The 72,089-nt window shown below is 44.3% G+C and overlaps 2 protein-coding genes and 1 pseudogene across 6 annotated transcripts; 1 reads left to right on the top strand and 2 right to left on the bottom strand.

The window, feature by feature from the left end:
* Nucleotides 1–16,977: 16,977 nt before the first annotated feature.
* On the bottom strand, nt 16,978–17,669 carry LOC123165303 (transmembrane protein 234 homolog). The gene has a single exon (XM_044582933.1). It carries the CDS (start codon nt 17,573–17,575, stop codon nt 17,189–17,191), a length of 387 nt encoding a protein of 128 aa, XP_044438868.1. The 5' UTR covers nt 17,576–17,669; the 3' UTR covers nt 16,978–17,188.
* A 9,410-nt stretch (nt 17,670–27,079) lies between these two features.
* On the top strand, nt 27,080–33,776 carry LOC123180319 (B3 domain-containing protein Os01g0234100). Of its 5 annotated transcripts, none has more exons than XM_044592345.1 (11): nt 27,080–27,204; nt 27,624–27,770; nt 28,506–28,682; nt 29,399–29,494; nt 29,690–29,785; nt 30,190–30,282; nt 30,447–30,481; nt 30,614–30,704; nt 30,979–31,185; nt 32,667–32,757; nt 32,836–33,776. In XM_044592345.1, the coding sequence occupies exons 1-11, from the start codon at nt 27,181–27,183 to the stop codon at nt 33,540–33,542; spliced, it is 1,764 nt and encodes a 587-aa protein (XP_044448280.1). In that variant the 5' UTR covers nt 27,080–27,180; the 3' UTR covers nt 33,543–33,776. The 5 variants fall into 5 exon arrangements, with proteins under 5 accessions (XP_044448280.1, XP_044448279.1, XP_044448278.1 ...); XM_044592344.1 differs by having other exon boundaries at nt 32,833–33,776; XM_044592343.1 differs by having other exon boundaries at nt 30,581–30,704; nt 32,833–33,776.
* A 23,756-nt stretch (nt 33,777–57,532) lies between these two features.
* LOC123157874 (alpha-xylosidase 1-like) lies at nt 57,533–60,845 on the bottom strand (annotated as a pseudogene).
* Nucleotides 60,846–72,089: the final 11,244 nt, after the last annotated feature.

Here is a 72,089-nt window from a genome sequence, read left to right as displayed (position 1 = left end):
TCGTTTTCATACATGGATCCTATCTCGGATTTCATGGCTTCTAGCCATTTGTCGGAATCCGGGCCCGCCATCGCTTCTTCATAGTTCGAAGGTTCACCGTTGTCTAACAACATGATTTCCAGGACAGGGTTGCCGTACCACTCTGGTGCGGAACGTGCCCTTGTGGACCTACGAAGTTCAGCAGTAACTTGATCCGAAGCTTCATGATCATCATCATTAACTTCCTCCCCAGTCGGTGTAGGCACCACAGGAACATCTTCCCGCGCTGCGCTACTTTCCGGTTCAGAAGGGGTGACTATCACCTCATCAAGTTCCACTTTCCTCCCACTCAATTCTTTCGAGAGAAACTCTTTCTCCAGAAAGGACCCGTTCTTGGCAACAAAGATCTTGCCTTCGGATCTGAGGTAGAAGGTATACCCAATAGTTTCCTTGGGGTATCCTATGAAGACGCATTTTTCCGACTTGGGTTCGAGCTTTTCATGTTGAAGTTTCTTGACATAAGCATCACATCCCCAAACTTTTAGAAACGACAGCTTAGGTTTCTTCCCAAACCATAATTCATACGGTGTCGTCTCAACGGATTTCGACGGAGCCCTATTTAAAGTGAATGCGGCAGTCTCTAAAGCATAGCCCCAAAATGAGAGCGGTAGATCGGTCAGAGACATCATAGATCGCACCATATCCAATAGAGTGCGATTACGACGTTCGGACACACCGTTTCGCTGAGGTGTTCCAGGCGGCGTGAGTTGTGAAACGATTCCACATTTCCTTAAGTGCGTACCAAATTCATGACTTAAATATTCTCCACCACGATCTGATCGTAAGAACTTTATTTTCCTGTCACGTTGATTCTCAACCTCACTCTGAAATTCCTTGAACTTTTCAAAGGTTTCAGACTTTTGTTTCATTAGGTAGACATACCCATATCTACTTAAGTCATCGGTGAGAGTGAGAACATAACGATATCCTCCGCGAGCCTCAACACTCATTGGACCGCACATATCGGTATGTATGATTTCCAGTAAGTTGGTTGCTCGCTCCATTATTCCGGAGAACGGAGTCTTGGTCATCTTACCCATGAGGCATGGTTCGCACGTGTCAAATGATTCGTAATCAAGAGACTCCAAAAGTCCATCTGCATGGAGCTTCTTCATGCGCTTGACACCAATGTGACAAGGCGGCAGTGCCACAAGTATGTGGGACTATCGTTATCAACTTTACATCTTTTGGTATTCACACTATGAATATGTGTAACATCACGTTCGAGATTCATCAAGAATAAACCATTGACCAGCGGGGCATGACCATAAAACATATCTCTCATATAAATAGAACAACCATTATTCTCGGATTTAAATGAGTAGCCATCTCGAATTAAACGAGATCCAGATACAATGTTCATATTCAAAGCTGGCACTAAATAACAATTATTGAGGTTTAAAACTAATCCCGTAGGTAGATGCAGAGGTAGCGTGCTGACGGCGATCACATCGACCTTGGAACCATTCCCGACGCGCATCGTCACCTCGTCCTTCGCCAGTCTCCGCTTATTCCGCAGTTCCTGTTTTGAGTTACAAATATGAGCAACCGCACCGGTATCAAATACCCAGGAGCTACTACGAGTACTGGTAAGGTACACATCAATTACATGTATATCACATATACCTTTGGTGTTGCCGGCCTTCTTGTCCGCTAAGTATTTGGGGCAGTTCCGCTTCCAGTGGCCACTTCCCTTGCAATAAAAGCACTCAGTCTCAGGCTTGGGTCCATTCCTTGACTTCTTCCCAACAACTGGCTTACCGGGCGTGGCAACTCCCTTGCCGTCCTTCTTGAAGTGCTTCTTACCCTTGCCTTTCTTGAACTTAGTGGTTTTATTCACCATCAACACTTGATGTTCCTTTCTGATCTCCACCTCCGCTGATTTCAGCATTGAATATACCCCAGGAATGGTCTTTTCCATCCCCTGCATATTGAAGTTCATCACAAAGCTCTTGTAGCTTGGTGGAAGCGACTGAAGGATTCTGTCAATGACCGCGTCATCCGGGAGATTGACTCCCAGCTGAGACAAGCGGTTATGTAACCCAGACATTCTGAGTATGTGCTCACTAACAGAACTATTTCCCTCCATTTTACAGCTGAAGAACTTGTCGGAGACTTCATATCTCTCGACCCGGGCATGAGCTTGGAAAACCATTTTCAGCTCTTCGAACATCTCATATGCTCCATGTTTCTCAAAACGCTTTTGGAGACCCAGTTCTAAGCTGTAAAGCATGCCGCACTGAACGAGGGAGTAATCATCAGCACGCGATTGCCAAGCGTTCATAACGTCTTGGTTCTCTGGGATTGGTGCTTCACCTAGCGGTGCTTCTAGGACATAATCTTTCTTGGCAGCTATGAGGATGATCCTCAGGTTCCGGACCCAGTCCGTATAGTTGCTGCCATCATCTTTCAGCTTGGTTTTCTCTAGGAACGCGTTGAAGTTGAGGACAACGTGGGCCATTTGATCTAGAAGACATATTGTAAAGATTTTAGACTAAGTTCATGATAATTAAGTTCATATAATCAAATTATTCAATGAACTCCCACTCAGATAGACATCCCTCTAGTCATCTAAGTGAAACATGATCCGAGTTAACTAGGCCGTGTCCGATCATCACGTGAGACGGACTAGTCAAGATCGGTGAACATCTCCATGTTGATCGTATCATCTATACGACTCATGCTCGACCTTTCGGTCCTCCGTGTTCCGAGGCCATGTCTGTACATGCTAGGCTCGTCAAGTCAACCTAAGTGTATTGCGTGTGTTCCGAGGCCATGTCTGTACATGCTAGGCTCGTCAACACCCGTTGTATGCGAACGTTAGAATCTGTCACACCCGATCATCACATGGTGCTTAGAAACAACGAACCTTCGCAACGGTGCACAGTTAGGGGGAACACTTTCTTGAAATTATTATAAGGGATCATCTTACTTACTACCGTCGTTCTAAGCAAATAAGATGCAAAACATGATAAACATCACATGCAATCAAATAGTGACATGATATGGCCAATATCATTTTGCTCCTTTGATCTCCATCTTCGGGGCACCATGATCATCTTCATCACCGGCATGACACCATGATCTCCATCATTGTGTCTTCATGAAGTTGTCACGCCAACGATTACTTCTACTTCTATGGCTAACGCGTTTAGCAATAAAGTAAAGTAATTTACATGGCGTTATTCAATGACACGCAGGTCATACAAAAAAATAAAGACAACTCCTATGGTTCCTGCCGGTTGTCATACTCATCGACATGCAAGTCGTGATTCCTATTACAAGAATATGATCAATCTCATACATCACATATATCATTCATCACATCTTCTGGCCATATCACATCACATAGCACATGCTGCATAGACAAGTTAGATGTCCTCTAATTGTTGTTGCAAGTTTTTACGTGGCTTGTATAGGTTTCTAGCAAGAACGTTTCTTACCTACGTAAAACCACAACGTGATATGCCAATTTCTATTTACCCTTCATAAGGACCCTTTTCATCGAATCCGTTCCAACTAAAGTGGGAGAGACAGACACCCGCTAGCCACCTTATGCAACTAGTGCATGTCAGTCGGTGGAACCTGTCTCACGTAAGCGTACGTGTAAGGTCGGTCCGGGCCGCTTCATCCCACAATACCGCCGAAACAAGATAAGACTAGTAGCGGCAAGAAGAATTGGCAACATCTACGCCCACAACTGCTTTGTGTTCTACTCGTGCATAGTAACTACGCATAGGCCTGGCTCATGATGCCACTGTTGGGGATCGTAGCAGAATTTTAAAATTTCCTACGCATCACCAAGATCCATCTATGGAGTATACTAGCAATGAGGGGAAAGGAGTGCATCTACATACCCTTGCAGATCGCGAGCGGAAGCGTTCCAATGAACGGGGTTGATGGAGTCGTACTCGCCGTGATCCAAATCACCGATGACCGAGTGCCGAACGGACGGCACCTCCGCGTTCAACACACGTATGGAGCGGAGATGTCTCCTCCTTCTTGATCCAGCAAGGGGGAAGGAGAGGTTGATGGAGATCCAGCAGCACGACGGCGTGGTGGTGGAAGTAGCGGGATCTCGGCAGGGCTTCGCCAAGCTTCTGCGATAGGGAGAGGTGTTGCAGGGGGAGAGGGAGGCGCCAGGGGCTGTGGTGTTGATGCCCTCTCTGCCCCCACTATATATAGGCCCCTTGGAGGGGGGGGGGGCGCCGGCCCTGGAACCCATCTACATGGGGGGGCGGCGGCCAAGGGGGAAGGGGGGTGGCTTCCCCCCCAAGCCAAGTGGGGCGGCCCCACCCCTAGGGTTTCCAACCCTAGGCGCAGGGGGAGGCCCAAGGGGGGGCGCCCCAGCCCACTAAGGGCTGGTTCCCTTCCCACTTCAGCCCATGGGGCCCTCCGGGATAGGTGGCCCCACCCGGTGGACCCCCGGGACCCTTCCGGTGGTCCCGGTACAATACCGATAACCCCCGAAACTTTTCCGGTGGCCGAAACTGGACTTCCTATATATAATTCTTCACCTCCGGACCATTCCAGTACTCCTCGTGACGTCCGGGATCTCATCCAGGACTCCGAACAACTTTCGGGTTTCCGCATACTAATATCTCTACAACCCTAGCGTCACCGAACCTTAAGTGTGTAGACCCTACGGGTTCGGGAGACATGTAGACATGACCGAGACGCCTCTCCGGTCAATAACCAACAGCGGGATCTGGGTACCCATGTTCGCTCCCACATGTTCCACAATGATCTCATCGGATGAACCACGATGTCGAGGATTCAATCAATCCCGTATACAATTCCCTTTGTCAATCGGTATGTTACTTGCCCGAGATTCGATCGTCGGTATCCCAATACCTTGTTCAATCTCGTTACCGGCAAGTCTCTTTACTCGTATCGTAATGCATGATCCCGTGGCTAACTCCTTAGTCACATTGAGCTCATTATGATGATGCATTACCGAGTGGGCCCAGAGATACCTCTCCGTCATACGGAGTGACAAATCCCAGTCTCGATCCGTGCCAACTCAACAGACACTTTCGGAGGTACCCGTAGTGTACCTTTATAGTCACCCAGTTACGTTGTGACGTTTGGCACACCCAAAGCACTCCTACGGTATCCGGGAGTTGCACGATCTCATGGTCTAAGGAAAAGATACTTGACATTGGAAAAGCTCTAGCAAACGAACTACACGATCTTTGAGCTATGCTTAGGATTGGGTCTTGTCCATCACATCATTCTCCTAATGATGTGATCCCGTTATCAATGACGTCCAATGTCCATAGTCAGGAAACCATGACTATCTGTTGATCAACGAGCTAGTCAACTAGAGGCTTACTAGGGACACGTTGTGGTCTATGTATTCACACATGTATTACGATTTCCGGATAACACAATTATAGCATGAAAAATAGACAATTATCATGAACAAAGAAATATAATAATAACCATTTATTATTGCCTCTAGGGCATATTTCCAACAGGTCAATGGTTTATTCTTAATGAATCTCGAACGTGATGTTACACATATTCATAGTGTGAATACAAAAAGATGTAAAGTTGATAACGATAGTCCCACATACTTGTGGCACTGCCGCGTTGGTCACATTGGTGTCAAACGCATGAAGAAGCTCCATGCAGATGGACTTTTGGAGTCTCTTGATTACGAATCATTTGACACGTGCGAACCATGCCTCATGGGTAAGATGACCAAGAATCCGTTCTCCGGAACAATGGAGCGAGCAACCAAATTATTGGAAATCATACATACCGATGTGTGCGGTCCAATGAGTGTTGAGGCTCGCGGAGGATATCGTTATGTTCTCACTCTCACTGATGACTTAAGTAGATATGGGTATGTCTACCTAATGAAACACAAGTCTGAAACCTTTGAAAAGTTCAAGGAATTTCAGAGTGAGGTTGAGAATCAACGTGACAGGAAAATAAAGTTCTTACGATTAGATCGTGGGGGAGAATATTTAAGTCACGAATTTGGTACGCACTAAGGAAATGTGGAATCGTTTCACAACTCACGCCGCCTGGAACACCTCAGCGAAATGGTGTGTCCAAACGTCGTAATCGCACTCTATTAGACTGCATACATCAAAATGTATTACTTCCAATAAGTTGCTCTCTTGTTCCATCTTACTGAAAACGAGGCCTTTCAGTCATCTTGTCCATGTGGTATGATTTGCATGTCTCAGGTGATTCAAAATCAAGTGAGTCCAAACGATCCATCTGCATGGAGTTTCTTCATGCATATATACCAATAGACATGGTTCGCATGTCTCAATCTTTTCAGAAACGACTGAGTCCAAAGATCCATCTACATAGAGCTTCTTCATGCGTTCTATACCAATATGACTCAAATGGCAGTGCCACAAGTATGTGGAACTATCATTACTATTTTATATCCTTTGGTACGAACATGTGTATCACTACGATCGAGATTCATTTTAGATGCAAGACCATTGAAGGTATTATTCAAATAAACATAGTAACCATTATCCTCCTTAAATGAATAACCGTATTGCGATAAAAATAATCCAATCATGCTCAACGCAAACACCAAATCTCGATGGTAGAGGGAGCATGCGATGCTTGATCACATCAACCTTGGAAACACTTCCAACACATATCGTCATCTCACCTTTAGCCAGTCTCCGTTTATTCCGCAGCTTTTATTTCGAGTTACTAACACTTAGCAACCGAACCGGTATCTAATACCCTGGTGCTGCTAGGAGTACTAGTAAAGTACACATTCATATAATGTATATCCAATATACTTCTGTCGACCTTGCCTGCCTTCTCATTTACCAAGTATCTAGGGTAGTACTGCTTCAGTGACCGTTCCTCTCATTACAGAAGCACTTAGTCTCGGGTTTGGGTTCAACCTTGGGATTCTTCACTAGAGCAGCAAACGATTTGCTGTTTCATGAAGTATCCCTTTTGCCCTTGCCCTTCTAGAAACTAGTGGTTTTACTAACCATCAACAATTGATGCTCCTTCTTGATTTCTACTTTCGCGGTGTCAAACATCGCGAATAGCTCAAGGATCATCATAACTATCCCTGACATGTTATAGTTCATCACGAAGCTCTACTAGCTTGGTGGCAGTGACTATGGAGAACCATCACTATCTCATCTGGGAGATTAACTCCCACTCGATTCAAGTGATTGTAGTACTCAGACAATCTGAGCACATGCTCAATGATTGAGCTTTTCTCCCTTAGTTTGCAGGCTTAAGAAACTTGTCTGAGGTCTCATACCTCTTGACGTGGGCACTAGTCTGAAATCCCAATTTCAGTCTTCGGAACATCTCATATGTTCTGCGACGTTTCAAAAAACGTCTCTTGTGCCACAATTCTAAACTGTTAGCATTACGCATTGAACTATCACGTAGTCATCAAAACATGTATGTCAGATGTTTCGCAACATCTACAGACGACGCTGAGGTTCAGCACACCGAGCGGTGCATTAAGGACATAAGCCTTCTGTGCAGCAATGAGGACAATCCTCAGTTTACGGACCCAGTCCGCATAATTGCTACTACCAACTTTCAACTAAATTTTCTCTAGGAATATATCTCAAACAGTAGAACTAAAGCGTATGACATAATTTGCAAAGACCTTTTGACTATGTTCATGATAATGAAGTTCATCTGATTATTGAACTCCCACTCAGATAGACATCCCTCTAGTCATCTAAGTGATACATGATCCGAGTCAAACTAGGCCGTGTCCGATCATCACGTGAGACGGACTAGTCATTATCGGTGAACATCTCCATGTTGATCGTATCTGCTATACGACTCATGTTCGACCTTTCGGTCTCTTGTGTTCCGAGGCCATGTCTGTACATGCTAGGCTCGTCAAGTCAACCTAAGTGTTTCGCATGTGTTCCGAGGCCATGTCTGTACATGCTAGGCTCGTCAACACCCGTTGTATTCAAACGTTAGAATCTATCACACCCGATCATCACGTGGTGCTTCGAAACAACGAACCTTCGCAACGGTGCACAGTTAGGGGGAACACGTCTCTTGAAATTTTAGTGAGGGATCATCTTATTTAAGCTACCGTCGTTCTAAGCAAATAAGATGCATAACATGATAAACATCACATGCAATCAAATAGTGACATGATATGGCCAATATCATTTTGCTCCTTTGATCTCCATCTTCGGGGCACCATGATCATCTTTGTCACCGGCATGACACCATGATCTCCATCATCGTGTCTTCATGAAGTTGTCACGCCAACGATTACTTCTACTTCTATGGCTAACGCGCTTAGCAATAAAGTAAAGTAATTTACATGGCGTTATTCAATGACACGCAGGTCATACAAAAATAAAGACAACTCCTATGGCTCCTGCCGGTTTTCATACTCATCGACGTGCAAGTCGTGATCCCTATTACAAGAATATGATCAATCTCATACATCACATATATCATTCATCATATCTTCTGGCCATATCACATCACATAGCACATGCTGCAAAAACAAGTTAGACGTCCTCTAATTGTTGTTGCAAGTTTTTACGTGGCTTGTATAGGTTTCTAGCAAGAACGTTTCTTACCTACGTAAAACCACAACGTGATATGCCAATTTCTATTTACCCTTCATAAGGACCCTTTTCATCGAATCCGTTCCGACTAAAGTGGGAGAGACAGACACCCGCTAGCCACCTTATGCAACTAGTGCATGTCAGTCGGTGGAACCTGTCTCACGTAAGAGTACATGTAAGGTCGGTCCGGGCCGCTTCATCCCACAATGCCGCCGAAACAAGATAAGACTAGTAGCGGCAAGAAGAATTGGCAACATCTACTCCCACAACTTCTTTGTGTTCTACTCGTGCATAGAAACTACGCATAGACCTAGCTCATGATGCCACTGTTGGGGAACGTAGCAGAAATTCAAAATTTTCTACGCATCACCAAGATCAATCTATGGAGTAATCTAGCAACGAGGGGAAGGGGAGTGCATCTACATACCATTGTAGATAGCGATGCGGAAGCGTTGCAAGAACGCGGATGATGGAGTCGTACTCGTAGCGATTCATATCGCAGTTGATTCCGATCTAAGCACCGAAGAACTGTGCCTCCGCGTTCAACACAGGTGCAGCCCGGTGACGTCTCCCACGCCTTGATCCAGCAAGGTGAGAGGGAGAGGTTGGGGAAGACTCCATCCAGCAGCAGCACGACGGCGTGGTGGTGGTGGAGGAGCGTGGCATTCCGCAGGGCTTCGCCAAGCACCGCGGGAGAGGAGGAGGAGGGAGAGGGGTAGGGCTGCGCCGAAAGAGAGACGTTCTCATGTGTCTTGGGCAGCCCAAACCTCAACTATATATAGGGGGGGAGGGGGCTGCGCCCCCCTCTAGGGTTTCCACCCCAAGGGCTGGCGGCCAGCCCTAGATCCCATCAAGGGGGCCGGCCAAGGGGAGGAGAGGGGGGGGGGCGCCCCACTAGATGGGCCCTAAGGCCCATCTGGACCTAGGGTTTGCCCCCTCCCACTCTCCCATGCGCCTTGGGCCTTGGTGGGGGGCGCACCAGCCCACCTGGGGCTGGTCCCCTCCCACACTTGGCCCACGCAGCCTTCTGGGGCTGGTGGCCCCACTTGGTGGACCCCCGGGACCCTCCCGGTACATTACCGATAACACCCGAAACTTTTCCGGTGACCAAAACAGGACTTCCCATATATAAATCTTTACCTCCGGACCATTCCGAAACTCCTCGTGACGTCCGGGATCTCATCCGGGACTCCGAACAACATTCGGTAACCACGTACATACTTTCCCTATAACCCTAGCGTCATCGAACCTTAAGCGTGTAGACCCTACGGGTTCGGGAACCATGCAGACATGACCGAGACGTTCTCCGGTCAATAACCAACAGCGGGATCTGGATACCCATGTTGGCTCCCACATGTTCCACGATGATCTCATCGGATGAACCACGATGTCGGGGATTCAATCAATCCCGTATACAATTCCCTTTGTCAATCGGTATGCTACTTGCCCGAGATTCGATCGTCGGTATCCCTATACCTTGTTCAATCTCGTTACCGGCAAGTCTCTTTACTCGTTCCGTAACTCACATCATCCCGTGATCAACTCCTTGGTCACATTGTGCACATTATGATGATGTCCTACCGAGTGGGCCCAGAGATACCTCTCCGTTTACACGGAGTGACAAATCCCAGTCTCGATTCGTGCCAACCCAACAGACACTTTCGGAGATACCTGTAGTGCACCTTTATAGCCACCCAGTTACGTTGTGACGTTTGATACACCCAAAGCATTCCTACGGTATCCGGGAGTTGCACAATCTCATGGTCTAAGGAAATGATACTTGACATTAGAAAAGCTCTGAGCAAACGAACTACACGATCTTGTGCTAGGCTTAGGATTGGGTCTTGTCCATCACATCATTCTCCTAATGATGTGATCCCGTTATCAACGACATCCAATGTCCATGGTCAGGAAACCGTAACCATCTATTGATCAACGAGCTAGTCAACTAGAGGCTTACTAGGGACATGGTGTTGTCTATGTATCCACACATGTATTTGAGTTTCCTATCAATACAATTCTAGCATGGATAATAAACGATTATCATGAACAAGGAAATATAATAATAACCTATTTATTATTGCCTCTAGGGCATATTTCCAACACATACACACCAACGAAAATGGTTTGTTGGATCTCGATCGTAGTGATACACATATTCATAATAATGAAGCCAAAAGATGCAAAGTTAATAATGATAGTGCAACTTATTTGTGGCACTGCCGTTTAGGTCATATTGGTGTAAAGCGCATGAAGAAACTCCATACTGATGGGATTTTGGAATCACTTGATTATGAATCACTTGATGCTTGCGAACCGTGCCTCATGGGCAAGATGACTAAAACGCCGTTCTCCGGAACTATGGAGAGAGCAACAGACTTGTTGGAAATCATACATATAGATGTATGTGGTCCGATGAATGTTGAGGCTCGTGGCGGATATCGTTATTTTCTCACCTTCACAGATGATTTAAGCAGATATGGGTATATCTACTTAATGAAACATAAGTCTGAAACATTTGAAAAGTTCAAAGAATTTCAGAGTGAAGTTGAAAATCATCGTAACAAGAAAATAAAGTTTCTACGATCAGATCGTGGAGGAGAATATTTGAGTTACGAGTTTGGTCTACATTTGAAACAATGCGGAATAGTTTCGCAACTCACGCCACCCGGAACACCACAGCGTAATGGTGTGTCCGAACGTCGTAATCGCACTTTACTAGATATGGTGCGATCTATGATGTCTCTTACTGATTTACCGCTATCGTTTTGGGGTTATGCTTTAGAGACGGCTGCATTCACGTTAAATAGGGCACCATCAAAATCCGTTGAGACGACGCCTTATGAACTGTGGTTTGGCAAGAAACCAAAGTTGTCGTTTCTTAAAGTTTGGGGCTGCGATGCTTATGTGAAGAAACTTCAACCTAATAAGCTCGAACCCAAATCGGAGAAATGTGTCTTCATAGGATACCCAAAGGAAACTGTTGGGTATACCTTCTATCACAGATCCGAAGGCAAAACTTTTGTTGCTAAATTCGGAAATTTTCTAGAGAAGGAGTTTCTCTCGAAAGAAGTGAGTGGGAGGAAAGTAGAACTTGATGAGGTAACTATACCTGCTCCCTTATGGGAAAGTAGTTCATCACAGAAACCAGTTTCTGAGACACCTACACCAATTAGTGAGGAAGTTAATGATGATGATCATGAAACTTCAGATCAAGTTATTACTGAACCTCGTAGATCAACGAGAGTAAGATCCGCACCAGAGTGGTACGGTAATCCTGTTCTGGAAGTTATGTTACTAGACCATGACGAACCTACGAACTATGAAGAAGCGATGGTGAGCCCAGATTCCGCAAAATGGCTTGAGGCCATGAAATCTGAGATGGGATCCATGTATGAGAACAATGTATGGACTTTGGTTGACTTGACCAATGATCGGCAAGCCATTGAAAATAAATGGATCTTCAAGAAGAAGACTGACGCTGATGGTAATGTTACTGTCTATAAAGCTCGACTTGTTGCGAAAGGTTTTCGACAAGTTCAAGGGATTGACTACGATGAGACCTTCTCACCCGTAGCGATGCTTAAGTCTGTCCGAATCATGTTAGTAATTGCCGCATTTTATGATTATGAAATTTGGCAAATGGATGTCAAAACTGCATTCCTGAATGGATTTCTGGAAGAAGAGTTGTATATGATGCAACCAGAAGGTTTTGTCGATCCAAAGGGAGCTAACAAAGTGTGCAAGCTCCAGCGATCCATTTATGGACTGGTGCAAGCCTCTCGGAGTTGGAATAAACGCTTTGATAGTGTGATCAAAGCATTTGATTTTATACAGACTTTTGGAGAAGCCTGTATTTACAAGAAAGTGAGTGGGAGCTCTGTAGCATTTCTGATATTATATGTGGATGACATATTACTGATTGGAAATGATATAGAATTTCTGGATAGCATAAAGGGATACTTGAATAAGAGTTTTTCAATGAAAGACCTCAGTGAAGCTGCGTATATATTGGGCATCAAGATCTATAGAGATAGATCAAGACGCTTAATTGGACTTTCACAAAGCACATACCTTGACAAAGTTTTGAAGAAGTTCAAAATGGATCAAGCAAAGAAAGGATTCTTGCCTGTGTTGCAAGGTGTGAAGTTGAGTAAGACTCAATGCCCGACCACTGCAGAAGATAGAGAGAAGATGAAAGATGTCCCCTATGCTTCAGCCATAGGCTCTATCATGTATGCAATGCTGTGTACCAGACCTGATGTATGCCTTGCTATAAGTTTAGCAGGAAGGTACCAAAGTAATCCAGGAGTGGATCACTGGACAGCGGTCAAGAACATCCTGAAATACCTGAAAAGGACTAAGGATATGTTTCTCGTATATGGAGGTGACAAAGAGCTCATCGTAAATGGTTACATTGATGCAAGCTTTGACAATGATCCGGACGATTCTAAATCGCAAACCGGATACGTATTTACATTGAACGGTGGAGCTGTCAGTTGGTGCAGTTCTAAACAAAGCGTCGTGGCGGGATCTACATGTGAAGCGGAGTACATAGCTGCTTCAGAAGCAGCAAATGAAGGAGTCTGGATGAAGGAGTTCATATCCGATCTAGGTGTCATACCTAGTGCATCGGGTCCTATAAAAATCTTTTGTGACAATACTGGTGCAATTGCCTTGGCAAAGGAATCCAGATTTCACAAGAGAACCAAGCACATCAAAATACGCTTCAATTCCATCCGGGATTTAGTCTAGGTGGGAGACATAGAAATTTGCAAGATACATACGGATCTGAATGTTGCAGACCCGTTGACTAAGCCTCTTCCACGAGCAAAACATGATCAGCACCAAGGCTCCATGGGTGTAAGAATCATTACTGTGTAATCTAGATTATTGACTCTAGTGCAAGTGGGAGACTGAAGGAAATATGCCCTAGAGGCAATAATAAAGTATTATTTATTTCCTTGTATCATGATAAATGTTTATTATTCATGCTAGAATTGTATTAACCGGAAACATAATACATGTGTGAATATATAGACAAACAAGAGTGTCACTAGTATGCCTCTACTTGACTAGCTCGTTAATCAAAGATGGTTATGTTTCCTAGCCATAGACATAAGTTGTCATTTGATTAACGAGATCACCTCATTAGGAGAATGACGTGATTGACTTGACCCATTCCGTTAGCTTAGCACTCGATCGTTTAGTATGTTGCTATTGCTTTCTTCATGACTTATACATGTTCCTATGACTATTAGATTATGCAACTCCCGTTTACCGGAGGAACACTTTGTGTGCTACCAAACGTCACAACGTAAATGAGTGATTTTAAAGGTGCTCTACAGGTGTCTCCAAAGGTACTTGTTGGGTTGGCGTATTTCGAGATTAGGATTTGTCACTCCAATTGTCGGAGAGGTATCTCTGGGCCCACTCGGTAATGCACATCACTATAAGCCTTGCAAGCATTGTGACTAATGAGTTAGTTGCGGGTTGATGTGTTACGGAACGAGTAAAGAGACTTGCCGGTAACGAGATTGAACTAGGTATCGAGATACCGACGATCAAATCTCGGGCAAGTAACATACCGGTGACAAAGGGAACAACGTATGTTGTTATGCGGTCTGACCGATAAAGATCTTCGTAGAATATGTGGGAGCCAATATGGGCATCCAGGTCCCGCTATTGGTTATTGACCGGAGACGTGTCTCGGTCATGTCTACATAGTTCTCGAACCCGTAGGGTCCGCACGCTTAACGTTACGATGACAGTTTTATTGAGTTTTGATGTACCGAAGGAGTTCAGAGTCCCGGATGAGATCGGGGATATGACGAGGAGTCTCGAAATGGTCGAGACGTAAAGATCGATATATTGGACGACTATATTCGGACTTCGGAAAGGTTCCGAGTGATTCGGGTATTTTTCGGAGTACTGGAGAGTTACGGGAATTCGTATTGGGCCTTAATGGGCCATACGGGAAAGGGAAGAGGCCTCAAAAGGTGGCCGCACCCCTCCCCATGGTCTGGTCCGAATTGGACTAGGGAAGGGGGGCGCACCCTTCCTTCTTTCTCCTTCCCCCTTCCCTTCTCCTACTCCCACAAGGAAAGGAGGAGTCCTACTCCCGGTGGGAGTAGGACTCCCCCCTATGGCGCGCCTCTCCCCTTGGCCGGCTGCCTCCCCCTTGCTCCTTTATATACGGGGGCAGGGGGCACCCCATAGACATAACAATTGATCCTTGAGATCTCTTAGCCGTGTGCGGTGCCCCCCTCCACCATATTACACCTCGATAATACCGTTGCGGAGCTTAGGCGAAGCCCTGCGTCGGTGGAACATCATCATCGTCACCACGCCGTCGTGCTGACGAAACTCTCCCTCAACACTCGGCTGGATCGGAGTTCGAGGGACGTCATCGAGCTGAACGTGTGTAGAACTCGGAGGTGCCGTGCGTTCGGTACTTGATCGGTCGGATCGTGAAGACGTACGACTACATCAACCGCGTTGTGATAACGCTTCCGCTGTCGGTCTACGAGGGTACGTGGACAACACTCTCCCCTCTCGTTGCTATGCATCACCATGATCTTGCGTGTGCGTAGGAAAATTTTGAAATTACTACGTTCCCCAACAGGGAGGCCAGCCGGACCACAGCCCCTGGCGCCTCCCTCCCGTGACACCTCTCCCTCCCGCTTGCGCTTGGCGAAGCCCTGCCGGGATCCCCGCTACTTCCACCACCACGCCGTCGTGCTGCTGGATCTCCATCAACCTCTCCTTCCCCCTTGCTGGATCAAGAAGGAGGAGACGTCGCTGCTCCGTACGTGTGTTGAACGCGGAGGTGCCGTCCGTTCGGCGCTCGGCCATCGGTGATTTGGATCACGACGAGTACGACTCCATCAACCCCGTTCACTTGAACGCTTCCGCTCGCGATCTACAAGGGTATGTAGATGCACTCCTTCCCTCTCGTTGCTAGTAAACTCCATAGATGGATCTTGGTGATGCGTAGAAAATTTTAAAATTCTGCTACGATCCCCAACAGGGACCTCCTATCCCCGCTGCTCTTTGTCATCGCTATTGACCCGCTCCAAAGAATTCTTGATGTTGCTACGAGAAAGGGGCTACTCCATGAAATTAGGGGAAGGGTAGCCATGTTGAGGACCTCTCTATACGCGGATGACGCAACTGTCTTCTTGGCTCCGATCAAAAGAGATGTTGACAACCTTGCCAAGTATTCTGAGGGGCTTCGGGGAGGTCACGAGCCTGTGCACCAATTTCCACAAAGAGCTTGTTTGTACCCATTCGTTGCAATCATCTCGATTTTGGCCGCCTAACCCGAAGGTTGCCGGCAACAAGGACTTCTTCCCCCCTGTGATACTTCCCTGACAGAGGACTTTAGCATATACCAGTTGTGGTCGTAACATCCCCCATGCATAGCCGATTCCAACATCTTTCGGCCATGGTGTCGTAGCATTCCTCGCAGCCAGCTCCAGCCGTGGTTGTCTTGATGGCAACATCCAGTTGACGGAGCTAAATCCGGCATATCTCGGGTAGGAGGTCTCGAGCTGGTGATCTTGGCACGATGGTAACATGACGAAGAAGGGACATAGTGTTTACCCAGGTTCGGGCCCTCTCGAAGATGTAAAATCCTACGTCCCGCTTGTATTGTATTGATTGTGGGGGAGATACATAGTACATGCTGATCTACCTCGAGATCGTATGTGTAAATGAATCTACCTCTACAGTCTAAACCCCTCGACTTATATAGACACCGAGGGTACTAGAGTTACACCAAGGTCGGTTACATCGGGAGATAGATACCCCGAGGATTACATCGTGTCTTGGAGCGTGCGCCAAGTCTTAGGAAGATTCCATCTTGAATACATCATGGGGCCTGGCGAAAGTGGCTCACTAGTTGATCGTCTAGGGGTCCTCGACCCAGCCCATCCTAGGGCCGACGCAGTTAGTATCTTCCTATGTAGGACACCATCAGCAGCCCCTAAACCGATCTTCAAACTGAGGACATTACTCGGCTCCTCCAAGTCGTTGCTTCATCTTTAGTCTTTGGCTTCGTAGGCGAGTTTAACAAACCCGATATCTATGCATTCATAATCATTTTCATGTCCGAGGACATTTTTTTATCTTTGCATTCATAATCATTTTCATGTCCGAGGACATTTTTTATCTTTGCATTCATAATCATTTTCATGTCCGAGGACATTTTTTATCTTTGCATTCATAATCATTTTCATGTCCGAGGACATTTTTGGACCTGAGGCCTTTACGCCGAATGGGTCCCTTGAGAGCCAAGCAAGCTCCTTCTGAGGACTCATTATAGGCTCCACCCAGTTTTTCCGAGAGATGCTGCAGGGTTGTTCAGCACATCATGTGATACAATTACCAAGTTCCCTATCCATCCAGGCCTGAAATAAGCAAGATTGCTAAAGGCCAAAATGAGAAACAGTCTAAATATCAGCATCAAAGGCACATATTATGAACTGACAGATTTACACAAGCAGACCAAATTCGAGCTAATTCTACAGACAACACGGAAGACAGATGAGGACCCTTGGAAGTTGGAACGGACGAGGGTTAGCGAGCTAGACGATGCAGATCCAGACGCCGAGGACGATGAGCGCGGTGCCGAGCGCGGCGGGCGCGGCGCGGGTGGCCTCCCCGAGGAGCGCGGCGGCAACGGCCGTGGCGGCGAAGGTGGTGGCGTTGGTGACTGGCACGGCGACGGAGATGGGCGAGTCGCCGAGGAGGCGGAAGAAGGCGACGGAGGCCGAGAGGTTGGCGAGGAACGGCGCCGAGTACTGCCACGTGAGCAGGAGGTCGGCCCACCGCCGGACGGCGCCGGTGCCGGCAGGAAGGGAGCGGGAGCGGCGGTCCCAGACGAGCGCGCCCCGGCGCATCAGCGCGTTCGTGGCGCCCCACACCAGGCCCACCGCCACCATGCTCGCCGCGTCGCCGCCTACCGCCGCCATGCTCGCCCGCTTGCGGTGGACCTGGGGCCACCCTTTCCCTGCTTTCCTCACTGTGACTGGATCTTTGCTGACTTGTTTGGGTTACGCTGAAATTTGGCTTTTGAAGGTTTGTGTTTGTGTAATTTCAAATTTTGGCCTCTGAAAAGAAAGTTTGTGTTTGGGTAATTTCGGCTAACCGCTAGACTATAGAGAAGTTACAATTTTTTTGGCTAACCGCTAGACTATAGAGAAGTTACAAAAAATTTCAAAATTTGGCTAACTGCTAGACTATAGAGAAGTTACAAAAAATTGACGAGTTTTGGTTTGGGCATGTTAATATTCTAAATCACTAAGCACCCTAGTAGGGGTTAAACTTGAATAATACTACATCTACTGGACACCTACTAACTTTCCAACTAATTCTTTTGCCCCCCTCCCCCTCCAATGATAGTACTCCACATCATCAATTACGTCAATTCCTTACCTAACCTTTCGTAGGTGTAGCATTGCTCGTTAAACTCCCACGAGCGATTCAGGTCACTGTTTTGTTTCTTACATCATTTTTTTCTCGGTCGTCCAAATGTGAGCTGGACTGCGTGAGTTAGCTTGTTCTATAGGTCGTTTTGTTCAGCTGTGTGGACGCATGGGGCCCGATCTGTCCATGAGTGGGACCGTAAGTCTTTCTTGGTCAAAGGTGATGTGGCGACTGAGAGGGCGTCGTGAGGCACGTGTCGCTCGGTTGACCAGTTGGGGCTGTCTACAGAGGGGACGTGGGGGCCGTTGGGGAGGGATTTGATGTGCGGTGGGATGGGTTTTGTTACGGTTTGCTGGAGCGGGGGTCGGTGGGTGCCAGGGTGATGTTGGCGGCGCTTCTTCATTTGGCGGTTCGCTGATACTGTTGGCTATTGTCCACCTATCCGATGGCAGTTGCATTGGAGGGGATCAACTCTTTGTTTTTGACCGTCATCTTCGCAAGGTCTTCGCGGCTGCTTCTGGCGATATTCTTATTATACTTCTACTTTTTTCAGTTTTGGCTCAGCGGCAAGCAAGAGCGGAACAAGGGTTTTCATCAAAAGAAAAGAAAACCGAAGCGGTTTCATTCGATTTGTTGTGGATTGGATGATAGAAAGTCAGCAAGCATCAAGCGTGCTCAGAAAGGTTGGGGGATGCTTCGTCTCTTCGTCGGGCTTTATTTGCACTTTGTACCATATGTCATCCTTAGACACATTGTACACTTGCTTCGTCTCTTCTCAGTTTGGCTTATGAAGCTCCTGGATATCTGGATAGGATGGAATCCGGTCGTGCGCACACACATATCCGCATGCGTGGCTTCATGGCGGTGCGGCACGAAGCTCCGCTGGTTGTTGAAACCATGGGACATGTCGGCATCTCGATTTTCATGGTCTATACTGCGGTGGAGAAGGTCATGGTAGCTGAGATTGGAGGACCAGTGTTGGCGGAGATCTCCGAGGCGCTGAAGATTTTGCTTCATGGGGGCCGATGATCCAATTTGGATTTGGTAACTGTGAGCCTGGTGTTTGATGATTTGCAGTAGCAGCCTTGGCAAGTGGGGGCGGCAGCATTGGTGGAATTCAAGTTTGGTGGCGCTTCTCAAGTGCCGAGTGTTGACTTTCAGGGTGAAAACCTAAGGCCTGACCTTCATTGGTTGTGTCTAGCAATGTCCTTGCTGAAGGAATTGTTTTGAGAGCTCATACTTTCTCCAGGGTGAAAACCTAAAATCTTCGATCGGGCGACGACGGCGCTTGTGCACTCTTTTCCTCCTTGGAGGCGTGGCCTTTGGAGAATTTTTTTTGTATTTCGGGTGTTGTCTTTGGCGGTAGTTTTGTTGGGTTGCTGCTGCGAGGAGTTGATTACCGTGGCGGGGCCTTTTTTTCCTTTTCTTCTTCCTTTTTTCTTTCAGGCTGTCTGCATTCTGGATGTCGTTCGTGACATTTTATTGGTGCAGAGGCTGGGTGTAATTGGTATCTCCGCAATATTAATATACGCTCCTTTAAAAAAATTTAAATTTGCATAATACAGTGCAGTTATGAGAGGAACATGCATGTGCGTTATGAGAAAGTTGTGATTGTGTATTGTGAATGCTGCAGAAATGTATTACGACATTCCAAACAAAATCCAACAATAAAAAGGACAATTAAGGCATTTGAGGCGGTTACAGATGAAAGAGACACCTCTGGCAATCTCAACATTGGAGGTAGTTTGCTTAGGGGGTGTTTGGTTCAGGGACTTTTTAGTCTCAGAGACTAGAAAAAGTCCCTAGGAACCAAACGGGAGGGACTTTTTCTACAGGGACTAGAAAAAGACTCTACTAGAGAGTCTTTTTTGATTAGTCCTTGGGACTAGAAAAAGTCTTAGGACTTCTGAACCAAACACCCCTTTAATTAAACCGCTTGCGGCTGGTTTTCGAAACCGTCTGCATTGTTCCGTGTATTAGCGATGCTGACTTTGAGGCGATTGCGCAACCAGCACCGTCCCATGTGCGAAATCCGCATGCAAAGTCACCGATCTCGTTGATTTCTCAGGTTGGAGATTCGTGTGGCGTTATATTCTGCAGCTTTGGCTCATGAAATTCAAAGGCTTCATCCTGGGTATTGAGCAGCGAAGTGCTCTGAGGCAACATATTCTTTATTTGGATAGACACAGGCTGTGCCTTGTCTCTGCCTGCAAACGACCACCAAGGGTTGCTTTAGATGTATAGGGTGCTCATTTGCGTTCGTCTTTTGGTGGCAAGTCCAACTCCAGTTAGCGAAGGCAATACTTGGATCGTCCTTTGACAGTGGGTGTTGTACATGTGTCATTTTGGATCTGCAATGTATTTTTCGTCCATGGCCCGAAGGGGATAGGGTTTCTCCCTCCCGATGGCAGTAGCACAACCGCGATGCTGGGTGCCAGGCCCCTTTCTACGAAGGCTAGTCGTGTTTTCAACTTGTTTATCGCCTAGGCTCAGCCTCGGTATTGTTCTTTCGCCTCCGATTGCCCCTAGTAACTTTCCATCTTCACTTGGGTCTCTGAGGGTGGCACTATTATAGTCGACGTGGTGTCCTTTGTGCTTCGAGCAATTCATTTGCTGTGTTCTCTCTGTGTGGTCGCGAGGCCGGCTCCTTTCATAGCTCTCAAGTGAGTGCATCTTCAAGTCGACGGTGTGGCGTCCTCTAGCCAAGATGGCAGGGTAGGCTCCCTCTTCGGCATTTGAGTAGGAACGAGTTGCGTCTTCTCAGCACGGTGGAGCTTTCGTGCATGCGTTCTTCTAGTGGCAGTCGGCTAATCCACTGTTCTCTTATGTTTTCTGTTTTAGGTTCCCGAGTGTGGTGGCAGCACCATTTTCAAGCCATGCTTTCTTTTTTTCTCTCTTTCTGTGATTTCTCTGTGTGTTGTGCTATAAGCTGCTCTATCATCTTATTGTATCGTTCAACTGTTTTTTCTTGTTGGCCTTGTGTAATTCCTGTCTGGTTGATGACTATCCAATAGATCTGGTCGCCTAGATCCCTGGGACCACACATTCACCTATTTGCTGGAGCCAGAGTGAACACCTTTGGGGGCAGAGGGACTCAATTACGTCACCACTAGGACACAAGAACCAAGACCTACACGAAACGACACTACACAGGACGAAATCCTAGCCTTTTCTATTTTCGAGGAGGAGCTGAAACAGACCAAACGACATTACATCGCACACCAAACTAGAGAGCACCACCAGCGCCTGGCCTACAAGAAAAAGCATCGCTCACCACCACCGCTTGAAACTCAAAGCAACCGGGCACCTCCACACAATGACACCACTCGTCCAAAACCAACCTTCCCCAGACGGCTAGCAACATCGTCGCCGACCAATCCATAATCTCTACTCCTAATGAAGCAGTTGGTAGCTTGGTACGGTTTATTTTCGTCCGGTTTTACTTCGTACCACCTCCCATCACCCTCTCCCACTGGTTCTTCTCCCTCCCATTGAAAACCAAATCCCGTTAAGGGGAGATCTTGTTTCATGCTTCCTTTGGTAGGTGGCGATTCAATTCAATCATGTAAATAATAATTCAGAAATTGCACCATATATGTGAGATTACCTTCCTAAAAGGCAGACATAAGATTTTTCTCGGTAATCTTCCACAATAAAATAAGATATTACTTCATAACAAATCACTAATCCCACGCGCTACGCTTGACAATCACAGTTTCAAATGGCCGTACGCATCCGCGCCCCTGCGGAGGGACGTTGTGCACGACATTGTGGAAGATGTCTTGGTTGGGCCTAATGCTGGCGCAATGCTCGAGAATGCCAGGGCGTGGATCACGGTCTCGAGGACGACCATGACGGGAGGCGGGTCGTTAGACCGTCATGTGGATGCGACATATTATATTTCTTGTTAGTCAAACAAAGAGCCAGACAAGCTACATTCTCAAATCAAGTGTGTCCATTTAAATGTTAAGAAATTCGTTAAGGAAATGTGCCCTACATTACTAGGTAGTCATTGTCATCGTCGTTTGTAGCAGCCATTCATGCATAAATATTTTAGAAATCAAGCACTAAATCAATTTGGAAATCAAACCATTGATGCAATTATTTAGCTAGACAGTTAATTACGTATGCAATTAATTATGTCCATTTAAATAGAATTTTTTTTGCATCGAATCAATTTGGAAATCGAGTCATTAATGCACTTGGTAGCCTCGTACGGTTTATTTTCATACGGCTTTTCTTCGTCCCACCTCCCACTACCCCCTCCGACTGGGTTTTGTCCATCCCATTAAAAAACCAAATCCTATTAAGGGGGATCTTGTTTCGTGGTTCCTTTGATAGGTGCTGATTCAATTATATCACATAAACAATAAGTAAATAAGAATTCAGAAATTGCACCATACATATGAGATCATTCTAAAAGACAGACATATGGAGCAGTTGGTAGCCTGGTACGATTTATTTTCGTCCGGTTTTACTTCGTCCCACCTCCCACCACCCTCGCCCACTGGTTTTTCTCCCTCCCATTGAAAACCAAATCCCGTTAAGGGGAGATCTTGTTTAATGCTTCCTTTCGTAGGTGGTGATTCAATTCAATCATGTAAATAATAAGTAATTAATAATTCAGAAATTGCACCATATATGTGAGATTACCTTCCTAAAACACAGACGTAAGTCTTTTCTCGATAATCTTCCACAATAAAATAAGATATTAATTCATAACAAATCACTAATCCGGCGCTCTACGCTTGACAATCACAGTTCCATATGGCTTGACAATCACAGTTCCATATGACCGTACGCATCTGCGCCCCTGCGGAGGGACGTTGTGCACGACACTGTGGAAGATGTCTTGGTTGGGCCTAATGCTGGCGCAATGCTCGAGAATGCCAGTGCGTGGATCACGGTGTCGAGGACGACCGTGATGGGAGGCGGGTCGTCAGACCGTCACGTGGACGCGGCATATTATATTTCTTGTCAGTCAAACAAAGAGCCAGACAAGCTACATTCTCAAATCAAGTGTGTCCATTTAAATGTCAAGAACTTCGTTAAGGGAATGTGCCCTACATTACTAGGTAGTCGTCGTCATCGTCGTTTGTAGCAGCCATTCATGCATAGATATTTTAGAAATCAAGCACTAAATCAATTTGGAAATCAAACCATTGATGCAATTATTTAGCTAGACTGTTAATTACGTATGCAATTAATTATGTCCATTTAAATAGATTTTTTTTGCATCGAATCAATTTGGAAATCGAGTCATTAATGCACTTGATAGCCTCGTACGATTTATTTTCATACGGCTTTTCTTCGTCCCACCTCCCACTACCCCTCCGACTGGGTTTTCTCCCTCCCATTAAAAAACCAAATCCTATTAAGGAGGATCTTGTTTTGTGGTTCCTTTGATAGGTGCTGATTCAATTATATCACATAAACAATAAGTAAATAAGAATTCAGAAATTGCACCATATATATGAGATCACTTCACTAAAAGACAGACATATGGAGCAGTTGGTAGCCTAGTACGGTTTATTTTCGTCCGGTTTTACTTCGTCCCACCTCCCACCACCCTCTCCCACTGGTTTTTCTCCCTCCCATTGAAAACCAAATCCCATTAAGGGGAGATCTTGTTTCATGCTTCCTTTCGTAGGTGGTGATTCAATTCAATCATGTAAATAATAAGTAATTAATAATTCAGAAATTGCACTATATATGTGAGATTACCTTCCTAAAAGACAGACATAAGATTTTTCTCGATAATCTTCCACAATAAAATAAGATATTAATTTATAACAAATCACTAATCCCGCGCGCTATGCTTGACAATCACAGTTTCATACGGCCGTACGCATCCGCGCCCCTGGGGAGGGACGTTGTGCACAACACTATGGAAGATGTCTTGGTTGGGCCTAATGCTGGCGCAATGCTCGAGAATGCCAGGGCGTGGATCACGGTGTCGAGGACGACCGTGACGGGAGGCGGGTCGTCAGATCGTCACATGGACGCGGCATATTATATTTCTTGTCAGTCAAACAAAGAGCCAGACAAGCTACATTCTCAAATCAAGTGTGTCCATTTAAATGTCAAGAAATTCATTAAGGGAATGTGCCCTACATTACTAGGTAGTCGTCGTCATCGTCGTTTGGAGCAGCCATTCATGCATAAATATTTTAGAAATCAAGCACTAAATCAATTTGGAAATCAAACCATTGATGCAATTATTTAGCTAGACAGTAAATTACATATGCAATTAATTATGTCCATTTAATTTTTTTTTGCATCGAATCAATTTGGAAATCGAGTCATTAATGCACTTGGTAGCCTCGTACGGTCTATTTTCATACGGCTTTTCTTCGTCCCACCTCCCACTACCCCCTCCGACTGTGTTTTCTCCCTCCCATTAAAAAACAAAATCCTATTAAGGGTGATCTTGTTTCGTGGTTCTTTTGATAGGTGCGGATTCAATTATATCACATAAACAATAAGTAAATAAGAATTCAGAAATTGCACCATATATATGAGATCACTTCACTAAAAGACAAACATAAGATTTTTCTCGATAACCTTCCAAAATAAAATAAGATATTCCTTCATAACAAATTGCTAATCCCCCGCGCTATGGCATTTATTGTTATCATTATCTCTACTATTAATTGTCAGTCACAAGTTTCCTATGGGCGTACGCATCCGCGCGCTCCTGCGGAGGGATGTCGTGCATGACACCATATAAGATGTCATGCCCGGGCCTAACTCAGGCGCGGTGCTCGAGAATGCCAGAGCATGGATCACGACATCGAGGACGACCGTGGCGGGAGGCAGGTCATCATGATCAGACTGCCATGTGGACGCGGTCATATTATATTTCTTGTCGGTCAAATAGAGAGCCAGACCCTACTTTCTCAAATCAAGTGTGTCCATTTAAATGTCAAGAAATTCGTTAAGGGAATATTTCCTACATTACTTGGTAGTCGTCGTCATAGTCGTTTGTAGCAGCCATTCATGCGAAAATAATTTAGAAATCGAGCACTGAATCAATTTGGAAATCAAACCATTGATGCAATTAATCAGCTAGATAGTTAATTACGTATGAAATAAATTAGGTCCATTTGAATAGGAATTTTTTAAGCACCGAATCAATTTAAAAATGGAGTCATTAATGCAATTAATTAATTTGTTAGACAATTCTTTATGCCTACAGAAAATTAGAAGTAGGGACTTTTTCCAATTAGTTAGATAATTAATTGATTTGGTTGGCAGTTAATTAGTCATGCAGAGAATTAGATAGGTCGTTAATTTTTTGTGTACTTAATTAATTAAGCAAGCAGTTAATCGTGGTGAATCATTTTGAAAGGGCTCGTGGGCAAGAACGATCTACGGGCTCTCAGCTACATGGCCAAGCACTGAGCACTGCTTGCCAACATGGACAACTGCCACCATGCGCTCGCGACATGGGCGACCTAGCATTCACCAAGATGGATGAAGTCTATGCTTTGTAGGATATCCACACGCTGACGGTTCCCGAAATGTTCGCGGGTGAGGACAACACAACACAACACTAGCTAGGTGGTTCATGCTATAATAAAAAGGAAGAGTGTTCCAAGAACAAGAAGGAAAAGGAACTAAAGCCACCAAGTGGTGCATAGTGTTGGAGAAAGAAAGAGTGTTCCAAATAATAAGAGAAAAAAAAGAGTATTCTAGGAAATAAGTAGGAACGAGAACTAAAGTTGGCGAAGAAGGAGAAAGGGGAAGAAGAGGCGTCGATGACGAACACAATAATGTTGACGTGGTGCTGGTTGGCGCCAATGAAACGGGCTGGCGAAGAGGCGAGGAGTAGAAGATGTAGGGAAAGACGAGGAAGAGAAGAACGTCAATTATCCCTTCTAGCATTTGTGGGATGAAGGTGGAGCTTATTAGTGACTAGGAATACGTTCACGTTGCCACTCTCCTCCAATGTCAATTTGCATTTGCAAAGTTGAATGGACATTTGAGAATGATCCCTGCAGTTATTTGATGTTTTGTGTCAATAATATGTGTTAGTTTAACCCAGTCTATTATATTGTAAACATGAAAATTTTCACCTTATTGCAATGAACGACGAAGATGAGGTGGAGGTCATCTCCTTTTAAAGGAGGTGACTCCAGCAAAAAAAACGAGAAATGTCCCGCTACGGCGGGAAACCAGTCGGGAATGAGAGGTTCCGACAAAAAAAGGGAAGGTGTGTCATTGGATGGGGGTTTTGTGTTGAACCTGGATGTTACAGATATTGCGGATAGCCCGTAGCAACGCACGTGCGTTCTGCTAGTGGATTTTAGGCTTTCATTCAGGAAAGTGATTTAGTATGGACGGAAGCGTCTTCAACAACTCCTCGAGGAAGGAAAGTGGCGCCTTGGGTGTTGCCACTGCCATGCTCGAACCAGCCATTCAGGGGTTTCCCTCAGAGCCAGAACCGTCATCACCTCTCCAGCAAGAGGGCATGCAACCAAAGCCGTTGTGCACCAGTATTGACAAGGAGGGGTGATCCAGAGAGGCGGAAGGGGGTTGTACCTTCATATTTGGAGGCGAAAGCCGAAGAAGGCCCTTCGCCTCGACAACCGCCCGCCGACACCTCGCCGCCCAAGGGACTGAGGGATCCAGCCACCAGCACCTGCGGGGCACGCCAGCCGTCTCACCACCAAGGGCTGCCGCGTAGGCGTCCGATGCCATCAACATGAGAAACAGATCAACTTGAGCCTCCCTGCCACCTTCACCGCGCCCGTCAGCCTTTCCCGTTGTCCTCCTCTAGTGACGACCACTAGGGATATGGAGGAGGAGGAGGGGAGGGTGGCCTGGGAACCCTAGTTGCCTGCAAGGGCTCGAATCATTTTTATCCGCAATATGGCTCAGGTGTTCCTTTTCAGAAAGAAAAATGTGAGGACTTAAGTTTGCTAAAAAAAATGTTTGCATGTTGGACAACATGACAAGTATAGTACACCAAGGAGCAGTAAGACGGTGGTAATAATTGGGAGCCGTACACGTGTAAGACGCTGCGTATCTCTAGTATTTACCAGTGCGTGTATAATCCCTTCTTCCACCTCCTCTGGCTCACACTCACACTCACTCTCACTCCACCCATCGGAGCTCCCGAAGTAAGTGCATCCGGCCAGCCACAGCCATGGCGATCGACGAGCCCGCCAAAGTAAAGCCCCCCACCTTCCTCCCCCTCCTCCTCCTCCTCTGCTCCAGCTCCCATCATCATCTGCTTCTCTACCGCACTCAACTCATTTATTTATTTTATTTATGGTAGGATTTCTTCATGCTATTTTTGTCTTTCCAATGATTACCTCCTTCTGTTAATTTGGTTGATTTATCCATGGGGGTTTTGAATAGAAACAGGGAGGGAGGTGATTGATTCTTGAGAAAAAGAAGAAAAAAAAAAAGTCTCCATCGTTTTCTCCGGCTGCATATATATCCAGCTGCTGCTAGGGCTTTTTTAAAGTCTGCACCACCCTTCGATCCGCTTTTTCACCGCGGGAGATTATGCTTCGCGTTGGGTGGATCACTAGATGAAATTTGGTAGTAACAGAATTATTGATCGGTTGCCTGACTAATTTGCAGAGCAAGAGAGGGGCGCCAGCGGGTGATCCCCACTCTGCCAAGTCCAAGACGGGGCAGAAGATGGTCCATCGAAGGCGCCCTTTGCTTGATGAAGGCAGCAGCAGCAGAAACGAAGACGGCGACGGCGACGACGATTTTGAGCCTATGGTGAGAACCTGTCTGCAACCATCTGAGGTCACATTGCTGCATTTCAGTTTCAGCAACCTCTGTTCTTCCAGTATTCAGTGTACCAAATGCATGTTCTGACGCCACTTCAGTAGTCTTCTTTTTGTCACCATTTGATTAGCCTTTCTCTGTTGTTTCTTAATCTTCTATTGTTGGTAAATCACTAGATGACATTTGGTGACAAAATTACTGATTGTTTTGAGCCGATGGTGAGAACCTTTGTGGAACCATCTGATCTCACATTGCTGCATTTCAGGAACCTCTGTTCTTCCAGGCTTCAGAGTATATTGACTGCATGTTGTCATACATATATCGCACATTCTTTTTTTCCTAGAACTTATTTGACATTATTGATAATGTGATAGTGATATGAGCAGGAAACAATGTTTCTCGTGTATTTTGTTTGTCGGTCCACTTATTTGACACCGGAACTCGTGATCTATGTATCAATACATTGTTGACATGTGTTACTGAATGTGTTCTAGTTTTATCAGAGAGTCTAGGCGGAGCCTGCTAGGAGGCCACTTCAGTAGCCTTTTGTGTCAGCATTTCATTAGCCTTTATCTGAAGCTATATATGTGTTTTGTTTTGGTCCTGTACTAACTGCGAGATCACTATTTGAGATTCAGTATAAGTAGTAAAATGATTGATTGGTTGATTGATGTTCATATACGCGCATAACAATTACTCTGCATTGGTTGTGTGACGAATTTCCAGGCTATGGGAGGGACGCCAGCGGGTTATCCCCCCCATTCTGCCAGGACCAAGATGGGGCAGAAGATGTCGTTGGCACATCGAAGGCTCTCTTTGCTTGACGATGGCAGTAGCATCAGTAGACACATTGCTGCTGCTGCTGCTGCGGCTGATGATGTTGGTGGTGGTTCTGAGCAGATGGTAAGAACCTTCATGGAACCATCTGATCTCACGTTCCTGCATTTCAGGCACCCCTGTTCTTCCAGGATTCAGAGTATCAAACGCATGTTCTCATATATCAACTCGAATAAATATAGGAAGCCGCTTTTATCAGTTAGTTAGTTGGTTGGTTGGTTGGTCGGTCGATGAATCGAGCATTGGAAAAGCCCATTTACTGAGATTGTTATGAGGTCAATCCAGCTCTTTTTTTTGTCAACCATTTCATTTGCCTTCTCTCTTTTCTTCTGAATCTTCGATCACGCTTACCTTGTGGAACCGTCAGACAAACTGAAGATTAACTGCTTATGTTTTTCCTTATAGCGCTCATTAGTACTGCAGCGACTAGTACAAGTACACAGTGACCGCATAGCATCCTCCATGTTATTAAGCTATATTATATATACATTTCTGTGTGAAGTGCATCCTATAGGTCCTTGAACTATTTCAGAGGCGTCACATAGGTCCTCAAACTATGAAAACCATCATCCAGGTTCTCAAAGTGCAATGTGCGTCATCTAGGTCCTCGAACTATTTCAGAGGTGTCACATAGGTCCTTGAACTATTTCAGAGGTGTCATGTAGGTCCTAGGATGCACCTCTGAAATAGTTCGAGGACCTAGGATGCACTTCACTCCATTTTTTTATCTTCACTCATTTTGAATTTCTCGAGATGCGATAATAAAAAATTGGCAATTGTAGGGTGAGGAGTTCGCTGTTGATGTTGCTCAGAAGAATACAGCAGTTGATGACAGCGATGATCCAGATGGTAGCGAGGACGACTTTGTTCCATTGATAGTGAGTGTTTTATTGCTTGAATTCTCTTGTATATGCACCAATTATACCACACATGGACCCATTCACAACATCAATTTTAGTGAAAAACATAATGTCTGACATCATTGCAATAGTTCCTCGTTTTCATTTCCATCTCGATCATAATTTTCATAAAGTACGATCATGTAAATTATTGATGTAACCTCATTATGGCAGATGATGAGAACCAAGAATGTGAAGAGTGAGCCTGGAAAGCATCCCGGCCTCCGATATAAACACAAAACCCAGAGAACTATCAATAAAACTTATAAAGTAAGATACACTGCCTTATTCCATCGCTGTATGTGTGTGTGTGTGTGTGTGTGTGTGTGTGTGTATGATATGAACAAATAAATAAATAAATTGCGAACAAATATATTATGAATTCAAGGTGCTTCTTTTGGCTTTCTTTTACTGGCCTCTAGATTTTTATTTACCAATAATAGTTCTATTATGTGTAGAGTTTCTTGGAACTTTTGGCTTAGTTGGTTCGCAATCATGTCTAATACATAAAGATACACATTTTGATCCATGTCCGAGAGGAAAAAATGAACTCACAATACTTGATTTTGGCTGATCCAAAAATTTCACAACTCAGATTATTTGTTATATTCAATCACCTTTAGAAACATATTTTGGATTCATTGCTCTGTTTTGGTGGGCTACTTTAATTTCAGAGGAAGAAGACAGGGAGGTCAGCAGGTCCAGTATATGCCAAGAGAAAGGTAGAGAAGAAGCCAAGATTGGTTGGCAGCAACAACATTAGTAAGGTAAGGTCATACGAAATAGCTTGTTGATGTATCATACCCTTTAAAAAAATATAATGCTATTAGTAAATAGATCAATATGTATATTATATTCCCTAATGTGGATGGTGTAGTCAAAATTCTTATTTGGGCTATAGACTAACTGTGAGCAACTTATGACTTGCCAGATATCTGATGATGATGGCCAGAAGAAATATGCAAGGTATTTCAACTTTTGTTGTTTCTCGTCAGTAGTGTGTGTTGAATAGCTGTCAAGTGTGTGTATCTGACTTATGCACATGAATCTTCAAACAAGCTATAGTGTTTTGGGCTTCTATGCCACTGCTTTTGACAGAGCTTTGGAGGTAGAAAAGAAATTGCCAGCAGAAGGTCCGAGCTTCGTCAAGCTTATGCAGATATCACATGTTGTAAGGGTTTTTTGGCTGGTAAGTCCTTGTTTATTAGGTGTTTGAATGTTTGTCCAATGCCAAAAATCCGGTAATGTTTCCGTATAGGCAACACTCAGTTTGTGTTTTCCTGTAAGAATTTTAATTTACACGGCAATTAATATCTACAGAAGACGCAACTGCAAATTCAGAGCATGCCACTGATTCATGGCATTCATGTTTTTAGAGAGAGGAGCGGAGAAGCGAGTGCCACTGATTAATTTAGCTTTTTGTATTTTGCTTCCTTTGCATTTGACTTTTGTCTTCCTCCCAGGGTGTCCCGGTTAGCTTTTGCAGAGAGCATCTTCCAAATCATGATGTTACAATTGTATTAGAAGATGAGGATGGTCACCGGTTTGATACAAATTATCTAGCGCGCAAGCAGGGCCTCAGTGGTGGGTGGAATAGATTTGCAACGCGACATCATCTTAAGGTCGGCGATGCAGTGGTCTTTCAACTCGTGGAACCAACAAGATTTAAGGCGAGTGCTTCGTCAATGTTTTATTCCATCATATTTTTTGTGTATGCAAGTTTTTTTTATTTTAGAAAAGGAGGATGCACCCCGGCCTCTGCATCTGGACGATGCATACGGCCACTTTATTAATTATTAAGCACAAAAGACCTTACAAAGTAGTACATCAGTAAGCCTGAAGCCACCATCTAGGCAACATCTGTCGCTACTCCTATCCCCTTGATGCAGTGGTGCCGAATGTCCGAGCCTAATACAAAACAGACATCACACCAAATCCTAACATCTAATGCCGGATGCCCCATCCTAGCCACATACCGGGACTGGGTCACACGCCAGTCCGGCGCACTCACCGAGGCTGCCGCCGCCTTCTTCCACCGATCCATCTCCAGAGCAGGTACTGACGCACAGACCTTGCCAGGCCTGCCGTCGACGCCACCATGGCGCCAGACAGCTCGACCACCCTGCGCTCGTCCATCCAGCCGCATCCGTCGTCGATATGCAGCTGCACCATGCCGCCACCACTCGTCGTCAATGACGCGGTAGATACAACGCCGCACCACCTGGCAACCTCCACACCATCGCCACTGCTGGAGCTACTCGGAGCCCACCATCCACAACATCTCTCCCCCGAACAGCAGTTCCTCCCAAGACGGCGCCTCCATGGAGGATACGACGCGCTGGACGCCGCCGCCGCCCAATCCAGACTGAATTTTGGACTTTCGTCCGGGAGGGGTTCGGGGGTGGATAGGGGGGACCTCGGCTTCGCCTCCAGGAAGGGTAACGGCGTCAAGTGACGTCGCCGATGCCGGGCCGAACACGCCGACCAAAGTTTCCTCCGGTCCCCATCCTATGCCACCAAACCTCCGTGTACTCCGGATCCGGCAAGCCATGATCCGAAACCCGCGAAGATGAAAGAGCCATGGGGCTCAACCCACCAGAAAGGAGGATCGAGAAGAACTCCTTGTAGATCTCCAGACGCCGAATCCAACGATCCGACGTGGCCAGCGACGATCATCACCACCCCGCGGCGGCCGACGGAGTCCGAAGAAAGGATCCAGATGGATCCGATTTGGATTTGGCGGCACCCGCGACCACCAGTCAGGCCAACGCAGCCACCACCTCACGACACGCAGGTCGCCACCGCCGCGCCGCGCACGATGCCGATGGGAGACCCGCCCGCCGCGCCGCCGGACCCCACGTTCGCCCGGCGTTCCTCTGGATCTCGCTGTCCCGCGCCAGCCAAGACGGGGAGGATGGGGAGAAGCCCCGCCGCCGCCCAGCCGGCCAGGCTTCGCCCGGCGGCGCTATGGACGGCGGCGAGGAGGGGGAGAGGAGGAGGAGACTCGAGGGGCGGCGGCTAGGGTTTTCCCCCCGGGTCGCCCGCGGGGGCGACGCGAGGGGCGAGGGGCAACATTCGTCGCGCCGCGAGTAACACTACCCTCTTCATGATATTGATAGTGATACGTTGGACCATTGACTGTTGTTTACAGGTGTACATACTGAGAGAGAGTAAGTTCAGTACAACCGATGGAGCACTCAGTCTCCTGAGTTTAGACACGTCCATGGAAAACAACATGCCCGGTGAGTAAAAGTATTATTCATCTTCATATTGCAATGTTATGAAATCTTTCTAATCATGTGTTGTCTTTTGTGAAGCAGAAAAAGGAGAAGATACTTCTGATGAAGATGCCAAGTCCAGGGAGGATCCAGAAGTCACCAAAGTCGTCACCAACAAAGCATCCGATGATGATAGCAACGACCTTTTTAGTGAAGCAGCAGCAAACGGGGGCGTCGGATCCCCAGATCCAGACCCTGATTTCGACGCCGTGAAAACATTCAGAACCTTCAAGATGGCCATCGACAGTTCTGTCATCGACCACAAACTAGTCCAAGATCGCCTGCTTTGGACGTACTACAAGCTCTGCGGCGACCGGAAGGCGTTCCTCCACAGGCGTCTGCCGAAGCACATAAACCTGACGCTAGCCGCAGGGGTGATAGTAGAGACGGCCAGCATCGCTGAGGGCATCAGGTCCTACCCCAGCTCCTGCTCTTCCTGCGAGGACCTCGCGGCGTGGAAGAAGACCCTGGAGTCCTTCGAGCTGCTGGGAATGGACGTGGGCTTCATACGCGAGCGCCTTGATGAGCTCCTTTTCCTCCTTGACGCCCGGTCATCGGATGATCACCCGCCAGAGGGGTATGAGGAGGTGAAGCTGGAGCGTGCTCGTGCCGCGGAGAAGGTGAGGGCCCTCGAGTCGAAGATGGCGAGCCTGAAGGATGCTCTCAAGGATATGGAGATGGAGATGGAGGAGATCGCGGAGAAGAGGAGGGGCCATGCCTTGCTGCAGCTGGCGGCCGCGCCATGGTGATCGGCGATTCGATCGTCGTCTCGTGTCTTACGAGTGCATTTTGGTGGTTGGCATCTCTTTCAGGTCATCACACTTGGTCGACCTATGTGTATAGTTCTAGTTGGTTCTCTGTACATACAGCAACGTACACTGTTAGCAACACGAACTAATTTGCTAACTATGAACTCGGATCGGAAGATCACAGCTCAATTTCATGGCGAAATGTTAGCAGAGGCTATCTACCATCCTCCCACACCTCTGTTCTGTCACGATTACAGCCCAGCCTTGCGGTCGTTTTTTCCTAGCCAAGTTCTGGGCACCGCCAAGTTCCCCTTTGTCTAACAATTAACTCGCTCCCGTGCGGGTGCGCCGCACCCGCCGGCCATCCGCCGGTAAAAGCCTGTGTGGCGCGGCGGCGGTGGATCTCCTCGGCCAAAGCTCGGGATCGTAGGGGTGACGCTCGCTCCGGCCGTTCAGAGGCAGTGATGTGGGGTGGCGACGGCGGCCAGGATCGGCAAGCTTGCGGCGGCAACGACGCGAAGGCTAGCGGGCGGCGGTGGCAGTGGTTGGGTCCGATCTGGACTTAGGCCAGTCATAGTGAAGAGTAACTTAAAGTCATAGTGAAGAGTAACTTAGAGTAGTAACATACATATATTATTGGTGTACTAGTAGAAAGCCCGTGCGTTGCCACGGATCTTTATTTTCTGATTGGTAAATGTTTGGCAACGGCGTGCCGGCCGAACTTTGCGCTGGTCGCGTCCACGCGCATTCCGCCTTAGCCATCCACCAAGCGACACATAGGATGTGGGCCATCCAAATCGCTGCTTTTCTTCAACCTTCCGCAGATCCCACCCCATCCTCGTCTCCCAGCTCCGCGGACCTTGCCCCATCCTCGTCTCCTGCCTCCGTCGTTGCAGCACGCAGCGCCGACGCCCGCATCTCCTGCCTCCATCGCTGTAGCGCGTGAGTAGCTCGCCGTCGGCCATGGAAGATCGAATCTCCGCCGGCCATGGATGTAGATCTCACCCCGCCACGCTTGCAGCCCCGCTCGCCATTGGATGCAGCAAGGCCGTTGACCAATTCCATTCCCGTTGGTTGCAACTCCCACGCGCCTCGTGCTTCTGCCTCGCCGCCGCCAAGCCAGGCGGCGATGGACGACACCGGAGGCTTCTGCAGAATTGTCGCACCCCATCATCTTGCATCCGTTTAAAAAAAAGTTCACCCCCCTACATGAAAAGCTTCAATCGGATGTAGAGAAAGCTACAAGCGGTCAACGCCTTCGCCGGAAAGCTACAACCGTTGACATGAAATGCTACAACCTTCGATGTGAAAAGCTTCAACCGAAACGACACAAAAAGCCTTGACCAAGTGCTGCTAAAAAGAAAATAGCTACAACTTTTTGGTAGAAAAGCTTCAACGGTTGTTGGAAAAAGCTCCAACCATTGAGAGAGAAAGCTACAACTAGACACTATGAAAATAAGAAAGCTTCAACCAGCGACGGCTGGAGGTGGAAGAATATGATAAAACGCTGCAGTTTTGCTACATGCTTCAACCGGCATAGATTTTGCTACAACCGGCATAGCATTTTGCTATAGCTAGGGTCACGTTTTGCTACAACACACAGCCGGCGTTATGGTTTTGCTACAACTAGCATATTTTTTTTTGCTACAACCGGCATAATGTTTTGCTACATCCAGCATGGCCGAGCTGCAACCCGCGACGGTGACGACGACATTTTATTGCAACCGTCATACGTATTTGCTATGTCCGGCAACGGGTTTTGTTACATCCGTTCATTATGCAAATGTTGCTACCTGCAACGGCGAGCTACAACCAGCGAAAACGGCGACGTTTCTTTTTTGTTGCAACCGTGTCTCCATTTTGCTACGACAAACAACGAAAAATGCTACAACAGGCAATTCTATTTGCTAGAACCAGTCAATCACCAGCAAGGCGGAGTTATATCCATGGCGTGCGCGGGCGGCGAGCGTGGGATCCATCCATGGCGAGCGTGGGCGGCGAAGCTGCATCCATGGCAAGCGAGGGCGGCGGAGCTGCATCCATGGTGAGCGCAAATCTCTGACGAGCGCGGCGGCGAAGCTGCATCCATGGCGAGCGCAGATCTCGGGCAAGCGCGGACGGCCAGCGAGGGCGCCCCCCGGCGACGAGGAACGCCGCGGTGGTGCTTCAAGCTCGACCGTTTTCTCACGGGGATATGGCGTGATGTCGGCGGCCCTCGGGCTGTTGCATTTTTTTTTGGAAAAACGACTCGTGAGGAGGATGAAGCGAGGACTGAATCTGACGGTCATTAATCGCTACATCGGGCGGCCAGGGCTGGACCGTCCCAACTGTTGGGCCGGTGCGCCGACGCCTAGCATCGCCCTTTCTGATTACACGTATATAAATATAATGCATATAGTTCAACCGGGAGTAGTAAGTATGTCGTAGTTCACCATCAAAATAATAAATATATAATGCATATCAAAATTTATATGTATAGGAAAAATAATCTACAACAATTGAAAAATAATTGAAATCAATTTCACTTGCAATGTAATTTGACGATGTACATACACTAGTGTAGCGCCGGTTTGTAAGGGCCTTTAGTGCCGGTTCTGCAACCGACACTAAAGAGTGGAGACTAAAGCCCCCCCCCTTTAGTACCGGTTCGGCACGAACCGGCGCTAACGTGCCACCACATGGCACGAGCTAGGCCCGGGTGCGTGTAGGACATTAGTACCGGTTGGTAACACCAACTGGTACTAAATGTTTGGGTGTGTTTTGGTTTTAATTTTTATTTTTCCTTTAGTTTTGTGTTTTCAATTTAATTTAGTGATTGTTTTACATTATAATGAGTTGTTAAATCATTAGGTGAAAGTACCGCAGATTAGTTTCGACTGGATGCATGTGGATCCTAGCTAAGTGATCAAGTATATGCCATATCCATATTACTTGATCACTTAGTGATCTAAGTAATATGGATATGGCATATACTTGATCACTTAGCTAGGATCTTGATCACTTAGTGATCTCAGTAATATGGATATGGCATATACTTGATCACTTAGCTAGGATCTTGATCACTTAGTGATCTCAGTAATATGGATATGGCATATACTTGATCACTTAGCTAGGATCCATCCAGTTGAAACTAATATGCGGTTTCTTTCATAAATGATATAATAACTCATCATCATCATCATCATCATATTAATATAAAAACTCTTGCATCATATCATCACCAACAACAGTATATACTAGCTAGCAAAGATATCATCGAGTTCAACATGGTCATGATATTATAAGCGTTCATAACACCACAAAAGCAAATCACTCTTTGAGATTAAGTTCAGGACGAAGAACACGGACACGCATGAGAGGACAACAAGTACTAAGAGCATGATAACTAGCTAAATCACTCCTGCTGCTCTCTCTCTCAGGTAAAATAGCATAGAACATGTATAACTCTCCTGATTCATCATATTGGAGCATGCAGATGAACCTGTCTCCTAATCGTGGGCTGCGCTTCTGATTGCTGCCCCCTAGTACTTCTCTGCGATCGTTAACAATTTTGCTACAATCTTTCACTATTAAGCATTCATCGCTTTCAGAAATCCTGAATGCACTCATGTGCACTGTAGGATATCTTGGCCGTAAGCTAACAATTGACATGCGACCTTTAGTCTCGATCCACTGAGGCACAACTGCCATTGGGAGTCCCTGTTGAAGAACATCGTATAGTAATTAATATACTTAGCAATGAAAGTTTAGCTTGAAAAATAATGTATGCAAAAGATGCACTGAGGACTAATAGTAAAAATCTTACCATCTTTCCTAAATACATGTGACCGTAGTTCAATACGATCACTATTGGTCGCACGTTTTGAGTACTAAGATTTTCAAATTCAGGAAAATGATTTCTCTTAACAGCATCAAGATCCTCAAGCCATGAAACATAATGACTTATCTCCTCGCAGTTTAGTTCAGCTCCGGAACAGTAGTAGGTCCTGTCTACCAAGCGCCGGACATGTTTGCTTGAATGGAAATAAGCTGTCAATAGAAATTAGTTGTCAACTATTTTTGAATAAACAATATCAAAGACATAAATATGGTTGAGAAACTCACATAATGGTAGAATTGGAGGTGTCTGCACATCGACCCAGATGTCTCTATTACCTTCAATATCATCTTCCGGACGAATATCAAAGGTGATAACCATATCAGGCTCAAATGCATAAGCCTTGCATAGTGCTTGCCAAGTTTTGCATTCAAAATAGGTGTACGTGTTTGCATTGTATAATTTGACGTTGAAAGTATAACCATGCTGGGTCTTCAGGTAAACTCTCTTTACCTCCATAGTTTCCATAGCACTGAAACCTATCTTATCCAAGACAAAAATTCTTGCATGGCAGGGGATGCGCTAGTAGAATAATGAAAATTTAAAATTATAAGTTGAAGCAAATGAAGCATATATAAGTCATGCTTAATTACGAAAAAAGAGTTGTCGTTGTGACTTACTGTATCCACTTCGAAGGTCTCATCCAGCTTGATGCTGAAGCGCCTACCATCAACAAGGAAATTTCTGTCGCACAGGCCGCGCTGGTCTTCACAGAATTCGCACTTAATGAAATCTTTTTCGTCGTCAGACGACATTTTCTATGTTCATATAGGTGAAACATTAAACACTTACTAGTTCTATTAATTCAACTAATTCAACTACTTCTATTAGTTCAACTAGTTCTATTAATTCAACTAATTCAACTAGGCATTTAATAAAAATAAACTTGTTCTATTAATTTTTTTACTAAAATAAAGTAGCTAGTTCTATATAGTAATATTTTAATTAGATCATCAAATCTCATATATCTAAATTTTCTTACTAAAAATAAACTAGTTCTATTAATTTTCTTACTAAAAAATATATATAAAGTAGCTATATATAGTAATATTTTAATTAGATCATCAAATCTCATATACCTAAATTTTCTTACTAAAAATAAACTAGTCCTATTAATTCAACAAATTCAACTAAGAATTTACTAAAAATGAACTAGTTATATTAATTTTCTTACTAAAATATATAAAGTAGCTATATATAGTAATATTTTAATTAGATCATCAAATCTCATATACCTAAATTTTCTTACTAAAAATAAACTAGTTGTATTAATTCAACTAGTTCAACTAAGCATTTACTAAAAATAAACTAGTTATATTAATTCAACAGAAAATTTGGCATGCATTAATCTAAACAACAGAAAACAGAAAATAAGTAAAAAATGTGTGTGTGTGTGTACGAGCGGGGCGGCGGCGTACGGGCGGCGGGCCGGGGGCGACGGTGTGAGACGGCGACACGTACGGGGCGGCGGGCCGGGGGCGACGGGGACGGCGAAGACGGGCGGCGGGCCGGGGGCGACGGCGCGAGACGACGACGACGGCGCGGCGGGTCGCGCGACGACGGGGGCCGGCTGGGGCGGCGACGGGGGCGGCGACGACGGCGACGACGGCGACGGGGGCGGCGACGACGACGGCGGCAGGGACGGGCTGGGGCGCGACAGGGGCGGCGACGGGGGCGAAGAAGAAACTGAAACGAACTGAAAATATTCGTAAGTGGTGCTTATATAGCGGTGGCCATTAGTACTGGTTTGATCCACCAACCGGTACTAAAGGCCTATTTTGGCCAGGCCAAGAGGCGGGAAGAGCAGGCCTTTAGTACCGGTTGGTGGCTCCAACCGGTACTAAAGACCCACCTTTAGTACCGGGTTGGGCCACCAACCGGTACTAAAAGGGGTGCGCTGCCACCCGCGGTGTAAAAAGTTTAGTCCCACCTCGCCGGGCGAAGGGCAGCCGCACTGGTTTATAAACCCAGCCGCAGCTGCTACTTTGAACTCCCTTGTAAAGCAGGCTTCTGGGCCTAACTATGGCACGCTGCCCTGTGAGCCTGCTGGCCCTTATGGGCCTGAATTTCCACGCCCGTGGTCTAGCAGGCCCACAGGGCAGCGCCCCAATAATTTTTATATAGTTTTCTTCGTTTCTTCTTTAATTATTTTCTTCTATTTATTTCTGAGTAGTTTTTATATAGTATTTTTCTTTTCTGCTTTTTTATTTTCTTCTATTTATTTCTGATTAGTTTTTTATATAGTTTTTTTCTTTTCCCAAATCGGTAAATGACTGAAACATAGCAAATGCTGTCACAAAGTGTTGAAATTTTTTTATATAGTTTTTTTTCTTTTCTTCTTTATTTATTTTCTTCTATTTATTTCTGAGTAGTTTTTTTATATATTTTTTCTTTTCTTCTTTTTTTTATTTTCTTCTATTTATTTCTGATTAGTTTTTTATATAGTTTTTTTCTTTTCCCCAAATCGGTAAATGACTGAAAAATAGCAAATGCTGTCAGAAAGTGTTGAAAACTGATGACGTCGCTTTGAATGGTGCGTACGGAACGCAAAAAAGTCTGGAGTTGTAATAAGTTTAAAAAAATGAAGTGCCAGTGTAACAGATGAGTTCTCATCCGAAACCCTGATACTCCGAAAGAGATTGTCCAGTTTGTACACGAAGTGCATCCAGTTTTTGCCGTAACCCTCTCTACTATTTTGCACATGCTATGTGGGTGAAATGATGATACCATGCCAAGTTTCGACATTTTCTGAGTTCATTTTGTAGTGATTTTCAATTTCACGGTCATTTAGCTCTCTAAACAAATCGGTAAATGACTGAAAATAGCAAATGATGTCAGAAAGTGTTGAAAATTGATGACGTCGCTTTGAATGGTGCGTACGGAACGCAAAAAAGTCTGGAGTTGTAATAAGTTTAAAAAATGAAGTGCCAGTGTAACAGATGAGTTCTCGTCCGAAACCCTGATACTCCGAAAGAGATTGTCCAGTTTGTACACGAAGTGCGTCCAGTTTTTGCCGTAACCCTCTCTACTCTTTTGCACATGCTATGTGGGTGAAATGATGATACCATGCCAAGTTTCGACATTTTCAGAGTTCATTTTGTAGTGATTTTCAATTTCACGGTCATTTAGCTCTCTAAACAAATCGGTAAATGACTGAAAAATAGCAAATGATGTCAGAAAGTGTTGAAAATTGATGACGTCGCTTTGAATGGTGCGTACGGAACGCAAAAAAGTCTGGAGTTGTAATAAGTTTAAAAAAATGAAGTGCCAGTGTAACAGATGAGTTCTCGTCCGAAACCCTGATACTCCGAAAGAGATTGTCCAGTTTGTACACGAAGTGCGTCCAGTTTTTGCCGTAACCCTCTCTACTCTTTTGCACATGCTATGTGGGTGAAATGATGATACCATGCCAAGTTTCGACATTTTCAGAGTTCATTTTGTAGTGATTTTCAATTTCACGGTCATTTAGCTCTCTAAACAAATCGGTAAATGACTAAAAATAGCAAATGATGTCAGAAAGTTTTGAAAATTGATGACGTCGCTTTGAATGGTGCGTACGGAACGCAAAAAAGTCTGGAGTTGTAATAAGTTTAAAAAAATGAAGTGCCAGTGTAACAGATGAGTTCTCGTCCGAAACCCTGATACTCCGAAAGAGATTGTCCAGTTTGTACACGAAGTGCGTCCAGTTTTTGCCGTAACCCTCTCTACTCTTTTGCACATGCTATGTGGGTGAAATGATGATACCATGCCAAGTTTCGACATTTTCAGAGTTCATTTTGTAGTGATTTTCAATTTCACGGTCATTTAGCTCTCTAAACAAATCGGTAAATGACTGAAAAATAGCAAATGATGTCAGAAAGTTTTGAAAATTGATGACGTCGCTTTGAATGGTGTGTACGGAACGCAAAAAAGTCTGGAGTTGTAATAAGTTTAAAAAAATGAAGTGCCATGTAACAGATGAGTTCTCGTCAGAAACCCTGATACTTCGAAAGAGATTGTCCAGTTTGTACACGAAGTGCGTCCAGTTTTTGCCGTAACCCTCTCTACTCTTTTGCACATGCTATGTGGGTGAAATGATGATACCATGCCAAGTTTCGACATTTTCAGAGTTCATTTTGTAGTGATTTTCAATTTCACGGTCATTTAGCTCTCTAAACAAATCGGTAAATGACTGAAAAATAGCAAATGATGTCAGAAAGTGTTGAAAATTGATGACGTCGCTTTGAATGGTGTGTACGGAACGCAAAAAAGTCTGGAGTTGTAATAAGTTTAAAAAATGAAGTGCCCATGTAACAGATGAGTTCTCGTCAGAAACCCTGATACTTCGAAAGAGATTGTCCAGTTTGTACACGAAGTGCGTCCAGTTTTGCCGTAACCCTCTCTACTCTTTTGCACATGCTATGTGGGTGAAATGATGATACCATGCCAAGTTTCGACATTTTCAGAGTTCATTTTGTAGTGATTTTCAATTTCACGGTCATTTAGCTCTCTAAACAAATCGGTAAATGACTGAAAAATAGCAAATGATGTCAGAAAGTTTTGAAAATTGATGAAGTCGCTTTGAATGGTGCGTACGGAACGCAAAAAAGTCTGGAGTTGTAATAAGTTTAAAAAATGAAGTGCCAGTGTAACAGATGAGTTCTCGTCCGAAACCCTGATACTCCGAAAGAGATTGTCCAGTTTGTACACGAAGTGCGTCCAGTTTTTGCCGTAACCCTCTCTACTCTTTTGCACATGCTATGTGGGTGAAATGATGATACCATGCCAAGTTTCGACATTTTCAGAGTTCATTTTGTAGTGATTTTCAATTTCACGGTCATTTAGCTCTCTAAACAAATCGGTAAATGACTGAAAAATAGCAAATGATGTCAGAAAGTTTTGAAAATAAATGACGTCGCTTTGAATGGTGCGTACGGAACGCAAAAAAGTCTGGAGTTGTAATAAGTTTAAAAAATGAAGTGCCAGTGTAACAGATGAGTTCTCGTCCGAAACCCTGATACTTCGAAAGAGATTGTCCAGTTTGTACACGAAGTGCGTCCAGTTTTTGCCGTAACCCTCTCTACTCTTTTGCACATGCTATGTGGGTGAAATGATGATACCATGCCAAGTTTCGACATTTTCAGATTTCATTTTGTAGTGATTTTCAATTTCACGGTCATTTAGCTCTCTAAACAAATCGGTAAATGACTGAAAAATAGCAAATGATGTCAGAAAGTGTTGAAAATTGATGACGTCGCTTTGAATGGTGCGTACGGAACGCAAAAAAAGTCTGGAGTTGTAATAAGTTTAAAAAAATGAAGTGCCAGTGTAACAGATGAGTTCTCGTCCGAAACCCTGATACTCCGAAAGAGATTGTCCAGTTTGTACACAAAGTGCGTCCAGTTTTTTCCGTAACCCTCTCTACTCTTTTGCACATGCTATGTGGGTGAAATGATGATACCATGCCAAGTTTCGACATTTTCAGAGTTCATTTTGTAGTGATTTTCAATTTCACGGTCATTTAGCTTTCTAAATAAATCGGTAAATGACTAAAAAATAGCAAATGATGTCAGAAAGTTTTGAAAATTGATGACGTCGCTTTGAATAGTGTGTACGGAACGCAAAAAAGTCTGGAGTTGTCATAAGTTTAAAAAAATGAAGTGCCAGTGTAACAGATGAGTTCTCGTCAGAAACCCTGATACTCCGAAAGAGATTGTCCAGTTTGTACTCGATGTGCGTCCAGTTTTTGCCGTAACCTTATCTACTCTTTTGCACATGCTATGTGGGTGAAATGATGATACCATGCAGAGTTTCGACATTTTCAGAGTTCATTTAGTAGTGATTTTCAATTTCACGGTCATTTAGCTCTCTAAACAAATCGGTAAATGACTGAAAAATAGCAAATGATGTCAGAAAGTTTTGAAAATTGAAGTGCCTGTGTAACATATGAGTTCTCGTCCGAAACGCTGATACTCCGAAAGAGATTGTCCAGTTTGTACACGAAGTGCGTCCAATTTTTGCCGTAACCCTCTCTACCCTTTTCGACTTGCTATGTTGGTGAAATGATGATACCATGCCAAGTTTCGACATTTTCAGAGTTCATTTTGTAGTGATTTTCAATTTCACGGTCATTTAGCTCTCTAAACAAATCGGTAAATGACTGAAAAATAGCAAATGATGTCAGAAAGTTTTGAAAATTGATGACGTCGCTTTGAATGGTGTGTACGGAACGCAAAAAAGTCTGGAGTTGTAATAAGTTTAAAAAAATGAAGTGCCAGTGTAACAGATGAGTTCTCGTCAGAAACCCTGATACTCCGAAAGAGATTGTCCAGTTTGTACACGAAGTGCGTCCAGTTTTTGCCGTAACCCTCTCTACTCTTTTGCACATGCTATGTGGGTGAAATGATGATACCATGCCAAGTTTCGACATTTTCAGAGTTCATTTTGTAGTGATTTTCAATTTCACGGTCATTTAGCTCTCTAAACAAATCGGTAAATGACTGAAAAATAGCAAATGATGTCAGAAAGTTTTGAAAATTGATGACGTCGCTTTGAATGGTGTGTACGGAACGCAAAAAAAGTCTGGAGTTGTAATAAGTTTAAAAAATGAAGTGCCAGTGTAACAGATGAGTTCTCGTCCGAAACCCTGATACTCCGAAAGAGATTGTCCAGTTTGTACACGAAGTGCGTCCAGTTTTTGCCGTAACCCTCTCTACTCTTTTGCACATGCTATGTGGGTGAAATGATGATACCATGCCAAGTTTCGACATTTTCAGAGTTCATTTTGTAGTGATTTTCAATTTCACGGTCATTTAGCTCTCTAAACAAATCGGTAAATGACTGAAAAATAGCAAATGATGTCAGAAAGTTTGAAAATTGATGACGTCGCTTTGAATGGTGTGTACGGAACGCAAAAAAGTCTGGAGTTGTAATAAGTTTAAAAAAATGACGTGCCAGTGTAACAGATGAGTTCTCGTCAGAAACCCTGATACTCCGAAAGAGATTGTCCAGTTTGTACACGAAGTGCGTCCAGTTTTTGCCGTAACCCTCTCTAATCTTTTGCACATGCTATGTGGGTGAAATTATGATACCATGCCAAGTTTCGACATTTTCAGAGTTCATTTTGTAGTGATTTTCAATTTCACGGTCATTTAGCTCTCTAAACAAATCGGTAAATGACTGAAAAATAGCAAATGATGTCAGAAAGTTTTGAAAATTGATGACGTCGCTTTGAATGGTGTGTACGGAACGCAAAAAAGTCTGGAGTTGTAATAAGTTTAAAAAAATGAAGTGCCAGTGTAACAGATGAGTTCTCCTCCGAAACCCTGATACTCCGAAAGAGATTGTCCAGTTTGTACACGAAGTGCGTCCAGTTTTTGCCGTAACCCTCTCTACTCTTTTGCACATGCTATGTGGGTGAAATGATGATACCATGCCAAGTTTCGACATTTTCAGAGTTCATTTTGTAGTGATTTTCAATTTCACGGTCATTTAGCTCTCTAAACAAATCGGTAAATGACTGAAAAATAGCAAATGATGTCAGAAAGTTTTGAAAATTGATGACGTCGCTTTGAATGGTGCGTACGGAACGCAAAAAAGTCTGGAGTTGTAATAAGTTTAAAAAAATGAAGTGCCAGTGTAACAGATGAGTTCTCGTCCGAAACCCTGATACTCCGAAAGAGATTGTCCAGTTTGTACACGAAGTGCGTCCAGTTTTTGCCGTAACCCTCTCTACTCTTTTGCACATGCTATGTGGGTGAAATGATGATACCATGCCAAGTTTCGACATTTTCAGAGTTCATTTTGTAGTGATTTTCAATTTCACGGTCATTTAGCTCTCTAAACAAATCGGTAAATGACTGAAAAATAGCAAATGATGTCAGAAAGTTTTGAAAATTGATGACGTCGCTTTGAATGGTGCGTACGGAACGCAAAAAAAGTCTGGAGTTGTAATAAGTTTAAAAAAATGAAGTGCCAGTGTAACAGATGAGTTCTCGTCCGAAACCCTGATACTTCGAAAGAGATTGTCCAGTTTGTACACGAAGTGCGTCCAGTTTTTGCCGTAACCCTCTCTACTCTTTTGCACATGCTATGTGGGTGAAATGATGATACCATGCCAAGTTTCGACATTTTCAGAGTTCATTTTGTAGTGATTTTCAATTTCACGGTCATTTAGCTCTCTAAACAAATCGGTAAATGACTGAAAAATAGCAAATGATGTCAGAAAGTTTTGAAAATTGATGACGTCGCTTTGAATGGTGCGTACGGAACGCAAAAAAGTATGGAGTTGTAATAAGTTTAAAAAAATGAAGTGCCAGTGTAACAGATGAGTTCTCGTCCGAAACCCTGATACTCCGAAAGAGATTGTCCAGTTTGTACACGAAGTGCGTCCAGTTTTTGCCGTAACCCTCTCTACTCTTTTGCACATGCTATGTGGGTGAAATGATGATACCATGCCAAGTTTCGACATTTTCAGAGTTCATTTTGTAGTGATTTTCAATTTCACGGTCATTTAGCTCTCTAAACAAATCGGTAAATGACTGAAAAATAGCAAATGATGTCAGAAAGTTTTGAAAATTGATGACGTCGCTTTGAATGGTGCGTACGGAACGCAAAAAAAGTCTGGAGTTGTAATAAGTTTAAAAAATGAAGTGCCAGTGTAACAGATGAGTTCTCGTCCGAAACCCTGATACTCCGAAAGAGATTGTCCAGTTTGTACACGAAGTGCGTCCAGTTTTTGCCGTAACCCTCTCTACTCTTTTGCACATGCTATGTGGGTGAAATGATGATACCATGCCAAGTTTCGACATTTTCAGAGTTCATTTTGTAGTGATTTTCAATTTCACGGTCATTTAGCTCTCTAAACAAATCGGTAAATGACTGAAAAATAGCAAATGATGTCAGAAAGTTTTGAAAATTGATGACGTCGCTTTGAATGGTGCGTACGGAACGCAAAAAAAGTCTGGAGTTGTAATAAGTTTAAAAAAATGAAGTGCCAGTGTAACAGATGAGTTCTCGTCCGAAACCCTGATACTCCGAAAGAGATTGTCCAGTTTGTACACGAAGTGCGTCCAGTTTTTGCCGTAACCCTCTCTACTCTTTTGCACATGCTATGTGGGTGAAATGATGATACCATGCCAAGTTTCGACATTTTCAGAGTTCATTTTGTAGTGATTTTCAATTTCACGGTCATTTAGCTCTCTAAACAAATCGGTAAATGACTGAAAAATAGCAAATGATGTCAGAAAGTTTTGAAAATTGATGACGTCGCTTTGAATGGTGTGTACGGAACGCAAAAAAGTCTGGAGTTGTAATAAGTTTAAAAAAATGAAGTGCCCATGTAACAGATGAGTTCTCGTCAGAAACCCTGATACTTCGAAAGAGATTGTCCAGTTTGTACACGAAGTGCGTCCAGTTTTTGCCGTAACCCTCTCTACTCTTTTGCACATGCTATGTGGGTGAAATGATGATACCATGCCAAGTTTCGACATTTTCAGAGTTCATTTTGTAGTGATTTTCAATTTCACGGTCATTTAGCTCTCTAAACAAATCGGTAAATGACTGAAAAATAGCAAATGATGTCAGAAAGTTTTGAAAATTGATGACGTCGCTTTGAATGGTGCGTACGGAACGCAAAAAAAGTCTGGAGTTGTAATAAGTTTAAAAAATGAAGTGCCAGTGTAACAGATGAGTTCTCGTCCGAAACCCTGATACTCCGAAAGAGATTGTCCAGTTTGTACACGAAGTGCGTCCAGTTTTTGCCGTAACCCTCTCTACTCTTTTGCACATGCTATGTGGGTGAAATGATGATACCATGCCAAGTTTCGACATTTTCAGAGTTCATTTTGTAGTGATTTTCAATTTCACGGTCATTTAGCTCTCTAAACAAATCGGTAAATGACTGAAAAATAGCAAATGATGTCAGAAAGTTTTGAAAATTGATGACGTCGCTTTGAATGGTGCGTACGGAACGCAAAAAAGTCTGGAGTTGTAATAAGTTTAAAAAATGAAGTGCCAGTGTAACAGATGAGTTCTCGTCCGAAACCCTGATACTCCGAAAGAGATTGTCCAGTTTGTACACGAAGTGCGTCCAGTTTTTGCCGTAACCCTCTCTACTCTTTTGCACATGCTATGTGGGTGAAATGATGATACCATGCCAAGTTTCGACATTTTCAGAGTTCATTTTGTAGTGATTTTCAATTTCACGGTCATTTAGCTCTCTAAACAAATCGGTAAATGACTGAAAAATAGCAAATGATGTCAGAAAGTTTTGAAAATTGATGACGTCGCTTTGAATGGTGCGTACGGAACGCAAAAAAAGTCTGGAGTTGTAATAAGTTTAAAAAAATGAAGTGCCAGTGTAACAGATGAGTTCTCGTCCGAAACCCTGATACTCCGAAAGAGATTGTCCAGTTTGTACACGAAGTGCGTCCAGTTTTTGCCGTAACCCTCTCTACTCTTTTGCACATGCTATGTGGGTGAAATGATGATACCATGCCAAGTTTCGACATTTTCAGAGTTCATTTTGTAGTGATTTTCAATTTCACGGTCATTTAGCTCTCTAAACAAATCGGTAAATGACTGAAAAATAGCAAATGATGTCAGAAAGTTTTGAAAATTGATGACGTCGCTTTGAATGGTGCGTACGGAACGCAAAAAAGTCTGGAGTTGTAATAAGTTTAAAAAAATGAAGTGCCCAGTGTAACAGATGAGTTCTCGTCCGAAACCCTGATACTTCGAAAGAGATTGTCCAGTTTGTACACGAAGTGCGTCCAGTTTTTGCCGTAACCCTCTCTACTCTTTTGCACATGCTATGTGGGTGAAATGATGATACCATGCCAAGTTTCGACATTTTCAGAGTTCATTTTGTAGTGATTTTCAATTTCACGGTCATTTAGCTCTCTAAACAAATCGGTAAATGACTGAAAAATAGCAAATGATGTCAGAAAGTTTTGAAAATTGATGACGTCGCTTTGAATGGTGCGTACGGAACGCAAAAAAGTCTGGAGTTGTAATAAGTTTAAAAAAATGAAGTGCCAGTGTAACAGATGAGTTCTCGTCCGAAACCCTGATACTCCGAAAGAGATTGTCCAGTTTGTACACGAAGTGCGTCCAGTTTTTGCCGTAACCCTCTCTACTCTTTTGCACATGCTATGTGGGTGAAATGATGATACCATGCCAAGTTTCGACATTTTCAGAGTTCATTTTGTAGTGATTTTCAATTTCACGGTCATTTAGCTCTCTAAACAAATCGGTAAATGACTGAAAAATAGCAAATGATGTCAGAAAGTTTGAAAATTGATGACGTCGCTTTGAATGGTGCGTACGGAACGCAAAAAAGTCTGGAGTTGTAATAAGTTTAAAAAAATGAAGTGCCAGTGTAACAGATGAGTTCTCGTCCGAAACCCTGATACTCCGAAAGAGATTGTCCAGTTTGTACACGAAGTGCGTCCAGTTTTTGCCGTAACCCTCTCTACTCTTTTGCACATGCTATGTGGGTGAAATGATGATACCATGCCAAGTTTCGACATTTTCAGAGTTCATTTTGTAGTGATTTTCAATTTCACGGTCATTTAGCTCTCTAAACAAATCGGTAAATGACTGAAAAATAGCAAATGATGTCAGAAAGTTTGAAAATTGATGACGTCGCTTTGAATGGTGCGTACGGAACGCAAAAAAGTCTGGAGTTGTAATAAGTTTAAAAAAATGAAGTGCCAGTGTAACAGATGAGTTCTCGTCCGAAACCCTGATACTCCGAAAGAGATTGTCCAGTTTGTACACGAAGTGCGTCCAGTTTTTGCCGTAACCCTCTCTACTCTTTTGCACATGCTATGTGGGTGAAATGATGATACCATGCCAAGTTTCGACATTTTCAGAGTTCATTTTGTAGTGATTTTCAATTTCACGGTCATTTAGCTCTCTAAACAAATCGGTAAATGACTAAAAATAGCAAATGATGTCAGAAAGTTTTGAAAATTGATGACGTCGCTTTGAATGGTGCGTACGGAACGCAAAAAAGTCTGGAGTTGTAATAAGTTTAAAAAAATGAAGTGCCCATGTAACAGATGAGTTCTCGTCCGAAACCCTGATACTTCGAAAGAGATTGTCCAGTTTGTACACGAAGTGCGTCCAGTTTTTGCCGTAACCCTCTCTACTCTTTTGCACATGCTATGTGGGTGAAATGATGATACCATGCCAAGTTTCGACATTTTCAGAGTTCATTTTGTAGTGATTTTCAATTTCACGGTCATTTAGCTCTCTAAACAAATCGGTAAATGACTGAAAAATAGCAAATGATGTCAGAAAGTTTTGAAAATTGATGACGTCGCTTTGAATGGTGCGTACGGAACGCAAAAAAAGTCTGGAGTTGTAATAAGTTTAAAAAAATGAAGTGCCAGTGTAACAGATGAGTTCTCGTCCGAAACCCTGATACTCCGAAAGAGATTGTCCAGTTTGTACACGAAGTGCGTCCAGTTTTTGCCGTAACCCTCTCTACTCTTTTGCACATGCTATGTGGGTGAAATGATGATACCATGCCAAGTTTCGACATTTTCAGAGTTCATTTTGTAGTGATTTTCAATTTCACGGTCATTTAGCTCTCTAAACAAATCGGTAAATGACTGAAAAATAGCAAATGATGTCAGAAAGTTTTGAAAATTGATGACGTCGCTTTGAATGGTGCGTACGGAACGCAAAAAAGTCTGGAGTTGTAATAAGTTTAAAAAAATGAAGTGCCAGTGTAACAGATGAGTTCTCGTCAGAAACCCTGATACTCCGAAAGAGATTGTCCAGTTTGTACACGAAGTGCGTCCAGTTTTTGCCGTAACCCTCTCTACTCTTTTGCACATGCTATGTGGGTGAAATGATGATACCATGCCAAGTTTCGACATTTTCAGAGTTCATTTTGTAGTGATTTTCAATTTCACGGTCATTTAGCTCTCTAAACAAATCGGTAAATGACTGAAAAATAGCAAATGATGTCAGAAAGTTTTGAAAATTGATGACGTCGCTTTGAATGGTGCGTACGGAACGCAAAAAAGTCTGGAGTTGTAATAAGTTTAAAAAAATGAAGTGCCCATGTAACAGATGAGTTCTCGTCCGAAACCCTGATACTTCGAAAGAGATTGTCCAGTTTGTACACGAAGTGCGTCCAGTTTTTGCCGTAACCCTCTCTACTCTTTTGCACATGCTATGTGGGTGAAATGATGATACCATGCCAAGTTTCGACATTTTCAGAGTTCATTTTGTAGTGATTTTCAATTTCACGGTCATTTAGCTCTCTAAACAAATCGGTAAATGACTGAAAAATAGCAAATGATGTCAGAAAGTTTTGAAAATTGATGACGTCGCTTTGAATGGTGCGTACGGAACGCAAAAAAGTCTGGAGTTGTAATAAGTTTAAAAAAATGAAGTGCCAGTGTAACAGATGAGTTCTCGTCCGAAACCCTGATACTCCGAAAGAGATTGTCCAGTTTGTACACGAAGTGCGTCCAGTTTTTGCCGTAACCCTCTCTACTCTTTTGCACATGCTATGTGGGTGAAATGATGATACCATGCCAAGTTTCGACATTTTCAGAGTTCATTTTGTAGTGATTTTCAATTTCACGGTCATTTACCTCTCTAAACAAATCGGTAAATGACTGAAAAATAGCAAATGATGTCAGAAAGTTTTGAAAATTGATGACGTCGCTTTGAATGGTGCGTACGGAACGCAAAAAAGTCTGGAGTTGTAATAAGTTTAAAAAAATGAAGTGCCCATGTAACAGATGAGTTCTCGTCAGAAACCCTGATACTTCGAAAGAGATTGTCCAGTTTGTACACGAAGTGCGTCCAGTTTTTGCCGTAACCCTCTCTACTCTTTTGCACATGCTATGTGGGTGAAATGATGATACCATGCCAAGTTTCGACATTTTCAGAGTTCATTTTGTAGTGATTTTCAATTTCACGGTCATTTAGCTCTCTAAACAAATCGGTAAATGACTGAAAAATAGCAAATGATGTCAGAAAGTTTTGAAAATTGATGACGTCGCTTTGAATGGTGCGTACGGAACGCAAAAAAGTCTGGAGTTGTAATAAGTTTAAAAAAATGAAGTGCCAGTGTAACAGATGAGTTCTCGTCCGAAACCCTGATACTCCGAAAGAGATTGTCCAGTTTGTACACGAAGTGCGTCCAGTTTTTGCCGTAACCCTCTCTACTCTTTTGCACATGCTATGTGGGTGAAATGATGATACCATGCCAAGTTTCGACATTTTCAGAGTTCATTTTGTAGTGATTTTCAATTTCACGGTCATTTAGCTCTCTAAACAAATCGGTAAATGACTGAAAAATAGCAAATGATGTCAGAAAGTTTTGAAAATTGATGACGTCGCTTTGAATGGTGCGTACGGAACGCAAAAAAGTCTGGAGTTGTAATAAGTTTAAAAAAATGAAGTGCCAGTGTAACAGATGAGTTCTCGTCCGAAACCCTGATACTTCCGAAAGAGATTGTCCAGTTTGTACACGAAGTGCGTCCAGTTTTTGCCGTAACCCTCTCTACTCTTTTGCACATGCTATGTGGGTGAAATGATGATACCATGCCAAGTTTCGACATTTTCAGAGTTCATTTTGTAGTGATTTTCAATTTCACGGTCATTTAGCTCTCTAAACAAATCGGTAAATGACTAAAAAATAGCAAATGATGTCAGAAAGTTTTGAAAATTGATGACGTCGCTTTGAATGGTGCGTACGGAACGCAAAAAAGTCTGGAGTTGTAATAAGTTTAAAAAAATGAAGTGCCAGTGTAACAGATGAGTTCTCGTCCGAAACCCTGATACTTCGAAAGAGATTGTCCAGTTTGTACACGAAGTGCGTCCAGTTTTTGCCGTAACCCTCTCTACTCTTTTGCACATGCTATGTGGGTGAAATGATGATACCATGCCAAGTTTCGACATTTTCAGAGTTCATTTTGTAGTGATTTTCAATTTCACGGTCATTTAGCTCTCTAAACAAATCGGTAAATGACTAAAAAATAGCAAATGATGTCAGAAAGTTTTGAAAATTGATGACGTCGCTTTGAATGGTGCGTACGGAACGCAAAAAAGTCTGGAGTTGTAATAAGTTTAAAAAAATGAAGTGCCAGTGTAACAGATGAGTTCTCGTCCGAAACCCTGATACTCCGAAAGAGATTGTCCAGTTTGTACACGAAGTGCGTCCAGTTTTTGCCGTAACCCTCTCTACTCTTTTGCACATGCTATGTGGGTGAAATGATGATACCATGCCAAGTTTCGACATTTTCAGAGTTCATTTTGTAGTGATTTTCAATTTCACGGTCATTTAGCTCTCTAAACAAATCGGTAAATGACTGAAAAATAGCAAATGATGTCAGAAAGTTTTGAAAATTGATGACGTCGCTTTGAATGGTGCGTACGGAACGCAAAAAAGTCTGGAGTTGTAATAAGTTTAAAAAAATGAAGTGCCAGTGTAACAGATGAGTTCTCGTCCGAAACCCTGATACTTCCGAAAGAGATTGTCCAGTTTGTACACGAAGTGCGTCCAGTTTTTGCCGTAACCCTCTCTACTCTTTTGCACATGCTATGTGGGTGAAATGATGATACCATGCCAAGTTTCGACATTTTCAGAGTTCATTTTGTAGTGATTTTCAATTTCACGGTCATTTAGCTCTCTAAACAAATCGGTAAATGACTGAAAAATAGCAAATGATGTCAGAAAGTTTTGAAAATTGATGACGTCGCTTTGAATGGTGCGTACGGAACGCAAAAAAGTCTGGAGTTGTAATAAGTTTAAAAAAATGAAGTGCCAGTGTAACAGATGAGTTCTCGTCCGAAACCCTGATACTCCGAAAGAGATTGTCCAGTTTGTACACGAAGTGCGTCCAGTTTTTGCCGTAACCCTCTCTACTCTTTTGCACATGCTATGTGGGTGAAATGATGATACCATGCCAAGTTTCGACATTTTCAGAGTTCATTTTGTAGTGATTTTCAATTTCACGGTCATTTAGCTCTCTAAACAAATCGGTAAATGACTGAAAAATAGCAAATGATGTCAGAAAGTTTTGAAAATTGATGACGTCGCTTTGAATGGTGCGTACGGAACGCAAAAAAAGTCTGGAGTTGTAATAAGTTTAAAAAAATGAAGTGCCAGTGTAACAGATGAGTTCTCGTCCGAAACCCTGATACTCCGAAAGAGATTGTCCAGTTTGTACACGAAGTGCGTCCAGTTTTTGCCGTAACCCTCTCTACTCTTTTGCACATGCTATGTGGGTGAAATGATGATACCATGCCAAGTTTCGACATTTTCAGAGTTCATTTTGTAGTGATTTTCAATTTCACGGTCATTTAGCTCTCTAAACAAATCGGTAAATGACTGAAAAATAGCAAATGATGTCAGAAAGTTTTGAAAATTGATGACGTCGCTTTGAATGGTGCGTACGGAACGCAAAAAAAGTCTGGAGTTGTAATAAGTTTAAAAAATGAAGTGCCAGTGTAACAGATGAGTTCTCGTCCGAAACCCTGATACTCCGAAAGAGATTGTCCAGTTTGTACACGAAGTGCGTCCAGTTTTTGCCGTAACCCTCTCTACTCTTTTGCACATGCTATGTGGGTGAAATGATGATACCATGCCAAGTTTCGACATTTTCAGAGTTCATTTTGTAGTGATTTTCAATTTCACGGTCATTTAGCTCTCTAAACAAATCGGTAAATGACTAAAAATAGCAAATGATGTCAGAAAGTTTTGAAAATTGATGACGTCGCTTTGAATGGTGCGTACGGAACGCAAAAAAGTCTGGAGTTGTAATAAGTTTAAAAAAATGAAGTGCCATGTAACAGATGAGTTCTCGTCAGAAACCCTGATACTTCGAAAGAGATTGTCCAGTTTGTACACGAAGTGCGTCCAGTTTTTGCCGTAACCCTCTCTACTCTTTTGCACATGCTATGTGGGTGAAATGATGATACCATGCCAAGTTTCGACATTTTCAGAGTTCATTTTGTAGTGATTTTCAATTTCACGGTCATTTAGCTCTCTAAACAAATCGGTAAATGACTAAAAAATAGCAAATGATGTCAGAAAGTTTTGAAAATTGATGACGTCGCTTTGAATGGTGCGTACGGAACGCAAAAAAGTCTGGAGTTGTAATAAGTTTAAAAAAATGAAGTGCCCATGTAACAGATGAGTTCTCGTCAGAAACCCTGATACTTCGAAAGAGATTGTCCAGTTTGTACACGAAGTGCGTCCAGTTTTTGCCGTAACCCTCTCTACTCTTTTGCACATGCTATGTGGGTGAAATGATGATACCATGCCAAGTTTCGACATTTTCAGAGTTCATTTTGTAGTGATTTTCAATTTCACGGTCATTTAGCTCTCTAAACAAATCGGTAAATGACTGAAAAATAGCAAATGATGTCAGAAAGTTTTGAAAATTGATGACGTCGCTTTGAATGGTGCGTACGGAACGCAAAAAAAGTCTGGAGTTGTAATAAGTTTAAAAAAATGAAGTGCCAGTGTAACAGATGAGTTCTCGTCCGAAACCCTGATACTCCGAAAGAGATTGTCCAGTTTGTACACGAAGTGCGTCCAGTTTTTGCCGTAACCCTCTCTACTCTTTTGCACATGCTAGGTGGGTGAAATGATGATACCATGCCAAGTTTTGACATTTTCAGAGTTCATTTTGTAGTGATTTTCAATTTCACGGTCATTTAGCTCTCTAAACAAATCGGTAAATGACTGAAAAATAGCAAATGATGTCAGAAAGTTTTGAAAATTGATGACGTCGCTTTGAATGGTGTGTACGGAACGCAAAAAAGTCTGGAGTTGTAATAAGTTTAAAAAAATGAAGTGCCCATGTAATAGATGAGTTCTCGTTAGAAACCCTGATACTTCAAGAGAGATTGTCCGGTTTGTACACGAAGTGCCTCCAGTTTTTGCCGTAACACAAGAAGTCCGGAGTTGTAATAAGTTATTAAATATAAAAAAGAGGCACAGTGCTAGTTAATTAGCTTCAAGCCTTTCGGAATAGTGCAAACTGCACTGCACATAGCTCCGTGCAGTCTACACTATTCCTCAAGGAATAAAGCGAAGCAACGTACAGATGAGCATTGCGCCTCTCCTTCACCGTCTCTGCACTCAGGGCTTATAAACCGCTCCTAGTGCCTCTCTCTTCGCGAGGTGGGAGTAAAAAACAGCTTACTAAGAAACTATAGTACCGGTTCATGGCACGAACCGGTACTAAAGGTGCCCGTGGGGCCCCAGCCTGACCACAGCCTGACGCAGCCTCATTAGTACCGGTTCGTGACACGAACCGGCACTAAAGGTTGCTCACGAACCGGTACTAATGATCTCCGCCCGCCTAGCCATTGGAACCGGCACTAATGGACACATTAGTGCCGGCTCAAAATCAAACCGACACTAATGTGCTTCACATTTGACCCTTTTTCTACTAGTGATACAAAATAGGCAATGATCCAAATAATTATCTGTTACAAACTAAATTATACTTAATACGCTTGAGATATTCCCGTACAACGTCGGGAATGTTGTCTTTAGCTTCTTTCGCTCGGTACTTCAACAAGTACAATATAAATTTCATTTTCAGCTCATAACCAACCTGCACGAGCTTTCACGTGAAAGATTTAATGTGCAACAAAGAATACTCACCATGCATTGTATGCATAACATGATTCTATATTCTGACCATATATATACAATGCAGTGTCTCACTTTATCCGGATTCCCCTCGATGACTCTCCCATGATGCGGGTTCCTCAACTCCTTTCTCTGTTGGCTCCCGTAACAAATTGTTGGGTTGCCTCCACCATGCGTGAATAGAGCAGGAACTTTGTAATCTCCCAACATTTCAACACCCGACTAAGGAAGTGAATGAAAGTAAAAAAATAATACTTTTCAATGATGTATCCTTAATAGATGGATTTAACTATACAAATTGGCGAGTAACGATCCGTTTTACAAAAACAAAATAGTGAACTAATTTTTATGCTTCCACATAAAAAACATTTTACAGTCCATTTCTTGACAAGTTCACAGATGTAAACCTCTAGAAGTTTTTAGTTACTATTCCTTAATATCAACTAATTGTAGAAATAGATTTTTGTATCAAATTAAACCAAACAGCATATATGATCCTTGCTATCAACCTATGAACCTGCCTAAGCATGTAAGTTTGTAAAGTGTTCCATTGGTCATGTGTCTCCAAAGCGTCATATGAAATATTTATTTTAATTTGGATGGATTAGGCATGCTCTTCTTCTTTTTTTTACAGCTCCCAGACTTAAGAAGTTGCGGTCCTATCCAAAGATTGAGATTAAAAAAACCCGAGAACCCAAAACAGCATGCAGATGCAAACACTCAAAATTGCATGAATCCTAAAAGATTGAAGAATGGGGAGTGGAGGAGAGGTTATCGGGTGGTTGCTCGGCCACCCACACCCTGTTGTGTGCTAATTGCAATTAACCTATTCTAGCACACTTTACCAAGATATTGTCTGTTTCATGCATGAAAAACAATTGAATGGTCAATGAGAAATTTGAGAAACCTTCTAAAAAACATTGCCATCTAGATATATCGGAATTTCAGTCGAGTTCGTTTATTTCAAGTGCGTCATTGAATTCCGTTGCACATATTTGCAATTTCAGTAAATGCCTCGGATAGGGTCTAGAATATATACCCGGTGTGCGGCCGATGAATGCATATGAAAGATAAATCTACAAGTGGTAGCTATTAGAAACAATAAACGATGACATCAAAGGATAAAATACCTTACCATATTGTAAGATGAGATGTTGTCTATCCCATGGCAGCTAATCTCGTGTTGAATCTAATATCATGGACTGAGTAAGAAAAATAATGTAAAAACATGTTGGTACTAATGATACTGAACGTGCAGTAATTTCTACGGTAAATGAATCAATCAGGTCATCTAAGGGCATGTCTAACGTATTGCCCCCATAGCCCTTTATCAATTTGTTTAGTGAATACTATGGAATCGATCGCCAGAATAATTTTTTTGCCAACCAACTTCCATGCATGTCTTCTTCCTCTCCTACATCCTCCTCCCGCTCCCCAACCACCTTCTTACGCCGGCCAAACCGCAGTACCACAGCAACCACAACCTTGTTGAGCTCAGATCCATACTGCGACCAAGCTGACCTTCACCACAACCAGCTTTGTGCCTTCATTGTCACGTCAAGCTCACACAACTCGTACATCTCAATGAATATTTGAGATCATTGTAAAGGTTTCTGTACAAAAAACATAATATGTTTTTCTAACATATAGTCTAAATTTCCCTTTTTCATGTTTAAAAGATCAATCAAAGGCGTTGAGATGAAAGCCAAAATGGAGAAGATACAAAACCTAGCAGATATTCGTAAGAAAGATTTATTTCCAACTTATGCACCTTAGGCTGGTTGGAAATCATAGATAGCAAGCAATCAACGTGCTCTTCTTTTCCCTGGATATAGGTGAAGGATACCCATTAAAAAAAGTTCTTAAACTGAAGAAATGATCAATTTGTGATATTTTATCTAATGGGAAGTAGAAAGCATGTTGTCCCATCTGATTTGTTTTGTTGCCAATGGCTAGCAAAGTTCTACCACCTGTTATTATTTGCAATGCTCAATGGTTGTAATTTGCCAACATCCTCCTAAAACCAACAACAACAAATTATCCTCTCAACTCATCAACCAATTTGCTCCATAAAATCTAGAAAACTTTGGGCGTACGTGGAGCCATGGATCGTGAAAGGCGCTCAGGCTCTCTTGCTTTTTCGTCGGTGAGGGGCATGCCTAGCTAAGCTCCCAAGTCACTACACGCACCTAAAGAATCCATGACTCGATCTAAGTTCTGCTATATATTGGTGAAACCTAAAGGTACACTTCATTGAATCATCTTTTCTTGAGTGAGAAGAACAAAAAACAATATTAGGTTAACAAAATATCTAGTGATTGAAAATTGTTACCTATCTGCACCCTTATTTTTACCAAAATAGTGTCCATGTTTGGATAAGAAAATGATATTGTGTAAACAAACTTTACAAATAAATAAATGATACAATAACAAATTAGCAATTTTTGCTAAATTTATTGGGCATATGCATTCACACGGGAAATATAGTATATTCTGAGATGTGACAGCACTGCACTTGCATTATCTTTTGCTTGAGGTGGGACCGGGTAGATCACATAATTTCAAGTACGAACCAATGAATTCCGTAAGCATAGCATTTTTGTTTACAATCAAATGGATGAGCTGCACTTCATTCTATGATTTGACGGCTGAATTTGAGGCGTCGTGCAACAGTCGTGCATGCAATGCCGTGTGCCTCAAAGCAGTACCTTGCTCATGCTGTAGCTCCCCATGGCCACGTCCGACCGCACCGTGACCTTCCTTGCCGCCGCGCACGGCCGCGTGGAACCGTGCCTAAGTCGCCTGCCCCTCGGCGAGCACCATGGCCGGCTGCTCATCGTCGTCCATGTACACAGCGCCCTCCGCGTCCGTGTTGTCCGCGCCGAGCGGGAACGCGACCACCAGCGTGAACGCCGTCGCGCGCGCGTCCCGGGAGATGGTGCCGCCGCGCTGCAGCGGCAGGACCGTGCCCTCGTGCACGTGCACGTTGCCCTCGTTCAGCTGCGCGGGGAGCCTGACGGCTGCGCCGGAGCCCGTGGACACCACCGCCTTGCTCGTGTCGCAAAGGTTGTACCACATGCCCGGTGGGAACAAGGCGTTCACGGAGCTGGCGCCCTGCTCGAGGATGGGGGGCACCATGACGTCGGCGCCCAGCAGGAACTGGTTGGGCACGCCGTAGCACGGCGCGAAGTCCGGGAACGAGAAGAAGAGCGGCCGCGCACCGGCGCGCTGGTGAGGTGCGCCTGGTAGTTGAGCATGTAGAGGTACGGGAGCATCCTGTAGCGCATGCCGAGCGCGTTCCGTGCCAACCTCGCCACAGACTGCCTCTGGTAGAGCTCCTGCCTTGCGGAAGCTAAGTTGGCGTGGTCCATGGAGAAGGGGTAGAAGGCGCCGAGCTCGATCCATCAGCTGCACAGCTCCTCCAGCGGTGGCGAGTTGGCCGGGTAGAAGCCGCAAATGTCGGCGCGCCGACCATGGGCATGCCGAAGATGCCGAAGTTGAGCATGGTGGAGATGGAGTAGCGGAGGTCCTCCCAGGTGCCCTTGTTGTCGCTGGTCCGGTGCGCGGCGTAGGCGCCGGAGCCGACGAACGTGGAGCGCGTAAGGATGAACGGCTGCTCCCTTGGGCTCTATCAGGACTGACTGACCTGCGGCACACCGAACACCTGGCGAAGATGGCACTGATGCAGACATGGATTTGGAAACCTACATCCATGAAATTCAGGGCTTCGGTTGTTACGGGGTCCAGCAGGGGGTGGCAGAGAGGTGAGGCGGTGTGGTGACATGGCGTCGTGTGGCGCCGGAGGAGGCGGCCAACGGCGAGGATACGGTGGCATTCAAACAAGTCGGGGCATGCGCGAGCGGGGTGGCGCCGGAGGAGGCGGCCAACGTCGAGGATACTAAGGCATTCAAACAGGAAGAAGCCAGGGCGTGCGCGTGCGGGGTGGCGCCGGCGTGCGTGTGCAGGATGACGCGGCAGCAGCTTGCAACCGGGAGAGCGGCGGCCGGCGGCGGCACACAGAGAGCAGGGGTCAGACCTAGTCCTGGATGGGAATCTGAGAAGGTGCGTTCGTTATTTTTTCTAAGTGAAGAAGGGATACGTTTGATTTGGTAAAGAGAAAACAGAAAACGCCAGAGGAGGAGGTTTCCTTTTCTTTCTCGTGCGTATGAAGTGGGATGGAAGGACGAGACGGAATGGGATGGCGGCTGCGTCCATGGCTCCTTGCCCTGACCCGATCAAGTGACTGGCGGCGGCGGATCCCGCCTTGGGGACGTTCCAGAAAAATCGTGTAGTTGCGTGGGATGGCGGCCGCATCTGGTGGAGAGAGCGAGGAGGTTACGAGAGGGAGAGAGGGAGGCAGAGGGGTGAGGCAGCAGGAAGCGGAGCTCGTCGATCAACTTCCATGCGGTGGCGGCGCAAGGAACCCTGGGCACGAGCGTAATTGGGGAGAGGAATTGCTAACGCGAGGAGAGAGAGACGAGCGCGGCTCGCTAGGGGAAGCATGTTTCTTTGAAATCGATTATTTATTTCCTAATTAATGTGATTGAGTGATTTAAGGTAATCTTAATTAATTTAGATTTGATCTTTAGAGATTGATCGTGACTGATTCTTTCAGATAAAGACTTTACTAAACAATTTGCGCTAACATGGAAAGTTCTGATCCGTTCAGATATTTTTCATTGTGTGAGAAGGTGACACGAAACTAAACCAGTGAGGTGGAGGAGGGGACGAAAAAACCCAGCAAAAATAAACTATGGATACTATTCACCAACTCAGACATTAGAAATAGAGATGTTACTACCTTCATAGTGGGTATTGTCATAGGTGTGGTAACATAGATGCCTTCATTTATTACTTTGTAGACTCATTATGTATTGGGAAGCGCTATGTGATGGTAACATATTATGTTACTCTATTTGCCTCTCTTCTCATTAAATACTCCACATCACCATTTTTGCTTATGTGGCATCTATGTTACTACCTATGTTACTCCCACTATGACCAGCCTTAGATGGGTTCGGACGAGCCGTGACCCAGGCTACAGTACCTGTTGTGTCTCGTCGACTCCGAGGACGGCACGCAGGCTCCTGGGTTCGTCCCGCAACACGAGGAAGCCAGGGGCTTTGGCCCCGGGATTGGCGGTGGTGGCCTCCTCCGCCAGAGGTGGTCAGCCGGCTGGTTGTGGCGGATCCCTAGAGCCCATGGCTAGTCCCGGCGGTGAGTTGGGGAGGCGGGGCTGCCGGTGAAAACCGAGATCCGGCAAGCGATGGTAGCGTCTACGCGCCGTTACCTCGTTGAAGGCATTGCCATTGCAACCACCTTCTACCCACTCCCATTACTCCGGGGAAACTCCAGATCTGGGTATCCCGGATCGGGCGATGGCGACGCTCTCGATATCGCCCTCCCTCATGAGGGCGTTATTTCGGAGCAGCTGCTGGATGGAGGACGCGGATGGGACGGTGTTTCATGTGACGCATCGACGACATGAAGTCTTGGCAATGCAGCGCAACAAGTTCTTGGCTACGAATGTGATGATGGACGCGCGGAGGGAGGTGGCATTTTTTGGCGCCATGATGGTGTCGACGGTAGGCCTGTCAAGGTTGATGCGTCAGTACCTACTCTGAAGGTGGTTCGATGGAAGACAGTGGCGACGGTCTCTGCAATGTGGGCATGCGGTGCCCGCTGAGAGTGAGTCAGACCGGTGTGTGACCCAGACCCGACAGTTCAGCTTGGTTGGGGCCTCCGGCTTTAGATGTTGGTTTTGGTGTGAGGTCTGGGTATGCGGCCCCGATAGTCTGCACCCCTTCATCAAGTTAATCGGAGTAGCGATAGTTGTTGCCAAGATGGTGGCTTCAGACATATTGATGTATCACTTTGTAAGGTTCTAGTGAATAATTAATAAAATGGTTGCATGCATCATCCTGATGCAATGGCAGGGGGTCATCCTCCTTTAAAAAAAAGTTCCTCGATACAACTCCATCATCCTTATATACTGGAACTATTACAAGACTTACTTAGCCCACTCCTGGCCTGCAACCCAACCGGGTTGGCGCTTCTCTCTTCTGGGCCTGGGCCTTGACCCAACGCCTGACTTGACTGTGGCTGATGTAGAGGTTGTGCTCCTCACACTCCCCCTTCCATCAGTTTCATCTTGACCCCAAGCCAAAGATCTTGGAAAATGTTGATGCAATGAATCCAGGTCCTTCGAAGTACCATATTTAGTTCCAGCAGAAGTAGGGATAATAGCACCAGAGATAATATTGTTTCCATAAAGTAAAGAACCAGAAACAGGCTCACGAATACCCTTTATTTTGAAAAACAAAGGGCAATGAATCAGGTCCGACAGCGGGTTTTCCAACAGGCCGTACAAGGAGCTCTAGGAACTCTGAGACTGCAATGACGCGCACACCTACTCAAAACCATGACAAGAAACTGGAGAAGAGCATTAGGAGCTGGAAGGTGAGACTGTACCTCATGTCGTGGCTTGACATATTGTTTCAATTGTGAAACATGGAAGATAGGATGTATGCGACTGGATGCTGGGAGATCCAGACGATAAGCCAGTTCTCCAATCTTTTCAGTGATAACATACGGTCCAATTTTTTTTGAATGAAAGCTTATGATTAGCCATGCGTACCATTGATGACTGAACATATGGCTGCAACTTCAAAAAGACATAGCCCCCCATGGCAAAAGAACGTTCAGTATGATTTTTGTCCGCTTGAGATTTCATATATCGCTGAGCCCTGACCAGATCCTGGCACACTATATCTGATTGCTTGTATCTGTGTTGGTATTTCTCCGAAGAGGAGAGGATGATGCAGCATAGCAACGGTAAGTATTTCCCTCATTTATGAAACCAAGGTTATCAATTTAGTAGGAGAACTAAGCAACACTATGTAAACAGTACCTGCACACAATTAACAAATACTTGCAACCCAACGCGTAAGAAGGGTTGTCAATCCCTCCTCGGTATTGAGATAGATTAAATTGTATGAGGTTGGATAAATAGATATAGCGAAAACACAAAAACAAAGTGTAGCAAGGTATTTGTGGGTTTTTGGAATAATAGATCTGAGACAATATGATAGAAAATAGACCCCGGGGCGTAGATTTCACTAATGGCTTATCTCGAGAAAATAGCATACGGTGGGTAAACAAATTACTGTTGGTCAATTAATAGAAGAGAGAATAATTATGATGATATCCAAGGTAATGATCATGTATATAGGCATCACGTCTAAGATTAGTAGACCGACTCCTTCCTGCATCTACTACTATTACTCCACACATCGACCGCTATCCAGCATGCATCTAGAGTATTAAGTTCATAAAGAACGGAGTAACGCTTTAAGCAAGATGACACGATGTAGAGGAATTAACTCAAGCAATATGATGAAAAACCCATCTTTTTATCCTCGATGGCAACAATACAATACGTGCCTTGCTGCCCCTGCTGTCACTGGGAAAGGACACCGCAAGATTGAACCCAAAGCTAAGCACTTCTCCCATTGCAAGAAAAACCAATCTAGTTGACCAATCCAAATCGATAGTTCGAAGAGACTTGCAAAGATATCAAATCATGCTTATAAGAATTCAGAGGAGATTCAAATAATATTCATAGATAAGCTGATCATAAATCCACAATTCATCGGATCTTGGCAAACACACCGCAAAAGAGTATTACATCGAATAGATCTCCAAGAACATCGAGGAGAACTTTGTATTGAGAATCAAAGAGAGAGAAGAAGCCATCTAGCTACTAGCTATGGACCCGCAGGTCTGAGGTAAACTACTCACGCTTCATCGAAGAGGCAATGGTGTTGATGTAGAAGCCCTCCGTGATCGAATCCCCCTCCGGCAAGATGCCGGAAAAGTGTTGGAAATATGCCCTAGAGGCAATGATAAAATGGTTATTATTATATTTCCTTGTTCATGATAATTGTCTATTGTTCATGCTATAATTGTGTTAATCGGAAATCGTAATACATGTGTGAATACATAGACCACAACATGTCCCTAGTGAGCCTCTAGTTGACTAGCTTGTTGATCAATAGATGGTTACGGTTTCCTAACCATGGACATTGGATGTCATTGATAACGGATCACATTATTAGGAGAATGATGTGATGGACAAGACCCAATCCTAAGCATAGCACAAGATCGTGTAGTTCGTCTGCTAAAGCTTTTCTAATGTCAAGTATCTTTTCCTTAGACCATGAGATTGTGCAACTCCCGGATACCGTAAGGGTACTTTGGGTGTGCCAAACGTCACAACGTAACTGGGTGGCTATAAAGGTACACTATGGGTATCCCCGAAAGTATCTGTTGGGTTGGCACGAATCGAGACTGGGATTTGTCACTCCGTATGACGGAGAGGTATCTCTGGGCCCACTCGGTAAGACATCATCGTAATGAGCTCAGTGTGACTAAGGGGTTGGTCACGGGATGATGTATTACAGAACGAGTAAAGAGACTTGCCGTAACGAGATTGAACAAGGTATTGGTATACCGACGATCGAATCTCAGGCAAGTGCTATACCAGTAGACAAAGGGAATCGTATACGGGATTGATTGAATCCTTGACATCGTGGTTCATCCGATGAGATCATCGTGGAACATGTGGGAGCCAACATGGGTATCCAGATCTCGCTGTTGGTTATTGGCTGGAGAGATGTCTCGGTCATGTTTGCATAGTTCCCGAACCCGTAGGGTCTACACACTTAAGGTTCGGTGACGCTAGAGTTGTAATGGGAATTGTATGTGGTTACCGAAAGTTGTTCGGAGTCCCGAATGAGATCCCGGACGTCACGAGGAGTTCTGGAATGGTCCGGAGGTGAAGATTTATATATGGGAAGTCCAGTTTCAGTCACCGGAAAGGTTTCGGGGTTTATCGGTATTGTACCAGGACCACCGAAGGGGTTCCGGGGGTCCACCGGGGTACACCTGCCCCGAAGGACCTAATGGGCTGTAGTTTGGTGGGAACCAGCCCCTTAGTGGGCTGGTGCGCCCCCCAAGGGCCCAAGGCGCCTAGGGTTGGAAACCCTAGGGGGCCGCTGCCCCCCACAAAAAAAATACACTTCCGTGATGATACGTGTTTGTCACAGTAGGTCGCATTTTCTGTCATGCATGTACATCCATGACGATTTTATGATAGAATCAAGATAGTCATACCTGTGCTGTCATAGAAGTGTTCCATGACATTACCAAAATTATCATCACGGAAGTGTCCACTTCCATGACGATAAATCCCGCGTCACAGAAGTGCTTTCGTCAAGGGTGACCGACACGTGGCATCCACCGTAACGGAACGCCGTTAAGCTATCGGGTCGGGTTTTCGATCCGATAACCCATTAACAGCCCCGACCAATGGGGATTTTCCACGTGTAAAATCATCATTGGCTGGAGGAAACACGTGTCGGCTCATCGTTGGGACAGATGTCATCCACTCATTGGACAGAAGGTGCCTATGATACGTCGACACGTGGCACGGCCCAACAGAGGCCCATTCCTGTGAAAAGGCCGGCTCGTTTGACTTGGTCAAAAGGTGGCGGGCCGGCCCATGTAAAGCCTGTTAACGGCCTGTTCGCATATAGCCCATTTACAGGCCGCTAACCCAAGGCCCGTTACGCCCTATCCGAATTAGGCCCAGTAGCGTCATCTGGGCCACCCAATATGATTCCAGCCCGTTTTCACTTCTGGCCCATGTATGGCCCATGACGTCTTTCGGCCCATATGAGGCCCTATGTAACTCTTGGCCTATTAACGGCCCGTGGTGAAACTGGCCCGTAATGAACAGTGTATCACTTTACACCCATTAACGGCCCGTGGTGAAACTGGCCCGTAATGAACAGTGTATCACTTTATACCCATTAACGACCCGTTATTCCGTTGGGCCGTTTCCAGCCCATGTTATCTTTCGGCCTTCTCAGAGCCCATTTATTCTTGGGCTCATTTCCAGCATTCGTTTACTTACGGCCCGTTACTGTCATTTTCTGCTTGTGGGCCAAATTCAGCCCGTGGTTACAGTCGGCCCGTTTGTGGTCCGTTAATACGTTGGGCCGTTTTCATAGCATCATCAAATACGGCCTATTAACGATGGCCCATTATGGTCGGCCCATGAACGGACGATTCCAACTCTAGCCCGTTTACGGCCATAATGCGGCCTGTTATTGGCCCATGTTTGGCCAATCGATCATACTGCCCGTATAAGGCCCATTGATGATACGACCCATAGAAGGCCCATTGTTTCTACGGCCCGTAGAAGGCCCATTGTTTCTACGGCCCGTAGAAGGCCCACTGTTTCTACGGCCCGTAGAAGGCCCACTGTTTCTACGGCCCGTAGGAGGCCCAGTGTCACTACAGTAAATATTAGCCCATGGTTATTGTGGCCTAGTTTTAAAAAATAGGTTATTGCAGCCACTAGCAAACCGCGGAAAAAGAACTGCAATGACTACAAGCAAACAAATAAACAAGACAACAAGGAAATAAATAAGCAAGCAACTTATGCTAGGCTATCACGGCTATCACACATATTACATCCACTGGGCATCAAAGTTCGCCACCAGTGCAAATAAACGCACCAACAAAAGAATATACAAAACTGAGAGCACTTCAGAAGGCACTAGGCCTGGCCACGTCGCCCCCCCCAAATAGCTGAAGAAGCTGAGTAGACCTCAGTTGTGTCAACGATAGATGCATCAACACTAGATTTAAGGCATGATGGTGCGCACGACAGTCCTCTGACATCTTCATTGCATCTTTGACTTCAAGTCGGAGCTGAGCTGAAGCAAGCCTTTCCGCTTTAAGTTGAGACTGAAGAAGTCGAACTGATTGAGGCAGCGACTGCATAGAGGTTGTCTCACACCTGCTGGTGAGTAACTTCAACCCACTGTCTTCATCAAGATAGGACCTTGGGGGGGTCATCTCGCTGTCCTCAAGATGGTTTGGCTCACTATCTTCCCTAAAGTTCTGCCTGGCGTAAGAGATACGAGTCTGAAAGAGAAACAAGGAGACACGTAACAGGTTTCACAATTATATAAGCAAATAAATGGATCTGTTCTGCATAAGGAACATGTTTTTACAACTACAATTTGAAACTGGTAGTTGTTGCAAACATCCAATCAGATGTAAACAGCAAAGCAAACAGCAGTGGAGGAAATGATGCCTATCCAAATCTATACTAGAACAAAGTTTGAAGGCTTGAGAAGGATGAACTTACATTACATGTTAACACGGGCTGGACAAAGCCCTTCTCCATGTTGATGGAAGGATAATTCAATAAATTCCCCAAAGAAAATTCTTTATAAGCGTTGCCATTATTCTACATTTTGCAAAGAGTAAATATAGATCAAATAATATTGGAAGAAACAGAGGATAATGAAGCTCAGGTGCAGACTGATGATACATAATCAAATAGCAATTAATTAAGTACAGCGTTACAAGGCAAAAGGGAGAGAGGTACTGACAAGAGCAATGCAGAGCCCATTATTGTTTTGAGATCGTATGATCCTTTGAGCAAGGAGATTCATCTGAAATTAGTTTTCATACAAGAGAGAAGGTAAGGCACAAGCAGAAATTTAGGAGTTCAAATTTTGAATTGATATCATAGACAGTACCTGACGCTGGGCTCCCAGCAGTTCTAATAGGGGTTTGGCCACTGGAGTAGGGGTAAAGTGTGGTACAGTTGGGCCTGTGTTTTCTGTGGCTGCTGATCTATCTGATTTAACAGGTATCACTACCTTTTCCAAATACCTAGTTTGTACTCCTTGAGGATCTGCACTCACCCTCTTCCTTTTGGACATCTATTACGAAAGAACAACATTTGACTGGAAAAACATAGTGTGACGACACATGGAATAGGTACAGAAAATGGATAGGTATGGCATATACTCATATATGATGCTTAAACTAAGCAGATGGTGTAACAAAGTAGAAGTAATGCAAGAGGTCAGATGCAAAATATGTGCGACCAATACAACTTTGCAAAGTTAGAGCAAGCACCTTGATGGGTGAATAAGATAGGCCATCCTCCACCATGCCAAGTTTGTTAGCCAGTGGATCGTTCCGCAATATTCCTCTCGTGCGCCCATTCTCATATTCATTTTGATAATGTTCAATATCTGACATGCATGAAAACATAAAAACAAGTGAGATTTTCTTTGTAATGCAGAAGTGATTCTAATCCAATACTGCCTCCCTGTAAACCCCTTTGTGCTATCTCTGCAATTCTTTTAAAAGATGCCATGCATGCTGTAATTTGTTGTGTGCATTAATATAATGTGGCCTACTACTCAAAATATGAGAGCTCCAGAAGTGATGACACTTCGCAGATGATAGCTTCAACATATAGTAAAGAAGAACAAGTCGACCTGACCTGACAGATTCAAAATATACTAAGGGAGAACAACTCGACCTGACCAGTCGACCGCAAGAGAAGAGTATCATCTTAAAGAAGAGCAGAAGAGCAAGCAGATTGAAGATATTACAAGTCTTTCAATACAATGTCGGTTGGCCACCCATGATGAACCAGAGCGCACAGAGAAATACTATTCTTTCCGGTCTCTCCATATGTGGCTCACATGCATTTCGAAACTAAAGTAGGAACATTTAGCTAACCAATTAAACATCTCTCAGTTTTACTAATATCAGCAATAATATCAGATATGAATTTGTACAACTAAGCTTGTTTAGCTCGATGGGTGGAGCAGTGCTATTACGACACGAACCACGTAGGCTGATTGTGGTCATCATAAAATGGGGAAAACATAAGCATGATGAGTACAGTGTTGACCGTGGCAGTGGGATGGCAGATCTGAAGCTGCAAACCGCGCAAAGGGTAGTTAGCAACCGATGTTTGCTTTGAAATAACAACTAAGATTTGGTATGGACAAGAAAGTACGGTCAACAAGTGACAAAGAAATGCAATTATGCTGTCTCTCTATATGTCGCGACATGCATTTGGAAACTCAAGTGGGACCTTTAGCTAACCAATTAAATGTGTCGGTTAACTAATATCAGTATCATATCACAATCATATTTGAACAACTAAGCTTTCGAATTCTGAGTGTTGTGTTGTTTAGCTTGAAGGGTGGAGTAATGCTAGTACGACAGAAAGCACCTACGCAGATCATAGTAGAGTAGATAAAAGGGGAAAACCCTAAGCATCAAGAGAAAAATCAGGAAAGTGGAACTAGCTGGACCAGTGGGTGGCGCACATGCTTTTCGAAACGAATATAGGAACATTAGGTGACCAATTAAACGTTCTCTGTTTTAGTGATATGAGCATCATATCAGATTCGTATTTCAACACGTAAGCTTTGGGTTGAGGTCTTGAGGAGCAGTGCTAGCACGACACGAAGCACCTACGATGATGGTAGTGAATATAAAGGGGGGAAACCATAAGCTTTACGAGTATAGTGCCCGTGCCATGGCGGATCTGAAGGTGCAAACCGGACAAAGCTACTTCGCAACCAATGTTTGCTTTCAACTAGCCACTACGATTTGGTACGGACAAGAAAAGTACAGTAAACAAATTACGATCTATTTTCCGGGTGAGATCAATAACTTAAGCACATATGGAAGAGTACCACCTCTCTTGCGACGCCGTGTAGGCCTATGCTGATACGTTGAGGGTGCTGCGGGTGCGATGGCTGTCGGCGGCGGGGAAGAAGACTTTAGACGGCAGACGGCCGGGTCGGGGGATATATCCTGTTGCCGTGGACGAGGCGGTCGTAGGAGCGGCAACGGCAAGGTGGACGACGGCGCCGATGAAGCGAGAGGAGGCGATGAAAGGATCCTGGTCCAGCGCCGTGGATGAGAGACGTCCATCTCTTGCAGTGGACGACGGGGTAGGGGTAGCGGCTCCGGCAAGGTGGAGGATGGGGTGGCGGACGGAGGAGGCTGGCCGCAGTGCGGAGGTTGTCGTGCCGCCGACGGTGTATGAATGGGGAAATGGAGGGGAGGGGGGATCTCAAACTTTGGGACGCGCTTCTCTGAAATGGGGGAAAGTTACGAACTTATCCCCCGTTTAAAATTTCGGACATCGCGTCGGTTGGGGATAGGACGGTAATCTCGCATCTCCCAAATATTTGCCGGTAACTATTTCGGGCGAGGAGAGGGTGTTTTGCCGCCCACGGTTGGCGCCCACGGTGTATGAACGGGGCTGACAGGTAGGGCGGTTGTGTCACGTCTGATGGAAGTTACACATCTGCCCCTATTTAAAATATTAGCCTACATCGATTTCGGACGAGGAGAGTTTGTTTTGCCGCCCACCGTGTATGAATGGGGAAATGGAGGAAGAGACACATGTCTTTCGGACGAGCTTGAATCAAATGTGTTTTGCCGCCCACGTTTGGCGCCCACCGTGTCTGAATGGGCTCAGAGGCCGTCGTGTCACGTCTGATTGAAGTTACTAGTCTACCCCTATCGACAGCAGTGTAAATCCGGTCGATAAGGATGTCAAGTGTCAGGGGTAGACAGTAATTTCCATCTCGCAAACACTTGCTTCGGGCAGCCCACAAATTATAGTGGGTGTTTAGCCGCTTCGTTCAAAACTTGGGAGAATTAGCATTCACGTTTGCCCTGGGACCTGGCAAACTAAATTCAAATCCAATTTGTATTCGATTACGAATATCCACAGATAATTATACGTTTTGTTATTTATTTCTTCAAAACCACAACAAAGATTTATTCCACCTTTATATATGATTATGATTTAGAAATGCCGTGATCTTCGAATTCAGTAGGTTGGATACACTCTGAGTCAAACAGTTATTTCATCCAATACAATATGCTCACACGAAAAACAGTTCACCTTATGTCAATCATACAAGTACTGAGGATTACCTCGCCTAAAAAATTCGGATCATTACAACACATGGACAACATAGGGGGTCTTGCAACATAATCCATTCAGAGACATGACACAACATGCAAGTACAATAATCTAATGACAATTTCAACTGGTATCTAAAGAAGAACCGGGATTACCTTGGGCTTCAGATAGCAGAAACAGCAGGACCTCCTCCGTCTTCAAATGCAACATTCTTACTTCCTCCAATTCTTGGGTTGCTTGCATAATGCGTGCCGCTAATTCCGTAATTTCCAGCCTCAAGATAAAGATTACCTCATTCATGGCAACCACACCATCTCTTTCTGCCTCTAGTAGAGCCTCAAGCACTATAATATCTGTGCTCAGACTGCTCTCCGGCGGTGTTGCCTCTGAACTGCTACCATCTGGTAACATGGATGGCGCACTGCTTCCACAAATAGATTCTGGGGTTGTACATTGTGTCCTAGTGTGAACGGCATCCTGAAAGGTTTCCGCTGGACATCAGTAAGAGATAGTTATCGTATGATCCAGGCAGTAAGCTTACATGGTAAACGACGGACGATAATTCCTATTACTTTAGCGGGATTATTCGTGACTGCGTATGATTATTGCCGAGCATGGCAAACTATATTTAAATGGTTCGAAGCAGCATCAGTCGAAAAGAAATTAAAATGGTAAGATGAAACTAGGGATGTAAGTGGCAAATAAACGACATCCGCCAGTCCCATCTAGTTAGTTTTTGCTACCTCCCTAGTTCATTTTCCTCAAAAAACAAAAACTCTTTTGAACTATCATACCACTAGTGGACTTTAATCGGGATTAAACGGGACCCAGTTGACATCCCTAGTTGAAAGGGAGTGTACAACCGCTATATTTAAGTTGCCAAGGCATCTAAGCAGTTGAAATAATCTGAGAAAGCACTTAACAGTGTGGCCTCATATAAACTACGAAGACAGTCTTGTGATGAAGTTGAGAGGAAAAGTTAAGGACTCAAATGAAATAGGCATGCATTTCTTTACGATAGTACAGCAGGCACTGCTGACATATTGGCCAACTCAGGTATAGCGTAACAACAAATAAGCATTCGAATCAAGCAATACAGCAAAGCAGACAACTGAACTATTTGTAATTCGGTAGGATTACACGTTGAGGGCACAAGCCAAGAAAGCAGCCCACTCGCATTACATTTCACATGTACTAAAACACACTAGCTTACCA

This window comes from Triticum aestivum, chromosome 1D, assembly GCF_018294505.1.
Source record: "Triticum aestivum cultivar Chinese Spring chromosome 1D, IWGSC CS RefSeq v2.1, whole genome shotgun sequence".
NCBI classification, from domain to species: domain Eukaryota; kingdom Viridiplantae; phylum Streptophyta; class Magnoliopsida; order Poales; family Poaceae; genus Triticum; species Triticum aestivum.
Note: the sequence above shows the minus strand (reverse complement) of the source record. Positions and strands in the feature narration are given on the sequence as shown.

Excerpts from the sequence above, each read along its gene's own strand:
- LOC123165303 (XM_044582933.1), bottom strand. The coding sequence starts at position 17,575 with ATGGCGGCGGTAGGCGGCGACGCGGCGAGCATGGTGGCGGTGGGCCTG.
- LOC123180319 (XM_044592341.1), top strand. The coding sequence starts at position 27,181 with ATGGCGATCGACGAGCCCGCCAAA. Across the intron at positions 27,205-27,623 it reads CGATCGACGAGCCCGCCAAA|AGCAAGAGAGGGGCGCCAGC; the intron begins GTAAAGCCCCCC and ends ACTAATTTGCAG. Across the intron at positions 31,186-32,666 it reads TGGAACCAACAAGATTTAAG|GTGTACATACTGAGAGAGAG; the intron begins GCGAGTGCTTCG and ends TGTTGTTTACAG.